The following is a 72,089-nucleotide window of genomic DNA, read 5'->3' on the forward strand; positions in this document are numbered from 1 at the left end:
GCGGCCAGGGTAGACGCAGCAGCTGTGTTTGTTGCCCATCCTCACACTGTCTACCTACTGCACCCTCCTACCTATAAATAGATATCAATAGTATTATATTGCAATAGCAATAACAACTACTGCTACTTTTAGCTATTACTACAGCTAAAGCTGGCAACAGCAAGTCTCATTTTATAACCTATCAGGGAGGCATGAGGCCAGGTTACTACAGGTTAGACCCTTTAAGAATGCAGTACCTGGTAGATGGCTAGCTCATGCCCCAACTGGCATCATACACGCATTACCCTTAACAACTCATATGAACACGGCAAGGTCATCACTGATATACGTTACCGGTAAGGTATTTTTAGCCAATGATGGTGATTTATTCCTAAACTAGTGTCACAGCTATTTTACTACGGTACTGCTAGGGAAAAACAAAAACAAAAAAAAACAAGTGCAGATTATAATTCCTTCTCAACAGTCAGGAGAGTTTAAAACTTACAGTGGTGAGCCAATTCATATTACTTTCTGTCTTCCTCCTGAAGCTGGCAACTTCTATGCTGGTGTTTTGTTCTGCTACTATAATTTTCATAATGCTGCTGCTAAGAAGAGATACACTGCCACCAGAAGCTTATACTGACTTTAACAACCAGGGAACAAAAGCAATATGGTACCATAACTGAAAGTGTTTATTGGTATATTATCCATTCCATTATGGTACTCACTGAACACTTCCAAATTCAAGATTTAAAATGAGTCAGAAAAAAGGGAGTCACTACAAACTCCTCTTGATCATAGGTACCCAGTACTTTGTCTGAAGTGCCTAATATGCACTCAGTGATCGATGCTGGATGGCAATTTAGCTTGAAATAAAAGTTGCAACAGACTTAAGAACAAACTGATACAGAGGGCTTCCTGTCACAAGAGGCAGTACCCATACAATCTCTCCTGATCTTATCAGACAATCTTGTACACATACAGGAAGACTGAAACCAGTTTCTCTTCCTTTATGTTAATGAGATTAGGTTAACATATGGAATTACTTATGCTCCTGACAGGATAATAAACTACTGGATGTTGGGAGGATAGATGAAACTCTAATACAGTACATAACAAGCTGGATATGGATGAATGGTGCTCATGAACTACAAATTGAACCAAAGAACAAAGGATAAATGGGATCAAACTTAACAATCCAAAAGTCTGAACACAAAATGACAAACAATTTACAGTACATACCATACTACAATAATTCACCCAACATATTCAGCGTCATGTATGAAAGAGCATATCACAGGAAAAAAAAGTTTCAAACCACACATTTTTTGTTGTCAGGGTTTCCTTATACAGTACACTCTCTTCCAACACACAATACACTAAATGCAGACCTACCTGGTATGTTATAGAGATCACAATGGCACAGCAGGTACAGGTACCTTGCATAAGTACTGCACAGAGGAGTCAATAAGTATGAGAAGAGAGGATTATCAGACAATCATCTGTGCAAGTCACCTCACCCCAACCTCCTTACTCCTTACTTCTCTCATGGGTGGGACAACTCTAGTACCTGTATTGTATTCCAGCTGATACCATGCAATTCTTTTCAAGTGAGGGTAGCCTAAGGGAGTCTGAGAAAGTTATTAGTGTCACCAATAACCCTCTCACTGTCAGAAGAAATTTATTCCATCTAACATCAGACATTTCCATTCTGCTGGATGCTTATACTGTCACCACTGGCCCTTTCATGGTCTGGACAACTTAAACTTTATGGCATATTCTAGCTAATGCCACATCACTTTGTAAAGCCTGCCCCTGGAGACTGAAAGTTTCAACACTTTCACAATTTACCCCTTGTGTACAGCATTATCCCTCCTCAAATACATTTTAACCCCATGGATTTTTTTATTTTATTTTATTTTTTCTCTCTTAATAAAGTTTGGAAGCCTTACTGATGCAGTCAGGTCTTTTTGTTTTAAAGCTGCTTTACTTCCCTCCCACCTTCAGTAACATACAGCTACTATACAGGGAAAGTATAATTATTTCTCCCTTCAGGTCTGGGTGGGAGTATGGAGGATGCTTTTTTATGTATGTAGCAAACAGAAGACTAGGGAGATTCTTCAGTTCCTGGTTGTCTTTTATTGCATCTGAGTTTGGTTAATCAACTAACCTATCCCAACAGCCTCATCTAACCTAACATAACACAACCAACCCAGTTTTACTGCAGATGCCATAATGGGTGGAGCTATGAGCTTGACAACCCTCCCCCCCACTCCTAATCACAAAGTACTAAAAAGTGCAATTACGACAGGCATGCATTGGTGAGAAATTGATTAAATTGCATAAACTACGGTACATGGTGAACATATGTCACCATAAGTTGGGTGTAATTCCAAAATACAGTACAGTACTGTAATACCCTAAAGGCTTTGTACTCCATCATACTTTTTTTTTTTTTTTTTTTAATTTTTAAACACCATGCTCCCTTCTTGCGATAAGGGCTAAGGTGTTGCCCCTGGGTAGAGGACTATGGTTTGGAGCATGTAGCATTTTATGACAGGATGCTCTTCCTGATGTCTACCAATTACCCTTGGGTGGCCTTGAACCTCTAACCCTTCAGTCAGAGCAGAGAGCTCTAACCCACTGAGCCACAGCTCACAGCTGCTACAATGAAAGGGGAAAAAAAAAAATGAAAAATGAAAAACACTGATACTCCTTTGGCTCTGGACACAATCCCCTGAACTTGATTCCATTAGACACTGATCTAATAAAAAGGCATAGGCTACCCACAATGCAACTAATGCCTTTTCATATAAAAATGGACAATTACTTATAGCAGGTTCATAAACCATTGTTTTGTGCACAAATGGGAATGTCTCTATTTTTTCAGCTTGAGTTGCCTCTCATCTCAGCTTTAACCTTTTAATTGATGGGTATTTTTTTTTTTTATTATTATTCTCAAATCAATAAATGGTGCCTTAAGATCAACATCCTCAGGGTGAAGTTGTAACAGAATATATTGTGCACTCATTTCATAAACCACTGCTTCTGTGTGCAAAGGGGATCTTAGTTATTTTATTAAGATGATATAATTCATTGTACACTAACTCCTTTAGCAAATTCTGTAAACAACTTTTGAATTATAGTTTAGTATATATTAGATACCTTTATTTTACCTTGGAGAGATACCCTGAAGTGGCTGGAGTTAAGTAAGATGAACCATGTTTCTTACAACACAAAATTAAGAATTTTATCACCACTTCCATGGTCATAACACTTAATCCATCTTTCCCATTTACTCTGGACAGGTGTTCTTGTCATTTCCAGCAGCAGAGCAGCAATTAGGAGCGAAGTGAAACTCGCTTACTTCACAGTGCCACAAAAAAATACCCATCAAAAACTCAGCGAGGGTCAGTGTCTTCCCTCCACATCAGCCCCACAAACACACTTCACAGCACAAATTTTGGCTGCCAGTTTTTTCGGTATGAGCCAGCCACAGCGCTGACCCACCTGGCAGTCCAGTACACATTAAATACTTCCTGTCTGTCACGTTGTCACACCAAAACAACATTTACTGGGCTTCTCAGACTCCTGACTGCAAGCTCACCCATGACACTTGTTGACAGGAAAAAATAGTCCTTTTTGCCCCTCCATTGCCGTCCTGTACACACTGAGGAAGGGAAAATACGTTGTCTTACCAGGTCAGGACATATTCACGCTTATGATGGCCAACTACAAGAGAAAATCAGTATTCAAAACAAGAGTTCAGTCCATCAGCCATGTTGGGGGGTTAATCTTGATCACTCGTCCGAATCGAATAACAAAGTATGGATAATATCGCTCTGAAAAGAACAATACCCTAGATGTTAATAAAAGTTCTATTATGGAATTTTCTTTATATTCCGAAACCAATAATAGTAGAAATGTCTCTCAAAAAGATTTGAAAATTAAGTAAAATGTATTCAAGTAAGCCAAAAAGTAGATCATTGAGACAGGTGGCTAAACGCAGGCAGGCCGGGATGTGATTGGCTGAGAATTGTTGTCATCCCAGCCTGGCCGCTCATTGGCTCCTGGAGAGATTTATGAAGAAGCAGCGTTCCTTAAAATGTTCCTTCCCCGGTTTTTCTCTAATTCTTAAGATATTCAGATGTAAAATTTTTATCTATTGCCTATTGGCAAACGTTGATTATGGGGTTGTAAAACAGTGTGTCCCGAAGCAAATTCAGTCTGGTACGGAGATACCAAGCACTTTTGTTATATATATATATATATATATATATATATATATATATATATATATATATATATATATATATATATATATATATGTTATTTCCTCTTCCCACAGTACTTGTTTTCACATTTCTACGAAGAGTTCATGAAAGTATTTGCTAAGGTTCAGTACGTCCTGCAATATTAACTTTTTCGTAGTTTCTTCATCCATCCATACATACATCTTCAACCAGCGCCTTGACCCAGTAGACTACAGGCGTCAGTGGTATTATGGATACTATTTAGCGGTTTCTTCTGTTGCAGGGTTTCATGGGCTTCTCACATCATGGGAAACTTAATTTGGTGCCAGACGCTGACTACGCAAAAGTGACAAGGGCCCGTATTGAAAAATGAACCAATAATGATAACAAACACTACCCTCTGGCAAGACATTGTGGCAACCTCAAGCTCAGCTGAACTTGAACTCGGCGGACTAATGGCTGAAGTTGCCCTTCGGCAGTCCGCCATCCTCCTTGCAGAGGATAGAGAAGGATCTAAGGAGCATACTCGGATACCAAACCTAGCTATGTTGGTACAACTACCACCACGGAAAGATGCCCGTAACCAGTACCGCCAGGGTTAATGAAAAGCTCATTAATTTTAGGGCCAAATAAACGACAAAACAGGGTGAAACTGAGAGTGAGCTCACAACAATATGTGAAGGATGAAGATAACATTTTCTCACTACTTTAAATGGTGTGTGTATGACATTTATCTACTGCTGAGCAGACTGAATTATACTATCCTGTCAGGTCTGGCAATTTTTTAAATGAATCTAGCAAAACTTAGGGATTGGCTGAGGTGGCAAAACTGACTGTCCGTCACCAGCTTTGCCAAGTGAGTGCGTTTCGCGCCAGATTGGAAGAATTTTGAAGACGATTTGTGCTTAAATTTGAACGTTGCGCGTTGCGCCTTTTGGGGCGAACGTGAAAATGTTTTGGGCTCGTATTGGACGATTTTGTGTTATGGATACGGTATTCATAAAAAAAATTAAAAGACATGGCGTATGGCAGGTATGTGGCTCAGAATTTCTTATCAAGCCTCTCCACCCATGCATCGTAAAGCCTCAGCTATGACCTTATTTGACCCCTAGTGTGTGTGTGTGTGTGTGTGTGTAGTAGGAGGAGGAGGAGGCGGGTGTGTGTGTGTGTGTGTGTAATTCACTGGGACGGTCAGGATCACTTGATGGTCGTGATGGTCGTGATCGTCAGCTTTTACCCTCCCGGAAGGGTGCTGAGAGCTCATATAGTCCGATCTAAGGGCAAGACTGTGACCTTCACACACACACACACACACACACGCACACACACACCCGTCCCCTTGCTCAAGGGGGACAGTAACCACCCACTTCGTCAGTGAAACTTTTCGCAACCTGAGCGAGGCGCGAACTACCGTCTACCAGATGGCAAGCGAGAACGCTACCACTGAGCCAGCGAGTGGTGTGGGTGTGAGTGCTGTAGTAGTAGTAGTAGTAGAAGGAGGAGGAGGAGGCGGGTCAAAAAGTCATACCAAGGAAGGGTGGGGTCAGTCAAGACTCAAGGCCACCGAATCAGGTGAGAGGGGGCCAGAGACAAGGCGGTGATGATCGCGTTTCAATGAAGGGTAGGGGATGAGAGGACGAGTGGAGACAGTGGTGAACTTTAATCTGGATGAGAGAGAGAGAGAGAGAGAGAGAGAGAGAGAGAGAGAGAGAGAGAGAGAGGAAGGGGAATCGGGTAGAGCACAGTGAGGTCGAGGAAGAGAACTCTGAGCTGTTAGTTAATATGGGATCAGGGTTGGTTTGGACAGGTGTGAGGGGCCTCAAAGAGATGGACTGGAGAAAGAAACACCGGTGTGCGACCTATATTGACGTTTTGCCTCATGGCTTCCTCAGAATACAATTGCTGAATATACGCCACACTTCCTGTATAGGCTATATAGCAGAACGCAGAAGGCAGAGGGGATGTGAGAGGAGGGGAGGTAGGCCTATAGGCTAAGGGTGGTTGGGGAGCAGGTAGGGTAAGGAGGGTGAGGTGTTTCTCTAATTTGTCAATGAATAGGATAGATGCTGGGGAGGTACAGGGTGGTCATTATGATCGTGTTACTGAATGTAGGCCTATTGCCCATCAGTGATGGACATTAATTAGCACTGCATTGGCAACCTAAATTTCTGGAATTCCCCAAGACTGTAGAATGGAAGGCTGTGTTGATTAAGGGTTCTGCACTCAGAAGTTCAAAGGCAGGTTTAAATCGCAATAATTAACAGTGTAAGAAAACTACAGTAAATCATTCTTGCACTGTGACAAGTGACGGTTTGGGCGCTTTTGGGGCGTTATTTCGGGAAGGATTGGGCGCAAACACTACCCGCTGCCTTGGCAACACTGTCTGTCAGACTGTCAGTAGTAGTAGTGTGGCGACAGGCGGGGTGGGTAGTGGCGCACGGCTTCTCTTCTTGCATTCGTCAAGTTTCCCCAATTATTACACTATGTGGCGCTCCAAGTGGCCGTCATGGGTTGTATAGAGAGCAAAAAAATAATAGAAAATGTATCCAGCAGTGACATTAAGACAGTGTGCCATATTGAGGATGTGTTTAGCGAGAAAGGGGGGGAGAAGGAGGTGAAATGTGAACTCAGACTCGATGACGCAACGAACCTGGCCGAAAAAATCAAATTAGACCGACAAATCAACAAGAATAACAAGTTTAAGACCAAGTACGACCCCAGGATTACGGCCAAATACGATGTGAAGGCGCTGATAGGCACGGGAACTTTTAGCAAGGTGGTTAGAGTGGAAAACAGGCAAACCAAGCAACCTTATGCTATTAAAATCATCGAGTCCAAGGAAGGTCGCGAGGCATTCGAAGCGGAACTTGCCATTTTGAGAAGAGTGAAGTGTCCGTTTATCGTTCAGTTAATCGAGGTGTTTGAGAGTGTGGACAAAATATACATGGTCATGGAACTAGCCACGGGAGGAGACCTGTTTGAAAAGATTCTGAGCCGCGGACCGTTTTCAGAAAAGGAGGCGGTGAAGGTGTTAAAAATGGTGCTGGAAGGAGTCAAGTACCTCCATAAACTGGGCATCACTCACAGGGACCTCAAGCCGGATAATTTGCTGTACTATCACCCTGGTACGGATTCCAGGCTCATGATCACGGATTTTGGTCTGGCTCATACTAGAACGTAAGTATGATAGAGTAAGGAATGGATGCATGAAGGTAGATGATGTGCGAATATGGGGGAAGAAATAATGAATAAAGAAATACAAAAAATCGCGAACTGAAGGAATAGGTTAGGTTGTTTTCCAGTCCCCGCGATGACGTGAAATCGAAAGACTAGTTCCTTCTGGGTTCAGTAAACAGAAGAAAAATTTTATAATAGGCAATGAAAAAATACAGTGTCCCCAACGCTGAAGATAAAAGTACAGTGTCCCCAACGCTGATTGGTTGTAATTGCATAATGATGTCACCACTCCCCAAGCAGTGACGGTGCAAGCTGAAAAGTGATGCCATTGCCCTTGGTGCATTAATGTGAACGTTACTTGTGGTATGGCAAAAAATACACATCTGGTCGCGTTTAAACATACACTTCGAAAATATTCTCATTATTCTATCTCCAGACATTAAAAAAAAAAAAAAGTTGCAAGTACCCTGTTTTTGGAATGTATTAGGTAATAGTAAAATAAGTGATGGTAGGGGAGACCAAAGGCACTAGAATTCGGGTGCGACTCCTTCAATGACAGGTAATCGAAGCGACTCATGAATTATATATGGTGCCACATTTTGTAAAGGATTTTTGTTTTCATATTTCGACTTCAACCCCCCCTCCCCCAAAAAAAAAGCCTATACATGAGAGGTATTGTTTTGTAAGTAGACGCGGCAGATAATTCGCAGTAGATAAATATCGTAGATCCAGTTTGTAAAGGGAGTTTGAAACGAGATTACACAGAGAATTTAAGTGCTGTAGGGTGGAAAACAAATGAAAAGTGCCCACCAGAAACTTAGTAGTCTATAATCTGAACTATGTGCTTGAAACAGAATAGTTTTTGATAAAGCAAGGGTGTGTAAAGGAGGAAGATGTATGAAGGAATGATGCTTAGATTGTCAGAAAGGTGTGGGATTTGGAAACTTGGCATAACCCCTTTCAGATTGGTTTATGACACTGATCATTATTTAGGGACCTCAGAGAACTCATGATATCCATAAGCTCGGTTATTGGAAGTATAGAGTAAGACACTTGCTTCCAATGCCTTAGACACCGGATATTAGGCTAACAGAATAGTCTGAGGGAAGGCACACATTCAGGATGGTCGCGCCTGACAGTGAGTAGGCTAAATAATAATGATGATGATAATAGTAATAATAATAATAATAATACCGGTAATAATAATAATAATAACAGCAACAGGTTGCTAGACCATTTTAAATAGTTTCGTACATCTTATTAACCAGACATACCGATCCGTGGTAGAAGTAATAAAGTTTCTTGTGGTAGCTAATTGGCCTATATCAGAGGAGCGAGGGCTTTGGCAGCGTGTAATCGGATGCCGTAGGTCAACCACCGTCCTTCATTCGGCATGCCCCAGTATTCTATGCCAAATTATGATCCTCTGTTAAAGAGAGAGAGAGAGAGAGAGAGAGAACTGTAAAGAAAATCGTCTGGTGAAAGCTGAGTGGGTTAAGAACAGTGAAAGGGTTATCCCCTTCACTTCATCCTTCTGTTTATTTACCAGCGAAATATAACGTATGAAATGTTTCCGACACTTACCACGTTGGTAATTGTGCATCGTCCTATTAGGGGTGAAGAGTAGCATAGTGATGAGCTCCCTGGAAATCAGGTGTGTGTGTGTGTGTGTGTGTGTGTGTGTGTGTTACTGGGCTTCAAGGATATAACTTAGGTAGTGTTCCGTCTAGTAAGTCAAAGGATAAGCCGAATTTACCCTGAACCTTGCATTTTCTTACTTGTCATAACACAGGGGCATTTAGCCTAAGAAAGGGATTTAGCCCGCTGTTCGCTTTGCACGTGTATTATTATCAGTAGGAGTAGTAGTAGCAGTACACCGAGATGATAATGGTGGTGGTGGTATGATAATGGTGGTGGTGGCGGTGGTGATTATCATTATGATTAGTATTCATTATCTGAAATATGACGGAGGTAAAGATCACACGTAGATTCAAGTAGCTACTGTGCACCATAGCGACACCAGGTAGCCTAAAAAGCAAGTTCTGTTTTTCCTTTCGGTTCTAGTGTTCGTAGTATCTACCGTAGTACATTGTTACATATTGGTCAAGTTTAAGTTCTAATCTGAAAGTGTAGTTGTTCACCGATTCATATATATACTTGTAGCTTTTGCTACATGTAGGCTATGTGATTTTATGTAGCTCAGGGGAGACTTTTTAAACTGGAGGAATTAGATAGCCTTCATTAACTCCCTCACAATTAGAAATAATTCCAAACTTTACTAAGATGATCTGGGGGTAGCTTGAGTAAAAGGGAAATAGGATTCCTTAGACTAAAGGGATTAGTAGTAGTAGTTGCATGCGAGAAACGACCCACATAATCCTCATACCTCCCTCTAATCCCCCTATCCCTCTCCCATCCCCCGTCCCTCTCCCGTCCCCCATCCCTCTCCCGTCCCCCATCCCTCTCCCGTCCCCCATCCCTCCATTCCTCTCCCATCCCCCATCCTCTCCCATTCCTCTCTCGGTACTGGGCTCCCAGAGGCCCTTAACTGAAACTTACCCTACTCCCTCCTAAGAAAAAGCTCGCGTTCCCGTACAGTCCCGGGATCAGAGTAGATTTGTTAATTTTCTTGGAACGTGCGTCCAAGATGGGTGCGTTTATATAGTTGTACGGTAGGCCTGTCTGCGCTACCTTTAACCCTACCTGTGTGGAGTAAGTAATAGATATTTTGTGTGTGTGGGGGGGGGAAGGGGATTGCTTTACTGGAGTGACCAGTCATATATCGGTAAGGCATCAATAAATAGGATGGAAGTAAAGGCCTCTGCACATCAACTCACTGACTCCCATCCGTCTCTCTCTCTCTCTCCTCGCCGCGTGGGAGAGATGCTTCAGTCTTCTCTGTCACAATGGACACCATTCTCTAGTAAACTATTTAGGATATCGGGAACGCAGTACTTATCATTCCACGTAGTCACCTATCTCTCTGTCAAGCCGTGTTGTTCGAAATGACCCATATATTTAGGCCTTCATGTAAACTACTTTGATTAGGCTCGCCACTCAGGTCGGAATTAGACGTATATGACCCAGACCGTCGGATCGTGTTGGTCAGAGTAAGAGAGAGAGACAGAGACAGAGACAGACAGACAGAGATTCTTCTTTCAGCGTTCCAGTGGCATTAGGCTACTTGCTTCGCTGACACTTTCATTATGTCTGGCTCGTACACAGTTAACTCTGAAGCATCTTTTCGTCTATCAGTCTTTTCCTTTGCCTTCAACCTCCAGTCTTTCTGACGTGGTGTGCCTAACATTTCGTAGTGAATGGATTCTTCGATATTTTTTCTTTCATGGAAGGGACAGTTTTCAGATTTCATTCTTTGCTTCCATTTTTCTGCATAAATAATAACCAACTTAAGGTATCGTCCTAGCTAGCTCTTTTCAGTGGATGTTTTATTTCGATTACCGGTGCATTGCTAAATCCCAGTTTACAGCGAATATTATCTTGCAGTTTATTTATGTACCGGTAGGCCTAATAATACGACCACTAACACCTACCGGTACCGGTACTAGAGAAAGGAAATAGCCGATGTGATGCAATGGTGGTGAGTGTAAATGCCATAGGAGGTGCACACTTAAGGACCATCAAACAAGGTCACAAGAGTAGTCCACTTGACGTTACTACCTTGATACTCCACTCACACTATCCACTTAAGTCGACTACCCTCAGTATGCCACTCTAGAGTTTAAGTCAGGATACATGGGAAAGATCCAACTCTTTCTCATTGCCGTATCACCCTAACCTTTAAATCAAGATGCAGAGGCATGATGCGGCATTTCTTTTTTTTGCCGTATCGTGACGTTGCCACATCTGTGTGAGAAGTTGGAGACAAACTTCGTATTGCTTCGTATAATAGCAGCGATATATATATACCGTACCGATACATTAGCCAGCCCTTAATGACTAAGCTGCTGGGTATGTAGAAGAATTTGTATATAGTGGTTGTAATGAATCTGAGGCTGCAGTCTCTCCCAAGCTGAATAAAATATTCAGAAGGCAGCAAGAATAAAATATAAAACACAATCGAACTGAAGAGATTAACACTTTCATTGATATGGATGCTGTATCCTCTCTCTCTCTCTCTCTCTCTTTGACATTACAAACCCCTCTCAGCTCTGTTGATGGCCAGGTGTACGGATTAGAGGATAAATATGACAACTAACTCTCCCCATCACGATATTGTTTCTCGTTCCTTTCCGTAGAATTGGCTTAGTAACCGTCATTCACTTTCTCATCTTTCATTTTCTCACCACGGAATTTTATCGCATTCAGTCTGGACTCACTGTTATCCCTTTCATCATAAAATTCCGTCTCATTTACCACCCTCAAATTATTTCTCTCTCATTTCTCCTTCACATAATTTTCTCATTTTCCCCATCATAATATTCTTTCAGTAACTCATTCACTTGCGCTACCACGGAATTTTATCGCATTCATTCACTGTCCTGAGTGCCACTTTCTTTTTAACCTAATTCAGTCTCATTTTTCCCTTCGAATTCTTCCTCTCACCCCTCACCTTCACAGAAATCTTTCTTTTTCCCAGCCATCGAACTCACCAATCAAGTTACTGTCCATCGCTAACTCACAACGGAATTTTATCCATGGCCTTATTATCTCTTCATTATGTACCCCAGTCGAATTATTTCAGTCATTTCTCCGTCACAGAATGTTCCCATTCTCCCCACAATCAGTCTCTGCCTCTCTTCATTATCTCGCCACAAAAAATTATCTCCATCACTTTCTGTCCTCACTATCACCTCCTTTGCTTGGTAACCTGGCATCCCGCGAAGCCTCTACTGATAACACATGTATAAGTTTTCTTCAAAGATTATCACCTTAGTGTCTTATCTGTTGACGAAGCAGGTGGCTAGTGAGTGATGTATGATAAACAGAAATCCAGCACGTGGTTTAAATGACTTCCACGGCGGAATTTGAACCACGGAGTAGGAGGCAAGCACGATGACAGCTAAGCCATCAGGATTCCAAACAATTTAGACGCTACTGGTGCTAAATTCTTCGTAACAAATAATAGTGTTGATACTGGAAGGGGGTCTTAATCCAGTCAGTATGAGAAGTCTTCCCTGAGAGAGAGAGAGAGAGAGAGAGAGAGAGAGAGAGAGAGAGAATGTACAGTAGGTAGCAAGCAAAGGAAGAAAAGGCTTAAAACTATATCAGGTAGCTACTTGATATGTCGATAAAATGTTCCACACAACTATACTTTTTACTCTAACTTGGCTCAGATTATCACCCTTTTGCAACGTATTTCACGTAGCCCAGTGGCAGGAAAATACAGTACGTCAGCTGTGCCACCTCTCCGTAACACTTCATCATTATCACCATCATAGGTTAATCCATTGTTACAACTCAGCATTCAGGATGGAGAGGTGACAGATTAGAGCAGGTTAGAGTCAAAAGGGTATATCAGGGACGTCTCCCGAGTTCAGAGGGTTAAATAAAATACCTGTAATTAATTTCCATGTACTGTACACTTTCGCAGGTCAGCCGACGATGTGTACATGAGCACCATCTGCGGAACACCGGAGTACATCGCGCCTGAGATGGTGGCTCGCCAACTGTACACAAACGCCGTGGACATCTGGGCGGTGGGCGTCATTACGTACATCTTGCTTAGGGGCGATTTTCCCTTCTTCGACGCGGACCGGATACGCCTCTACAAGAAAATACTCAAGGGGAAATATGCGCTTAGTGATGAGGTGAGATATTTTAAGTGTCATCATATTTTAGGTTACAGGAGGCGTTTAAGAATGCTACCCCAAATAATAATAATAATAATAATAATAATACGGTAATAATAATAATAGTAATAGTAGTAGTAGTAGTTGTAGTTGTAGTATAGCAATAATAAAAATACATCTTGAGGTGAAATGTGCATGAGTGAAGAGGTGAGATGTGCGTGTTTAGCATATTAGATTAGCATATGTACAGTATGTAGGGAATTGAGAATGCTGTAGTCCTTTCACCTTAATTTGGCTTAGGTTTTCGACCTCTTGCAGCATGTTTCACGAAGCTCAGTGGCAAAAGAAAATGCTAGAGGCGCTACATCCTTTCAAAACCACGTCTTCATAGCTAGCATCATATTTTAATTGGTTAGTGAGAGAGGGAGAGGTTTTTTTTATATATGTGAAGGCCAGTGCTAATCATTCAAAGGAATATTGTTTTTCCTCTTGTAATGTGTTATTACATTCTGTACTAACGATGATTTTTCCTTTTATCAGGTTTTTTCTTGATCTCTCGACCTTATCTCTCTCCATCCTTTGGTGAAAATTATATTACGGTGATGGTATTTTTGATGATGATGGTGGTGTTGCTGAAGATAGCGGGCTTGGTTATGATTATGATGGTGGTGATGGTGATGGTGGTGAATTGTGGTGGTGATAGTGGTAAATGTGGTGGTGGAGTTTTGTTTGCGTTGCTAAGCACACTACATGCCCCCACCACCACACCACTTCACGTCCCCACACATACCTAGCTGCTCCACACGTCCACACGCTCTCTCTCTCATATATATATATATGCAAACATACAAGCTTGTATGCAAACACATGCATATATATGCAAGCAGATGTGCACTTGCAAACGGTTACACATACAGTACACCTGCACGCAGGAAATGCGTCAGTTGCATACACATGCACATACATAGATACATACAGAGATCTACGCATACACAGAGTTCTGCAGACACATACCCATGCCCCATGATAACTAACCTCCTTAATACCAACTTCGGTCGATGCTCTGTGGTAAAAAATAAAAAATCAGCAAATGAATAAAAGATCGCCAGCCAGTACAAGCGTTTGAATGAGCTTTATATATTTACTTGACCTGTGAATCAGACAACTACACATAAACAAAAAAGGCAGATACTTAAGGAAAAAGGCTGACACTGGTTTTTGCATATTTAGAGTTGACTGACATTCGAGTATGGTGTGTGTGTGTGTGTGTGTGTGTGTGTGTGTATTCGCCCACCTATTTAGTTAAGTAATTTACTCCTAGTATGAATAACATTGCGACGAACACCAAAAAAAGACATCTGTTGTGTCCACTGTACTCTAACCTGACCTGAAGTTACCCTCTCTCACTCTTCATTATTGAGCTGCAAAAGAGATTAACGCTAATATGATGCTAGTCACAAAGAAGTAGGAAAAGATATAGAGCCATAGCATCGTATTATTCTGCTACTGGGCTACGTGAAATAAGCTACAAAAGGACGAAAATCTGGGTCAAGTTGCGGTGAAAAAACTGAAGTAGTTGGTATTCGTGTAGAAACTTATAACTGAGGGTCATGGAAGAATTTGAACTGCCCCCAGACTCACACAAGAGAGGGTGGAAGGTGTCACGGTGCGGGTGTACTGGAATAGGGTGGGGGAGAGGGTGAAAGTGGGTGAGGGTTGGGGGAGAGAGTGGGAGGTTGAAACAGAGGGTTGAGGATAGGGAGGGTGAAAAAGGGTGAGAGTGAGGGAGGGTGAAAAATTGAGGGTGAGGGAGAGTGGGGAGGGGTGGGAAGAGAGTGGGGCGGGTGAAAAAGTGAAGTGGGGGAAAGTGAGAAGGTTGAAACAAAGGGTTGAGGGTGGGGGAGAGGATGGGGAGACTTAAAAGAGTGAGGGTGAGGGAGAGGATGGGGAGATATAAAAGGGTGAGGGATTTGGAGATATAAAAAGGGGATGAGCGTGGGAGAGAGCTAAGATGACGGTGAGAAGGTTAAGGGGAGAGGAGGTGGGTGAGAAGTAAGGTGAGAAAGAGGGTGTGGAAACTGAGAGAGAGAGAGAGAGAGGGTGAGTAAGAGAGGAGACGTAATGGCCTGAACAAAGAACACCGCTTCCCTTGTATTGCACTTGGGTTGTGGTTAGATTGTGATGTGGTGGTGTGGTTGGGATTGTGGTGTGGTTGTCTCCGGTGGATGTAGTGTGGTTGGATGGTGATGTGGTGGTGTGTGGTGTGCTAGGATTATGATGTGGTAGTGTGGTAGAGTCACTGCTGGATGTGAGGTGTGGTAGGATTGTGATGTGGTGGTGTGGTTGGGTTGTGATGTGGTGTGTGGTGGGATTGTGATGTGGGAGTGTTGTAGAGTCAATGCTGGATGTGGAGGTGTGGTAGGATTGTGATGTGGTGGTGTGGTTGGGTTGTGATGTGGTGTTGTGGTGGGATTGGGGTGTGGTGATGTTTTAGGGTGCGACTGAGAAGCAAACAGTACTGTCACGTTCATTTTTTTTTTTTTAGGCCCATATTACTAGGGGTAGTGGTGGTGTGTGTGGTAGTGTGGTAATGTGGTGTTAAGTATGGTAGTGTGGTGTTATGTGTGGTGGTGTGATTGTAAGTTTGGTAGTGTGGTAATAAATGTGGTAGTGGTGAAATGTGGGGTAGAAAGTGTGGTAGTGGTGGTATGTGATGGTATGGTAGTATGTGTGGTGGTGTGATGGTGTGTGTGGTAGTGTGATGGTAAGTGTAGTAGTGTGGTGGTAGTATGTGTGGTTGTGTGGTAATGGTGGTAGTGTGTGTGGTTGTGTGGTAAATGTGGTAGTGGTGGTGGTCAAGAGGTACCATTGTTTCCATTCTTGAGGCACTTGTGATGGACGGTAGTGCCTGTGTCCGGTCTCTATCCCCCCTACCCTCACCCCCACACCCCCCTACCCTCCCCCCACATCCACCATCCTCCCCCCACACCCACTATCCTCCCCCCACATCCCCCTATCCACCCACTCTTCCATCCCTACTCATCCCCCTCATACCTCCTTCTATTTCATATCTCATACCCCTCATATCCCACTCATCCGCCACTCATCCCCCCTCATCCTCCACTCATCCCCCTTCTTACCTCACTCATACCTCCTCATACACCACTCATACTCTTCATACTCCCATATAGTTGTCATACTGTCAGAAAACTGTGTGTTTAATCTCTATCTATCAGTCCACCCCGATAGATATCTGTAGGCCTGTATGCTTATAAGTATCTGTATGTCATAATTCTCTCTCTCTCTCTCGCTCTCTCTCTCTCTTCCAGTTCCATTCACCCCTTCGCTACTATTGGGTCTGTCGTAAGGTAAATAAAAAATAACTGGTAAAAAAAAAATCATCGTACTGAAGGGGTTAATGATGGTTTGTGAATGTTGATGGATTGTCTTGTAAGTTAGGGAGTTGTGAGTATTAATTTATTTATGATCGAAGTATATTGGTTTTGTATCGCTGGTTGTGATTATTGTTGTTTATGTATCAGCAGATTAAGGTGGTGTGAAATTACTTAGAGAGAGAGAGAGAGAGAGAGAGAGAATATTACCTCCGCCAAAGAGGTTGTTTTACCCCGCATTGGTTTATTTATTTGTCTAACAGAATTACTCAAAAAGTTATGATCGGATTTTGATGAAATTTTGTGGAAGGGTGAGCCATAGGCCAAGGATTAAATGATTAAATTTTGGGCCGGATCTGGATCCGGATCCGGAGTATCCCACACAATATCTCCAAAAGTTGTTAGTAAATTTCAATGAAATTTTGTGGAAAGGTGGGCCATGGACCAAGAAAGAATTGATTAAATTTGGGGGCAGATTCAGATCCGGATCCTTTTTAATGGCAATGATATTGGCGGAAGTATGTGCCGTCTGGACGCCTTCTAGTTCTAAATACTTTTATTTCAAATGATGGTTCCTGAATTGATTAAAATATTTTGGAGGTGTGAAAACTAAATAGACATCATTACACTGACAGGGGTAAGTGGAATATACTGAGGTGATGTGGACGTGTGAAATGTGTAGAGGAGGAAACGTTATACAACAACTCAATGTGATTAGATGGGAAGCTGATAAGGGGATTTAATCAGGGTTCACTGACGTAGCGATTTATACGAAAAATAATATGTTAGAAAATTCAGTCATCGTTGATATGTACGGTATATGAATCATTTTTTAAAGATTTCTTCAAAGTTACTGGCCTAAAATTTATTTTAAAAAATATTTGTAGGCTACAGATATTCATTGCATTGCACATAAATTACAAATCTCATATACGAGTACTTATGTCCCATCGATTGGTCTAAAGCGCTGTGAAATATACAAGAGAGAGAGAGAGAGAGAATCGGAATTTCATGACATACGAAGCCAAGTACCTTCCCAATACCGTCTGAAGAAAATTTACAACTGGCGAAAGAAAATGAAAACCCCTTCTCTTCTAGTGTGTGTTTCAGATAATTCGATTTTTCCGCTATGTATTCGTTCAGCTTTTGGAAGACACTTGACTACGTAATATGTTGTGTAGGTGAGTCACTGATTGTATATTAATTTGTTTTGTATCGTATGTTGTACAGAATGAAAAATATAAACGAAATTATTAAATAGTGTACGTAACTTGCGCAATGTACTGTACTATAGACTTGGTGAAATTTTCGTTTTAGTCATGTATTGAGTTTTATTCATACCGGTATTCTCTCTCTCTCTCTCTCTCTCTCTCTCTCTCTCTCTCTCTCTCTCTCTCTCTTTCCTTCCATTTCTCCCATCTTACTCGTTCTCACCTATGCCTCCCTTTTTTTCATCAGTCTCCCCTCTTTTCCATTGCCATATTCACTTTTCCGTCTACCCTCGTCTACTCCTGTCCTCCTTTTACCCTCATCCTCTTCCCCTCCTCACTCTTTCCCCTCTTCCTTCCCCATTCCAGTTTCCTTTTCACCCCCTCCTCCTTCCTTCTCCCCCTTCTCTTTTCACCCCTCCCCCTCCCCTTCTCACCCCTCGTCTTTCCTCCCCTCCCCCTTCCCCCTTTCACCCCTCCCTTTTTCACCCCTCCTCTTTCATCCCCTCCTCACCCTCCCCTTTTCACCCCTCCCCCCTCCTTCTCCCCCTCCCCCTCCTTCTCCCCTCCCCTCTTTCACCCCTCCCCTCCCCTCTCCCCAGCACTTAGCTCCCCCTGAATGAACACAAGGGCCACTGTGAAACCCAACACCTTCGTCCACTTTTATTCAATTTACACTCGCTTTGTCCCGCATTGTGCAGAAAGGATCGCTCAGGGGAGAGAGAGAGAGAGAGAGAGAGAGACAGACAGACAGACAGACAGAGGGGATGGACGTTCTAAACCAGATTGTGATGGATTATGAGAAAGGAAGATTTAAAACCCCGAGAGAGAGAGAGAGAGAGAGAGAGAGAGAGAGAGAGAGAGAGAGAGAGAGAGAGGATGTTTTAAACCAGAGTGTGATGAAGTATGAGAAAGGAAGAGAGAGAGAGAGAGAGAGAGAGAGAGATCTTCTGTGGTGTATAAAATGGTTTGGCCTTGTCCAGAATGAGTACTAAACTGTGAAGATCCTAAAATCCAGAAGTAATAGATAATGAAACAGATAGATAGATAGACAGACAGATAGATAGATAGGCAGATGGATGGATGGATGGAAGCAGGAAGGGAGAGGTAATGATATAGTGAGAATAACACAAATGGATCTGAGAGAGAGAGAGAGAGAGAGAGAGAGAGAGAGAGAGCCAGCGCCACAACAGAGCCAACTTGTTCCCTTACTATCAAAGACGACCATTGTCCCTCTCTCACTCTCTCTCCCCCTCTCTCTCCCTCCCTCCCCACCACAGTATTGTTCCTCCATCCCTTTCGCTTCTCCACCATTGTCCCTCCCTCTCTCTCCCTCCATCTTCTTTCTTCCTCTTATCTCTCTCTTCCTCCGAGCGCTTCCAGTATTTTTAAAAGACTAATATTATCACGTTTGGAAAAAGTGTATCTACTGCTTACACACACACACACACACACACACACACACACACACACACACACACACACACACACACACACACACACACACACACACACACAACAATAACTCACCACAGTACTCCAGAATCAAATAATTTCATCTTCAGTCAGAGTATAAGCATGTGGAAGGCTGTGAAGTGTGGTAGATTGTGATCCGGTAGTGGCATTTAAGAATAGATGAAGTAAATAGTAGATAAAGTACTCATATATTACCCCCACAGCATCCGGATGGCACATTTCCTTTTATTTATTTTTTACTTTTTTCCATTAAGCATTGTTTGTTTTTTCTCATGGTGATCATTTCCTTTTTTTCCTTATTTTCTTAATCTAACCTAAACTAACAGATTAACCAAACAAACTAACCTGACCTGATACTAACAAAAACCTAACCTTAGACTAACAAAACAAACCTACCCTGATATCTTTCCTATAGCGGCCTTAAACATTATACACTGCATGGTGGTTCTTCTCACTTTTTCCTGCCTGCTTTGCTCTAGGGATTGGAGGCGGGGGGGTCTTCCTGCCTTGCTATCTTTATCCTGAAGCAGAACACCAAGGCATAGTTATGGTCTCTGTTACATGTGCCCTCGAGAACAATAGAACTCTTGATGTTAGCACTCCTTTGTATTCTCTCTCTCTCTCTCTCTCTCTCTCTCTCTCTCTCTCTCTCTCTCTCTCTCTCTCTCTCTCTCTCTCTCCATTCATCCCCAAGCATCTTTCCTCTTCCACATCTTTCACTCCACACCTAAATCATTCTTTCCACGTCATTCTCCACATTACTTTCTGCATCTTACCCTCCCACATCTTTCTATCTGTAAAGTTGATACGTGTGTACCTTTGTTTTTGTGGACGTGTTGGTGTGTGTGCGTGTGTGTGTGTATAAGGAGGTCGCGAGGAATGTGATTGTGAGAGAGAGAGAGAGAGAGAGAGAGAGAGAGAGATGGGGGGTGAGTGTGTACGTGTTAATCCGTGTTTGTTGACCCACAGCGATAAAGCGGGTGTGATAGATAGACAGAAGGGCAGATAGATGTCGCAGGGGTGGAGCCCTACAGATGGAAGGGCCTGATAACGTGTGTGTGTGTGTGTGTGTGTGTGTGTGTGTGTGTGTGTGTGTGTGTGTGTGTGTGTGTACTGCCTCAGATACATACATAGACCTACATGGTGTACATAAATACGTACACATTCACACAAATACCACAAAAATGGTTCAGTACGAGAATGAAACACGCATACATATACCGGTATACATACATACGGGCATAGTCATACATAGGCTGTATATATACATGCACATACATACACACATATATACATACATACAAACATACATACATACATACGTAAACACAAGTACACATACATACCCCCGAATACATGCTTATAAACACATGCTCATGTCTGCATATATAAGCCTACATAATTCATCTGAAAAGTACACAGTCTCTCTCTCTCTCTCTCTCTCTCTCTCTCTCTCTCTCTCTCTCTCTCTCTCTCTCTCTCTCTCGCAACCCGGATGCAACCTTCCACTTCGCTACCAGTAGTACTTTATGATCTACTGAGAGAGAGAGAGAGAGAGAGAGAGAGAGAGGGAATAAAAGCAAGTCAGAGGAGCAAAAAATAGTGTAAACAAGGAGAGAGGGACGGGAAAATAAAGGATAAAACAAGGGTTTCTATGAACGTGACCTGAGAGAAAGAGAGAGAGAGAGAGAGATTTTGTGAATGGAATGGAAAATTTAGGAATGTGTGTGTGTGTGTGTGTGTGTGTGAGAGAGAGAGAGAGAGAGAGAGAGAGAGAGAGAGAGAATGAGATTTTGTGAATGGAATGAGAAATTAAGGAATAAGAGAGAGAGAGAGAGAGAGAGAGAGAGAGAGAGAGAGAGAGAGATGAGATGAGATGAGAAGAGATTTTGTGAATGGAATGGAAAATTAAGGAATGAGAGAGAGAGAGAGAGAGAGAGAGAGAGAGATGAGATGAGAAGAGATTTTGTGAATGGAATGGGAAATTAAGGAATGAGAGAGAGAGAGAGAGTGACGTCAAAGGAGCGAGTGAGTGAGGGAGACAGTATTACAAAAGCCACACACAAAACGCAGCGTCCTTGCCCAGCGGTTCGGTCATAATTACAGGGAGAGTTACCCCTTAAATAATGGGGTAATTAGGCTGCCATCCCTCCACACCCACCCCAACTCCCGGAAAGGCTGGTCATATCCTTAAATAGTAGTAATAAAAATCTTAATTATTTCTCTCTCTCTCTCTCTCTCTCTCTCTCTCTCTCTCTCTCTCTCTCTCTCTCTCTCTCTCTCTCTCTCTCACCAAATTTTATTCGGCATTGGATAGACATTTTGAACTAAATTATATCCATATCAGTTTATCTATCTGCCTATTTCAGTTTGTCGCCCTATCTACCTGCCTGTGTATGTATCTGTGTCTGGGTGTCTACCTACCTAAATACCTACACACACACACACACACACACACACACACACACACACACACACACACAACCCCGTCACTGCTGTATGTCTGTCCAAAGTTAAATATAATTAACAAGAAGCAAGACCAAAATAAGCTAATTACGTCATCGAATTGAAGATATTAACCCCTTTAGCTCGAACACATTATTTTTTTTTATTATTTTATTGGGAGTGTGTCGTCGTGTCTCTGTTACCTCCCTTTTTTTGTGGGAAGCGGCCTGGGTATATAGATAGATAGATTATTTTTATTTTTTTATTTACCTTCTTACTTTACTTTTAGATGGAATCACAGAGAGCAAGAATAATTGATTAAATCCACTTGACTGGACATTTCTTGTGTGCTGCTCTCACTGTCACTCCCACGCCCACACCAGCACACTGAGCCATCCCTACATTATCTACGGTCAGCTGAATTTCCATTGCTCTATTTACGGACCCTCTTGTATATATCTGGGCTGAAGAGGTTGTCATGGAGCCGTGGGGGGGGGGGACAGACACAAGACAGACGCAGCAACAGAAGATAGTGGAAGTAGACAGCGGTATGTAAATGCTCCTCCCTTCCCTTACCCCCCTCCTATCCCTCCTCTACGTCCTCTGTAGGCGTGAAAAAGTACAAATGAATAAGCTTAGAACATTTTCGATCGCAGGTATGTGTTTTGTATTAAGGAGGTGCGTGGTAGTAGTAATATCCACGTATTCCCTGCGTTGGGTGAGAGAGATGACTATAAGCGCCAGGATTTTCGTAAAGAATAAAGTCATTAGGGGATAAGAGAAGGGTAGGATAGATACAGTACAAGGCACAGAGGGTGTGAGAGTAGATAGGGGTAGTAGATAAAGGTATGGTGTAGGAGGATAGATACATAGCACAGGTGGTAGAAGGATAGGATAGATAAAGTACAAGATACGGATAGTAAGATACGCCTCGTGGTAGTAGACTGATATGGTGCAGTATGGTGGTGGTAGACAGTGGTTAGGCGTAGTATGGTGGTAACAGTGATAGAGTGTGACAGTCAGTGGCGCTCGAACCCACTCCAGAACGATGCATGACCCCCGCCCACCGTCCCTGCCACCACTTGTCTTTATGTCAGCGTATGTGGTGTCTTAGTGTTTGTCGTGTGATTGACGTGCTGTGTGTTTTGTCATTACTACCGCCTGACGATTTTTATTCTGCCCAGGAGAGAGATTTCGAACAATGGGGTTTGGACTAAGGCAACAGGTGGTGGTGGTGATGGTGATGATGGTGATGATGTGACTGTGGTGGTGGTGCTGCTGTTGATAATGGTGGTAGTGATGAGATTTTGATAGTAGTGGTGGTGGTGGTGGTAATATGATGGTGGTGGTGGTGGTGGTGGTGGTGATAATGATGATATGTTGGTGGTGGTGGTGATGGTGGTGGTGATATGATGGTGGTGGTGGTAACGATATAAATGTGGTGGTGGTGATATGATAATGGTGATGGTGGTGGTAGTGATGATCGTGGTGGTAGTAGTGGTGATTTCCGAAATACTTTCCACAAAATTGCCACGTGTTTCCGCCTTTGCCTCATTGCACAGTTAATCCTTGGACTTAAACCCTTGAAGTCAGGGATTTATCTGTTTATACTTATTATTATCTTCCTGTTTTATTCCTGTTTAATTCCTGTTTTTTCTTCTTGTTTTATTCTTCCTGTTTTATTGTTCCAGTTTTATTCTTGCTGTTTTATTCTTCCAGCTTTTTCTTCCTGTTTTATTCTTGCTGTTTTATTCGTGTTATTTTATTCTTGCTGTCTTATTATTTTATTCGTGCTATCTGATTCTTGCTGTTTTATTCGTGGTATTTTATTCTTGCTGTTTTATTTGCGCTGTTTCATTCGTGCCATTTTGTTCTTGCTGTTTTATTCGTGGTATTTTATTCTTGCTGCTCTGACGATTTTATTCAGCTAAATAAAGTCGTTTGGAGTAAGAAAATATAATAATAAATAACGTCTTAATGATGGTGTTATATCCTGAAACTGTGAATGATGCATCTCCCTTTACGTCTGCAGTTTGGCGACCTATTTTCTTATTCCTGCGCCACCAGACGATTTTCTTAAGCTCAGGGGAGACTCACAGTGGCCTTCATTAACCCCTGCACTACTACACCTCCTTCACCTTAACTTGGCCCAGATTTTCGTCCTTTTGTAGCTAATGTCACGTAGCTGTGTTGTAGAATGACAATACTACGGCTTGACATTATAGCACTTCGTGACCAGCATCATATTCTACCATTAATCTTTTAGCACTTCTTCGTGACCAGCATCATATTCTACCATTAATCTTTTAGCACTTCTTCGTGACCAGCATCATATTCCAGTGTTAATCTTTTATAGCACTTCGTGACCAGCATCACGTTTTAGTGCTACCGGTAATCTGTTATAGCACTTCTTCGTGACCGTCATCAGATTCTAGTGTTAATCTACAATAGCACTTCTTCGTGACCAGCATCATGTTCTAGTGTTAATCTCGTTACATCTCTGTATTCAAAATAGAGAGATTGCAATTTAGGCCAAGTTAAAGTAAGTGGAGTATTGGGATCCCTCAGAAGTAGAGTAAAATCTCCTGAAAGTAAGGTGAAAAAAATACGTCACCGGTTTGAAAGGAAAAAGAAATGAATATCAGATGATTAGGTGCGAACTCCGAGGGTGACAGAGACAGACAGACAGGCAGGCGGGCAGGCAGGTAGGCAGACAAAGAAAGACACAGAGAGGCAGACAGATAGACAGAAAAAGAAAGGCAGGCCGAAAGGTAGACTGACTTACGGACAGCGAGACATACTTCTCTATAGTCGGATTATTTAATCCCTTTTTATTTACTATCATTCAACCTACCGCCACAGACAGACAGGCAGATAGACAGACAGACAAAGAAAGGCAGACAGAAAGATAGACGGACGGACGGAAAAAGACAGCCACACTTCTCTATAGTCGCATTATTTAATCTTTTTATTTACTATTATTCAACTTACCGCCAGAGACAGACAGGCGCTCACTCAATCACATTCTTTTGTCTCCATTATTTACTTTCTAACTAAAGGGTAGACAGACAGGCACATCCTAAATCACACTAATCTGCTGTTTTTTATTAACTTTATCTTTACCGCCACAGACAGACAGGCGCTCACTTCATCACATTCTTTATTCTGCTTTATTTTGTGTTCATATATTTTTTAAAGGAAGCAGTTTAAATTTTTTTTAAAGGAAGATGTTTACCCTGATGTAGTCCTTTATTTATTTTATTATTTTGACCAACGGGTGCAAACAAAAAAAATTTATTCACAGTCTTTAATCACCTTTATTTTTTGTACAGTATATATTATTTTAGAAGGAAGTTGTTTTACCTCAGTTTACTCTGTATCAAATGTGTTGGCGCTGTATGTATGTAATTTATTTCTAAAGTCATAGGAAGGCTTATGTATTGAGAGGGAGAGAGAGAGGGGGGGGGTGAGGGAGGTAATATCTGATAGTACCGTCTTCTTTATACCCCGTTAGCTATGGCTGAATGGAGAGAGAGAGAGAGAGAGAGACGAGAGGGAGGGAGGGGGGAAGGAAGAGGGAGAGAAGAAATAAATAAAGAAGAGGAAGAGGAGTGGAAGAAGGAAATGAAGAGATTGGACGGAAGGAAGGGATCGAGGAAGGAAGAGAATAAGAGAACAGGAAGACGTGAGGCGAGGAACTAGAGAGAGAGAGAGAGAGAGAGAGAGAGAATCGTGACGTGAGAGGAGGGGGAGGGGGAGGGAGGGAGGGAAGGGGGGGTAGCACATCAGGGCATAAGAATGGTGCCATTGTTAGGGAAGCCCCAAGGTTGGCGCCGTTCCCCCCCCCTCCCCCCTTATACCCTCTGTCCCTTACACCGCCTCATACCTCTGTCTGGCCCCTCATACCTTCCTCATTCTCTCCCTTATATTCTCTCTCTCTCTCTCTCTCTCTCTCTCTCTCTCTCTCTCTCTCTCTCTCTCTCTCATAGTATCTTCATTCTTCCCCCTACCTCTCTTTCCCCTTCCTCTTTCCTCCAATCTCCCCTGCCTCCCATTCCCTCATTACAGAGAGAGAGAGAGAGAGAGAGAGAGAGAGAGAGCATCAGCATCACACTACGGTACAAAGCTACATCTCTTCTCATCCCTTTGTCTGGAGAGAGAGAGAGAGAGAGAGAGAGTTAATGAGATCTATTTTCTATTTCCTGTGATTTCTCTCATCTGTAGGAAATTGTATGGTGTTCACTGGAATATAATACCCAACAACAGATGCAGCAAAAACCCCCTTCAGTTTGGTGATGTACTTTTTTGTGTTAATCTTTGCACACCAGATAATTTAATTCAGCCTGTGGATTTTTTTTTTCTTTTTTATTTGTTTTTGTTAATGAAAGTAATCTATGCACACCAGACGATTTTATTCAACCTGTGGATTTTTTCTTTTCCTTTTTTTTATTTGTTTTTGTTTATGAGAGCTTTACAGGTATCAAACTTATGGTGCAGGAGATAGGTGCCTTAATGTAATGGCACTGATATAACTGAGCTTCACTGCTGCCTGGGTGTACAAACATCCCTCATCTTCTTCCTTATTCCCCAGAAGGAGGATGGTGGACTGCAGGAATTGGGCATCCTCAGCCTGCAGTTCACTGGGTTGCAACTACTAGTGCTATATCTAACTCCTCTCATTTGAAAAGTGTCTCTCTAGATGAATTAATATGTCTAGAGGTAGCTGGAATATAACAGAAAATGTCATATGATTGAAATGGTGAAGTTGTGAAAGGGTTAATGAAGGCTATATCCAACATCTTTGACTCATGTCTCCCCTTTGCTGAATAAAATTTATAAATAAAGTAAAATAGAAAATGTCATGGATTTAAAAGGGTTAGTATGATGAATAGGGAAATAAATGGCAAAAGGCAAGGAGAAGGTTGAGGAGAAAGGGGTAAAGAGGGAGGGGTGGGGTCATAGACTTTTAACCTCTGACCTTTGACCAATCACCTTTAACTCGTCACTTAACTGACACTTATTTGTTATACTTTTAACATTTTTAAAATAATGTCCCTGAGTGTTTTGAAGAATGTGTGTGTGTGTGTGTGTGTGTGTGTGTGTGTGAGAGAGAGAGAGAGAGAGAGAATACCTGATAATTTAATAACTTTAAGGAAACCACCTAGTACAGTAATAAGATTCAGTGATGAAGTGAAATAACAGAACTGGCCACACTGAGGGCAGTTATTTTTCTTTATTCTTGCCACTAGTGAAATATTTTACTCAGCGTTAATGGAAACTACACATTGAAAGGATTATTTTGAGTTTGGAACCAGTCAAATTAATCCATTAATTTCATCTAGCATTGTGTATTTATCTTTATACTCATATTCATGCAACCTCCAGCTAATTTTACTTAGTTATAGAAAGACCTTCTTGTGAAAGCAGTTAAGGGGGAACCTGGTTATTTTCATGTATTTTTGCATTCTCCTGATGATTTAATACAGCTTAGAAGAGGCCCCTGCTAGTGAAGGAGGTTATTAGATGTTATATTTTAACCCCTCCAGCTCTGTGCCATTTCTCATAAGCAAAGTAAAACTGTCGAGAGAGAGCAAAAATAAAATAAAGATTGTCCCAGGACAGGTGGGGTTAAAATGGAAGAACGGAACTAGTCACATTTAATAGTTATTTATATCTTTCATTATGTATTTATCATCTTGTTATCAGTTCCTGGAGCTCCCTAATTGAGATAAGAGAGATAAAAAAAGGTAATGTACTTACTAGCTGATTAATACCTTAGCACATTCATAGTGTTTTTCATTTGTCATTGTATTTATCCCTGTATTTATATTTATATATATGTTAATGTATCTGATTTGTAATAGGCAGTACATATGTTTGGGTGGTTCTGCCTCTTAGGTGGACTTAGGATTCTGGGGGATTAGCACAGTGAATGTTGATTGTAGTGCCCTGATCACTTCCAGTGCATCATAGTGATCCTGTTGGCCACACACTGTACTTGGGGAGGCATTGTTATTGGTTTTGGCAAATGGCATTGCAGTGTGTGGAAGTAATTACCACCCTGGCTGGTATAAGAAACAGCTGAATACCCAGTCCACTAATACTATCTATCTATCTATCTATCTATAGCCCGACGCCCTAATCCTGCAAAGGGTGGCCGCAGATAAAACGCCTCCATGTCGCTCTGTCACCCACCATTTGACTGCCCTCCCCCCAACTCACTCCCCCCTCTCTCATATACCTCTCAACTCCATCCCTCCACTGTCATATGCTTTCTCCAAATCCCTGAGGGGCACATACAACCTCTTTCCCTTTTCTAGAAGCTTATCCACTAACCACCTTAGGATGAATATCTGACCTACACAACCTCTTCCCCTCCTGAGTCCTCCCTGTTCTTCTTCACCTAACTCCTCCATTATTTCCCTACCTCTGTCATAAACATTTTCTTTTAAACAAAGAAGACATGCCCCTATGTGCAATGTACGCTTCTTTTTTCCATTTTCCTTTGTACAAGGGAATAAATATATCAGACTTCCAATCATCCGGAACTCAACCATCCTCCCAGGCCAATGTGCACATCTTCCATATCAGTTCTACTACTATCTCTCCCCTGTGCTTCAGCATTTCACCATGCACTCCATCAACTGCTGGGACTTTCCCCATTTTGACTTGGTCGGTAAATATGAGCAGTAAAAATTTGATTCTTCAGATTCCCCATCCTGTCCTTGTCCAGCATTAATGTATTAAGGTCCCAAGGTAGTTTTGTTATTGCTGGTGCCATCCTTTGCAGCAGCAGGTGTGGTGTGCTGTGCCACAAAAAACAAGACAAAAATGCAGTAGTACATTTACAGTTAGACTTCAAGATCAGGCAGTATACAGTATTTAAATCCATAAACTTTGCCCGGTAATTTTGTAGCTGCTCGGACTCCATGCTGTCTCCTTTAAAGAGGTTCATCCAGTTAAATTTAATCAGACAGCTCTGTTACATTGCTCAGAACTTGAACCCTAACTTTAAACATGGAATTGTGGGGAGGAGGGACTGCTGTTAGCTTACCTGTGCTTTGGTGCCTCAAATGGTTTTGTTTGCATCATTTGTTTATGCTTCTGGTGCCACTGGTGTTGTGCTGTGCCAGGAAGATAGTAATGCCAGACACGTGCACCAGGACACACTGATTCTCACACCCACCAGTAACAGCACCAGCATGTTTAGTGTTGTTGTTGTGACCCCAGGCTAATCAGAATGTAAACCCATGGATGCAGATTGAAATTGCCTTTTCCTTTCTATACGCTGTTCTCCTTTTACATGATAGGGAGGGAGTTGAGGGATGTTTAAATAATCACCCAGTTATATTGGTATGACTGCATGAAGGCGTTCCTCTCCAGCACCAACACCAGCATAAAGGAGGGCTGTCAGTGGCTTGGTGGGTGTGGGGGCGGGTGATGTATTGCGTTGTCTTGTGTATCTTACTTCTGCCTTGGTCAGTAGTGCCACTAACTGGGATGCTTTCTACTTTTGAGCAAGTAACTTTGGGTGCAATAATTTCACCACTAGTTTATAAAATTACAGGTAACCCTTTACTGGTCAGGATAATGCTAATAATCTACTCCAGGTAATGCCAGACATGTGTATTCACCTGAGAACAAAGCATAAGAGCTTAAGAGAATTTTACTTTCACCATTGGGTCTCATAGTCAGGACAGCTCTAGTGTTCTGTTCCAGCTAATGCCAGATTATTTTATTTAGTTGAATTTGTCATTCAAACTTGAGAGTTAATATTGTATCCAACACTTGACATATGTTCCACAGCAAAATCACAGACATGCTTTATCTGCCTCTTCTTGGCTCCAAGACAACATGAATAACACCAAATGAAAATTATCTATCAACAGTGCAGTTCTCAAAATCCAAGTTTCAAACTTCCAAATGTACCAGTTCTCAAAATAGTTTACTTATTTATTTGTAAAGAATACTGTACTGTTTGCAATAAACATAATTAAAAAATATATATATATGGTTTAGTTTCCAGAGTTGCCACAATATTGACAAAGTGCTGCAGTAGTCTGCAGTCACCTAAATTAGCTCAAGCTGGATTCACATGAACCATGGGGCTGATTTCATAATTTTTTTGTTCCATGATGCTGACCCCATGGACCAAAAATTGTCATTGTTTATTGTTCAGTTTTCACACCTGCCCCATCAAAACCATGATTTTAAGATAAATTATAGCATTGATCCAGTGGTTACTGAAGGGAATGTCAAGCAGGTGTATGCCTGTACAAATAACTGATGATATTTATAGAGAAACCTAGTTTTCCAAAAAAAATCAAAATTCCAAAAGACTCTCAGTATCTACCATTTCAGATTTAGGGAACTGAACTGCACTGATTCTATCTATCTGTTGCCAGTTGCATAATTCCATAAAGGGTGGCCACAAACAAATTGCCTCCATGTTGTCCTGTCTGCCATTTAGCTGCACTCCCACCAACTCACCCCTTTCTCATATATCTCTACTCTCCATCCATCCATCCATCTCATCCTTGGTCTTCCCCTCCACCTCATTCCTATACACTCCTCTAGTCAGTTTCTCAATTTCCATCTTCTCCACGTGACCAAACCATCACAAGATATTACCCTGAACACTTTCAGTCACATTCACATCAACATCACACTGCTCATTTACATCCTCATTTGTCTTTCAATGAAACCCAGGGGCCATATTTTCATCAAATGAGGAGGCTTTTCAGCATCTTTCAATGATTTATACTTTATTGCCTGTTACATCTTCTTTTTTTTGCTTTGTGTCAGTTTTATTTGTTCAGTTGCCCAAATAACATCCCAGATACAGAAATAAATCATACCCTTTTCACCTTAATTTGCCCCAAGATTTTTGGCCTTCTGCAGCCTATTTCACATAGTTCAGTGGCTTTAAGACAATACTGTGGCACTACATTATTTCCATATACTATAACTTCTTCATGACCAGCATTTTCTTGTGTTAACCTAATGAAACAACTGAGTATTCAGGATGGAGAGATGGCAGTTTTAATACAAGTTAAAGTAAACCAGTTATAATAACTAAGAGGTGCAAGACAGCCTCTCTAGCTGAAGAAAATACTGGACCAAGTAACCTGCAATTTCAGATACCCTGCAGAGGTGACTTCTTTTTTTTTCTTCTAACCTGGCCTAATTATTCATCCTTTTGCTATTTATTTCACAGAGCCCAGTGGCACAAAAAGTCAATATAACATTATTACATCCTTTCCATAGCAATTTTTGACCATCATCTTATTCTAATGTTACTCGCTTCTTACAACTCTACAGTAAAGCTGGAGAGAGAATGGTAAGGCCAGGTTAAAGTAAAACAGGTATGATTTACTGTACACACATTCGGGCCACGGTTTTAATCAATAGTTTTTATACACCATCTCAAAACTGCAAAAACCTAAAGAGATATTTTTTAATTAATCAGCAGTATTCCAATGGGTTGCATTTTTTTTTCCACCTAGAAGTTTAAGGTCTTCAGTCCGAGGATGTATTTGTGATGTTTTTGCTATCTCCAGTGGATTTCAGTCACCTTAGAAGTTAGAAGAGACTTTTCAAGCTGAAGGGATTAGATATAACTTTCTTTAACTGCATCTCTACTAGGGTGCACTCCTAAACTGAGTAAAATGTCTTGCAGCAAGAAGAATATAGGAAGAGACATAACTGAACTGAAAGGGTTAAAGATATATCTGATCAGGGCTGTAGTGTGCATGATGATTTATGCTGACTTTCCTCACGAGTTCCATTACTTATGTTGGTGTTGTTCTTAGAACACAGTAGTGGCTTACACTGACATACACTGTCCTTGAGGCTACCATTACTGTTGCATTCTCATGTTGCTCAGTCTGTATGTTACCTGCTGTGATATGCATGTACTACAATTCTCACTGATCATTGGCAGTTGGGTGGCAAACTGTGGAGTGAGGAAAGGTTGGTTTTAAGTTTCACAGTCTGGCGGCCTTCATTATTTATACAGGTGGGGAGTGACTGCCTTGCGCTAACCCACTGACACCCGCCACTGTGGCAGTGGGGCCGAGTCGGTCCGGCTTCCGTGCCTGGCAGCCATTTAACACCAGGGTGCCAACTTCCCTCCAGTGCCCATGTGACCATTACAGACACTGTGGGATGCAAGTTATGATGAACATCAAGCATCCCTAGGCTGTAGTACTTTTTGTCTTGTGTTCATTCCTTTGTGTGCTATGTTTGTCTTGTGTTGTTTCCCATCTGTTCCCTTTTAATTTTTTAGGGTAGTTATTCTTTTCTTTTTTTTTTCTTTTTTTAATGGTAGTAGTTCACTGTCCTATAGTTTTTCCATGATATATTTCACTAACATCATGATCCCCCCATAAGGTATCCCACAGGTTGCTCTGTTCTGGTATGGCTCTCTTTTGGTCATATGTCTAAGATTCACCTTGCAAAGGGGATGGCGGGCCCCAAATTTCTTACTGGTATTGATGAAACATCCATCAGATGTGATTCCCAAATCTTGCATCCCACAACACAGAATGCAGTGAACAGTGATATACAGTGGCTAAACATGTTTGATCTTCCTCACATGCAGCAGTAATTAGCCTGTCAAAAACTGGGAGTTTTCCTTCCCTTAATGACTTAAGGTTTAAACATACAGCCCTTCCTCTCTGTCACTTACTGCCCATTATTTCATCTCCTCTCCTTCTCAGCTTTCTTCTTCTAGCTAATATTCCTAATGAGAGAAAGTTGGTATGTTTCTCTGCCGTTAGATAATTGTTTTTTGTAATTTGTTGTAAAGGAGAGTGACAGACATTCACAAACTTTGAAGTATATGTGGTGCACAAATAGGTGAACTTCCCTTTTGAAGTACTGCATAATACTGAAATAGCAACCTCAGTGTTATCTTCTGTCTTTTCCTCACAAGAAGTTTGCTGCCTGTCTTCAGTGAGATTCTCATGTAGGTTGAGACCTTGGCTAGAAAGCTGTCTCCGGCAGGATGGTGATAAATAGTGGCACTTTATTAAGGACACCAGGGTCCCTTATGAACCCCTCCCTCCCTTGCATGCTCTCCACTTGATAACTACTGGCCGTTTATTGAGCTCCGTCCCCTTCCTCCTCTCTTCCCTTCCTGCCTGAAAACACCTCTGTTCTGTGTTACTAGGCTAGGTGAAAACACTATCCTCCTTTTAATTTAATTTGGTCTGAAACTGCCATCTTTGCATCATGAATGTTGAGTTATAATGATAGATTAACACTAGATTATTATTGTATTAATGAAGAAATACTCTGGATAGGATGTAGAGCTGTAGCATTGTCTTTGTCAGATAATGAGTTATGTGAAATAAGCTGCAAAGGGACAAATATCTAGGCCAAGTTAAGATGAAAAGAGAGAATTACTACATCATACTTTTATCCTCAAATACCTAATATAATAGTTGGTCTCATTTCCCATTATATAAGATGCTTTCATGCAACATGTGAATATTGCATAATGATTTACTTTCCATGAAGCTTGATAAACTTTTCTTGATGTTATCTATAGTCTTGCTAACTTCAAAACTGACAGTTGACCAATTTTAATTCCCTGGAAAGTGCAGTAATAAATGCCTTTCGTAAGTCCATTGACCTTTGTTCTTATTCATTACTTTCAAACTCAAGCCACACCAAAGTTTTACACTCATTTGTTAACCTCATAAATCAGTTGACATCTTGCTTATTTCATTCTTCATCTTTTCTGTTCATTTTTTGTCTTTTTTGATTTATTATTTGGAGAAAGCTTATGACAGAATAGATAGGCAAGATATGTGGAAGGTATTAAGAATATATGGAGTGGAGGGGAAATTGTTGAGTGCTGTGAAGAGTATGTACGAGGGAGCTAGGGCTACGGTGCGAGTGGATGGTGAGCTGAGTGAGTTCTTTGATCTCAATGTGGGACTGAAACAGGGATGTGTAATGTCTCCATGGCTGTTTAATATATATATGGATGGGGTTGTAAAGGAGGTACAAGGTAGGGCAGTGGATGTGGGGGTGGCCCTAATGAATGAGGGTGAGATTTGGAAGCTTCCGGTGTTGCTGTTTGCTGATGATACAGTATTGTTGAGTGAAGATGAATGGGAGTTGCAAGGTTTGGTGAATGAATTTTGGACAGTGTGTAGGAGGAGGAAGCTGAAAGTTAATGTAAACAAAAGTAAAGTTATGGTGTTTGAGAGGAATGAAGTCACAGAATGTACAGTGAGGTTGGATGGTGAGGATATGGAGAATGTGAGTGCATTCAAGTACTTGGGTAGTGTGATGAGTAAGGATGGAACTTTGGGGGATGAAGTATGTGAAAGGGTACAGCAGGGAAGAAAGGTTGTTGGTACACTGAAAGCAGTGATGAGAAATAGGGAGGTGAGTATGGAAGTTAAGAAGTCACTGCATGATGGTATTATGATCCCTACCCTGACATAAGGAAGCGAGGCGTGGACATTGCAAGAGGGGAACAAGTCAAGAGTGAGAGCAGTGGAAATGAGTTACTTGAGAGGAGCATGTGGAGTGACGTGGAGGGACAGGTTGACGAATGAAGAAGTGAAGGAACGTTGTGGGGTAGACGTGGATGTGGTTGAAAAGATTAGGAGAAATACACTGAGGTGGTTTGGACATGTGGAGAGAATGGAGAATGAAAGACTGACTAAGAGGGTGTATGTAGGTGAGGTGGAGGGAGGGATAGGGAGGGGTAGACCGAGGATGAGGTGGAGGGATGGAGTTGAGAGGTATATGAGGGAGGGGGGGGTGAGTTGGGGGAGGGGAGTCAAATGGTGGGTGACAGAGTGACTTGGAGGCGTTTTGTCTGCGGCCACCCTTTGCGGGATTAGGGCATCGGGCTATAGATAGATAGATAGATTTCCCCCGTTTTTTTCAGTTCACGATATCACCAGACAGTTTTAGTCAACATAACAATTTTACCTAAAGTGTAATAAAAGTCATCTGGTGACAGTATGATTAAAATGAACACTACAAAATGAAAAATACTGATTAAGATAAAAAATGTATAACCACATTCAAGTGTTTAATAAAAGCACCAACACAGTTGCATAAAGTCATCTTGCAGACTCTGTAATGCAGTTGTCTGTATAATATCAAGAGCATCCTATTTTTGGATCCTACCCACTCCATTTATTTTTAGTGGGTAGCCTAATAGGGTGACAATGATGATGATGGTGATGATCAAGTAGTAAATGTTAGCAGTTGCATGTATGTGAATTTTGTATACCACATCAGTGGATCTCTGTAGTTACTGTTGCATTGTTGTTGTTCTTGTTACAGTATCTGTTTTGTGTGAACCCACTGAACCATAGGAATTAGTAGGATGTTGGGCATTCTTGTCTGTCATAACGAAGTCAGGCCCTGAGAGAGATGCCTTGGTGCCTAGGAACATTATGTGCCATGGACCCCCCCCCTTCCCTCTCACACATTCATGCACATACACACACATGCATGCTCTCTTCTGTGTTGTTAATTCAGATTTTTATACTGTATTTACTGTTCCTTATGTGTGAAAAGATGATCCGTGTTGATCTAAGTCAACTATTATTGAAGAATACAGGGTGGTCCATTAATAGCGCACCACTAGAAACTCATCTGCAGTATTCTTAGCACTGTGGGGATGGTTCAGTTTGCTGGTGTGGGTGTGACTGTGCCAGTGGCAGCAGGAAATGGATAAAAGAAACAGGATAGGCATTGATGGCAATGACTGAGCAATCCCCCACAAGACACAAGAACTTGCCCAGTGGAGTGGAGGAGGAGTGATATATGTGGGCCACCTTGTACTTATATATAAAGACTTATTACAGTACATTGGTAAGCTGTGGCTGGCTTCCCAGGCCCCCTTTGTGTCAGGACCCTGGAATATGGGTGCCATCAATACCCTCTACCTCGAGCCCTGCCTCCACCCCCTTTTTTTATGCCTTTTCTGGGCATAGCCATTTCCTGAGATGCAGCAGTCCAACATACCATATACCACATGTCACCACTTTGGCACTAACACCCACCATCCATATTGAATACATGCCAGAACTGTCTCATACAGGACTGTTGTATTGGTATTAGTGAGGTGGTTTTACAACATGTTGATGGGGCTCTGATGAATCATTACCAGTAAAGTCTAGTAGCAAATTTTGATCCTTTGAACTGTTCCCTGCCCCAGCTTGAATTCAAACCCACATCCATTGGAACAGCAGACCACCTCTCTTCTGACTTGGCCACCACCTCCCCCAAGTGATTGAGCTGGTATTGAAGGATTGTCTGTGTCACATGAAGTTAGATGCTTACTCTAAGTGGTGTATTAGTTTACTGCTTGAGGCCAGCGAGCTCTGAGTGAGAAGCCTTATTTTGGCAGTAACAAAGACCACAGGCTTCGCTTGAAAGATTCGAGTGACTGATAGCCCTTATGCCAACAGGCGTGGGCGAAGGTGAGTGAAAATGGGAAAGACTTTGTGAGGCGTCTCTTGGAGGTGGATCCCCAGTTGAGACTTTCTGCTGTGGAGGCTCTCAGACACCAGTGGATGCTTGCCACACATCACTCACCCAGGCATAAACAGGTATGGTAAAAAGGTGTTGTGTTTTAACACTACAGTTAGACCTTATTTAAACTTGCTTTTATTAAGTTAGTGATGAATTAACACCATTTGTTCACTTAGTGTTGCTTGTAATTCTTTGTGTGTGTGTGGCTTTACTCCCTAAATCATGAACCAGAAGCCTGTCTCACATAGAGTTGTTTAACTGTAAGTACAGCACCGTTATGCCTACAGAAATTGTAGACTTTAAGTGGGAACTGACTGTATCTATACCATATATGCCTGCACAGTACAGTATTCTAGAACACTTCCTGGCTTACAACAGGGACTGCCCTGTTGTACTACATTTTAATTGTTGCATTTTCCCCTCAGCCATCAGGAGGGGGAGAGTCCTGGAGTCGTCGATCCTCCTCCCACTCTTCCCATTCCCTCCCATCCTCTCACTCTTCCCGGTCGGCCCGTTCCCTGCGCACCCCTCGTGCCCGCATCCAGCCTCACCATCTTGAGGGACTCGGTGGGGTCCTACCTGGGACTGTAAGTGGGGGTATGACCTCCATGGCAGCCCCTCACCATCTTGCCTCCACTCGTCATCCTTCTCATCCGTCCTGGAATAGATAGAGGAAAGATGATAAGTAGGTACCCACCTAACTTACTGTCCACTCCTCCACTTGTCATCCCCCTCACCTCTCCTGCAGTAGATAGTGGGAAGGAAACTGATAGCCTCCATTCCCACCATCCTGCATCCACACCTCTCTCCTTACCCTTCCTTGAATAGATAGAGGGACGGAGATTGGTAGGTGCCTTCTTCCATTACTATGCTATATCAATACCATCTTGCCTGCTTATAATGGAATAGATGAAGGGAAGGAGATTGGTAGGTGCTCACCCTCCTCCCTCACTCGGTTGTGCCTTATCAAACCCCCTTACCCTGCCTGCAGTAGATAGCAGGAAGGAGATATGCAAATCCCCCCCTCCCCATCACTGTCTTGCACCAGTTGTTGAATCAGAAGAGGGGGCAGTGTGATAGGCAACCACCCCCTCTCACAAACCATAATAACAGTTTCTTACTTAATTGATAGTCACCCAAACATTGCTTGATGGTTTATGATGACAGTGTAGTCTATCACCATGAACTAATTTAAGTAGATAATATTAATTATTACTAAATTGAATTGCTGGTGATTTAGTGCAATTTTTTATTGAATGAACACTGTAATGTGTCTGCAATCCAGCAAGCTTTAAAAAATTTGTATGCATGTTTTTAAAATTTGCTTTTAAAAATCTTCAGAGATTTTAACTTGCTAGTAATCATGAAAATGAAATACTTTTCTTAAGGCATCCATATATTTGTGCTAGGTTTGGCAGTAAGCCTGCAAAACACTCCCAACATTTATTGAAAATTGAGATTTAAGAAATCAGGAACTCACATAACACTGTAGGACATGCATCTTGAATTTTGCAGAAGTATTTGAAAAAGAGTTAGGGCTGATTTTTTTTTTTTTTTTTTTTTCCCTGCCATTCAACTACTGGACATTAGCTACAAAAGGCTGAAAATCTCTGCCATGTTAAAGTGGATGAACTATACCAATGTCCAGATTATCAATCAGTGGTCCATCACAACTTATTTATTTTTGCAAGAGACAAAATGTGTGGAGTATCTCCCATGTCTCTTGTTATTCTTGGAAAAACCTCTGAGGTATGAGACAAAACTTATCCTTTTGCTTTTTGTTTTTTTTCCAGGAAGAACAAGGAAAGGAGAACATAGAATCTTCCCATACAGAAAGAGCCCTGCTTACAACTGGAAATGGTTCATAAGTTGTCAGTCCTTCGTAAACAGGTCCTGCTTATGATGTGAAATTGATTGCAAGTGTTTACTGTATTTTCCCCCTTTCATGAATTTCAGATAAGTTTGCATTTTGTGAAATAATTCTCATTCTGGAGATATATTGTATATGCCCATTTTAAGTTCAGAAATTATAAAATTACAGTATAGCAAAATCTGACTTTTTAAAATTTGTCATATAGATTTTACTTTTACATAGATATCTGCATAATATTGATCCAGATACTATTTTTACTCTGAGAAACTAACTTTGCTGTTGTTTTAAGATTAAAGGAATGTTCTGTCTATATCTATCTATCTATAGCCAGACATCATAATCCCATAAGGGGTGGCCATTTGACTTTGAGTTAAATGTTTTACAGGGAGGGGCACTAACCCTCCACCAACCCAGTTGTTGACACATAGGGAAAACGTATGAGTTGGTTGTATCATTACCACCCAGTGTTTTAAATGGTTTTCCAGGCATACAGGAAACCATTAGACTTGTCACTCAGTGTAAAGCTACCTGACAAGGAAAGAAGTGTAATAAAAGGTGACAGGAAAGATTGGAGAAATAGGAAGAGAGGAGGACAGACACAGAAAAATAATAACAAAGGTGAAAGAAGAAGTAGGTGGCGCTGCATCAGTTGAGTGGATGATGGACCTACCAATACTGTACCAGCAGTTCTATACATTATATATTGTCTAGTTTGTTTACTGTACCTAGCTACATTATGGTAGTGTGTAAGTTAAAAGCATTTGTGGACATATTAGATTACATGTATTTTTGCACATTACTGCATATTTGTTGACATTTATGAACTTCAGTTTCCAGTACATGCACATTTTGGTCATTTGAATGGTACATACAGTAGCATTCTTTACATATATAATGCAGTGTACAGTATGATAGAAGGCACAAATGCAAGTCCTGTGTGCTTGGCTGTAAAAGTAAGCTGTTCATGTTTTATGTTTAGAACGTACCGGTACCATCAGGTCACATGCAGTGTGTGATTCAAACATTTCCACTCAGTCCAGGGAACTACACGTGTGCTTCATTGAGGGAGATACTGATATGCCAGCTCATACTCTCCCTTTCCTCTCTCTACCTTCTCCCTCCATTTTCTTCCTTGCTCTTTTCTCTCTTTCTCTTTCCTTCCTTATTCATGTTCCTGCTCACTCTCCTTACCCACCTCCCTCTTTACCCCACTGCTTTCTTCGTCCCTTCCTTGCCTTCTCTTTTGCTCCTCCTCTCCCTCCACCCCAGGTAATATGAGAAGATGCATTGCTTCACATGAATTTTGTAGTTTCCACACATTGATTCAAGTGTATGAGCTTTACTTAATGGGGAGTTAAGATTTGGGCTTATTTTAGTTGGCTGTTTAAAAATACTTTTAGCTATTACGTATCACTTGGAGTTTATTGTTACTTTGAAATAGTATCTTTTTTTTTAATAAATGACCTCATTGTGTGTGAGCATTTATACAGTACAGTATTTGGTTGTCCATCATTTGTATCTGATGCCGGTAGTTATTTTAAGTAATGAATGACTTCTTAAGGAACTTCAGTAATCAGGTGTATATCTTCAAATTTTTGTTGGTGTGGTTGGAGGAAGTTGTTATGTATAACAGACATGATTAGATGTGACTGGGTTGTAACCATCCCAGTGAAACTTTCAGATCAGGTATGTGACAGTAGCTCAGTACTGTAACACTACTCATATTTTAGCTCAGTGAGGGTATTGTACAGTACTTATACAGATTTATTAGTTAACTGAAAGTTGCTTGGTGGTCAAATAGTCTGAGGCAGGAGTGGAGGTAAAGGTTTTGTCTGTTGTTTAGAATCCTGAAGAAGCAGCTGCAGATTTTTTCGTGCACTGCCACTCAGACCATGGGCTGGTCACTTACCATTAAATGTTCTTAACAGTTGCCTAATTTTAGATCGTACACTTACAAGAAGTAAAATGGGATTAGTTGCTGCTGTTGCCATGAGTAGTTTTGCTGTTGCCAGGATATTCACGCATCTGGTGTAATAACTGGCACTGGAATTTTAAACGGGTGTTCTGTAGGTGTGATGAGTGTTGAAACCTGTTTTGTAATAATACTGCATATTTCATTAGTGAAGAAAAGAGGTCCTGGTGTGTAACAAAACTACCAGTTCAGTATAAGCTGTAGAAGTTGTTGAGTGAAGATTAATGGGAGTTGCAAGGTTTGGTGAATGACTTTGGGACAGTGTGTAAGAAGAGGATTATGAAAGTTAATGTAAACAAGAATAAAGTTATGGTGTTTGAGAGGAATGAAGTCACAGAATGCACAGTGAGGTTGGATGGTGAGGCTGTGGAGAATGTGAGTGCATTCAAGTATTTGGGTAGTGTGATGAGTAGGGATGGAAGTTTGGGGGATGAAGTACCTGAAAGGGTACAGCAGGGAAGGAAGGTTGTTGGTTCACTGAAAGCGGAGATGAGAAATAGAGAGGTGAGGATGGAAGTTAAGAATTCACTGCATGATAATATTGTGATCCCTACCCTGACGTATGGAAACGAGGCGTGGACCTTGCAAGAGGGGAACAAGTCAAGAGTGAGAGCAGTGTAAATGAGTTACCTGAAAGGAACATGTGGAGTGACATGGAGGGAGAGGTTGATGAACGAAGGAGTGAAAGAACATTGTAGGGTGGATGTGGATGTGAATGAGAAAATTAGGAGAAATGCACTGAGGTGGTTTGAACATGTGGAGAGAATGGAGAATGAAAGACTGATTAAGAGGGTTTATGTAGGTGAAGTGGAGGGAGGGGGAGACCAAGGATGAGGTGGAGAGATGGAGTTAAGAGGTATATGAGGGAGGGGGGAGTGAGTTGGGGGAGGGCAGTCAAATGGTGGGTGACAGAGCAACTTGGAGGTGTTTTGTCTGTGGCCACCCTCTGTGGGATTAGGGTGTCGGGCTATAGATAGATAGATAGAAATTAATATTGGTGTGGGAATATGTGGATGACAGAGTTACCTGGAAGCCTTCTTGTTGCTGTTTCCGGTACTGTAATCTATTCGTAGATTACAGCATCAGACATTTGAGTAGCATTTGCTTCCTTATACCTTATTTTCAGAGGTTGTCTCGGATGACAGCAAATGTGATGGCAAACCTGGGTTCAGTAATAGTGGACTTATTTATTTATTTATTTATTTACTCTTTTTTTCTGAAGCAGATATCATTCTACTTTTTCACTGAACAGTTATTAATCTCTCACACAGTATTCCAACAAGATTGCTGGGTTCTGAATTTTTACCATAATGAAGTGAATCAATATGTCTGTCTGCAATTGTACTTAAAGAAGTAGTTAGGAATGGAACTAGAGCATGCTCTCAAACAAGAGGGTTACCCTTGAAGCATAATATTGTGATGAATTTAGTACAAATAAAGAAATCTATATATTCAATGTAGAATGTATAGTAGCCATGTTGTGTAGAGACTTTCCACAGAGTTTTTGTGGGGTTTCTCAGGGCTGTTTGTCATGAATTTTTGTATTGTCATATACTGAGCATTTATTACATAGATGATATATTGTAAATACAGGTAGTTAGCAGAATAATACAATGCATTTATTTGTTATGGAGGTCACTTAGTTAGAATGATTTTGTAGTGCCTGAATTTAAGTTAGATTTATATTTTACTCTGATAGTATTGTAGAAGTTTATTACATCACAAATGCCCTTATCCTGCCTGAATAGCATGTTGTACTCATTCTGCACAATTTGTAAATGTGTACAGTATGTGATTTACCCAATTGTTACTGTATTTATTTCTGTATGTGCCATTATTGTGTACTTTGATGAACTTAACCCCTTGAATCTGTCAGCATAATTTCTATTTTTTTGCTGCAGCCAGGGGATTTTATTAAACTTGGAAAATGCCTCTCTCTATTGAAGGGATTAAGGAAGGCTGTAGCAAGAGAACCCCTTCTGTTTGAAAAGTCTCTCCAAAGCTGAGTAAATTAATCTAGAGATATTGTAGTAAGAAAAAATAAAATAATGCATCATCAGATTGAAGGGATTAAGAAAAGGGCACAAAGATTGCTGGTTGAGAGTGTGGGTGCTTGTTATTTTGTGAGCAAGTCAAAGTTTTTCTTGTGTTAAAAGGAATATGGGTAGAGATTATTATTTCTTAGCCAGGTACCAGTAGGTTAATTTGAAAATGAAAGCTTTGTATGTACAGTCAGGGACATAGGTTCTAATATTCCTGTGTGCCTTCTTCACACTTATGGCGTGTGTGTCACTCATTGTCCTTGATGCTTCATAACAGAGAGTCATCTGTGGCCTGAGAAAGATATGAAGGCCATCATGGGTAAGGAAAATTAGCTAGCAGAGGGCAGTGAGAAGCACCAGTATAAGTGGTGGAATACTTGGCGAATTTCCCTAACCGTACAAGCCTCGTATTGTGATAAAGTGTTAGGATTTGTATAGTCATATATTTATATTTTCTTATATGTATAAGGATACAGTAGGTAACTTCTCAAAAGCTAGTATATTTATGTATAATACTGTACAGTATTATGTAAAGGTCAATCATTTTCTTGTCACTCAAGCAGTACTACAGTAAGACCTCACTATAACGGACTAATTGGAGCCCAAACCATTCCAAAAAATGCGAAATTCCGATAAAAGCGACATCTGGACTTCCTCCTGCTAATCCGGACTTTTTCCGATATATCAGACATTAGTCCGGATCACATGAACGGTTTTTAAACTGTTTTGATTACCATTGAGGTACTGTAATGTGTTGTAACTTCACTACATTAATCAAATGGTAAACAGTAATATATATATTAATACTGTACTGTACACTGATGAACATGTCTTTTATTTACCTTATTGTGGTGAACAGAGCTGAAGTGGTCATGCAGTCCGGACTGCTTCTGGCTTTATCAGACTTTTTCCGATATATAGGAATTTAGTCTACTAGCTCCTCGGGGAGTCCAATAAAAGCGAATTCCGGTCTATTGAAGTCCGTTATATCGAGGTTTTACTGTATTTTCATTCATCTTTCTTTTTTTGGAAATATTGGTGGTTGATACTTCATGTTGTAGCTCTTTTAGTGTGGTGATGTATTTTAAATTTCAGTTGGGAGCCTCCAGTTGATTCATTTCAGTTTAGGAAGGAGCATCAGTAATGAAGAGGTTAATGAAGGCTTTACCTAAGCTCTGCAGTTCAGAAGTTCTGTCTGGAGGTGAATAAAATTGTATGGAGGTAACAACAAGAGTATGATCAATATATCATCAGAGTGAATGGGTGAATGCCAACATTAAAGGTCTTTTTTTTTTTTCTGTTATCCCTAGTATTTGACAGATGATTGTCTAAGCCATTGAACTATGAAAAAACAACAGAAAACATGTCGTAACTATCATTGTACAGTACTTGCTGTAAATATGATTTCACTAGAGTTTTTTGTTCAGTAGCAGTAAATTACCATTGTATATTACAGTATAAGCCTAAAGGAAAGTTTGGATTCCTGTACTGTAAGTTTGTATGCACAATGTATGTGTGTGTGTGTGTGTGTGTGTGTGTGTGTGTGTGCGCGCGCGAGTGCATGCGTGCGTGTGTGAATTCTGTTTAATGAATATTATTACATTTTCTACAGTACAGTTCATTAGAACCAGTAATTGTGCACAGTAGAGTTTGATGTATCATCTATATCTTGCATGTTTTGTATATACCCATGTGATCAGTATATTTCTGATAAGGTTCTTAGATATTCATAGGGATTAGATTGTCTGCACCTCATTAACTGGGAGGTAAAATCACCATACTCAAAAGAAATATTGAGGGTTGCTTGGGGACATGTCCAGCCACTACCCTTTCTTGTCATCTGTCATGTATAATTACTTTCTGCAATACACATTGCTTAGGTGGATTGCTAATTGCTCAGAACTATCCCATCCCATCTTTAGAGGGTACTAAGGCTCAGGATGATGATGATGATGAACTGTAGAAAAGTCAAGGAGTTCAGGTATATGAAGCAATAGATAGATAGAGTGTTTGTCAATATTGATTATATCTTCCATAATAGTGTGGTATGTAAGTGTGATGGGGAAGCCTGTGCAAACATTACAGTCTGGATAGATACTTCGTATCTGGAATCATGTGAGGCCCCATAGTTCAACTAGCATACATGTGCACAGTGATAATAAGCAAGTGGTCTTGCTGTTGTGTGATACAGTTTAAGTGAAATGTAAGATTATATTACATTTCATCATTTTGACCTTTTTATGCCCACCAAAGGATAGGAAAAGGTATATAGATATTACATGGACAGTAATGCAAAGTTGCTTAGTCTTTCCTGGCATAGAATTGTGGAAAGTGTTACTGATGTTGAGGAAGTTATGTTGCAGTATTTTTCAAGCTGTATTCAGAATTTTTTGATGCTTGAATTACCAGTTTACAATAAATTTTATAATTTAAGAAGTCTCAAATACCACATAGCAGTAGTGTTAATACAGTGAAATGACTTTAATGTGATGATTTGTTGGCAAAAAATTCCACAGTGTATATCAACCTAGCCATTCTCCTCCAAAATTTCCCCGTTAAAAAATAGCCATAATGAAAATAAACCATCTTTTGGCTTTGATAATGCTGGATTGAATTTGCTGTTGAATGTCTGGAATACCTCATGACCTGGAAGTGTTTTGTCTCAGGTTTGCTGGACAGTAAGTATTTCACTATGTTTGGTGCACTTATGTTTTTTATTTTTGCTAATACTTTACCAGACAAATTTGTGCAACTGAGAGAAATCATACAGTCAAAGGAGCATGAGACCTTTTCGTTTAACCATTTCTCTGCTATCAGTACTTAAGAATTTTGTATGGGCTAACACTAGATATTTGTTTAATCAGTAGAAATCAGAGGATTTGAAGGGTTAAAGACATTTCACTGTAGTATGAATGTTATGAATACCACCTTATACATGATTGCTTGTTAGTTTGTGGTACAGTAGAATGAGTCCTTGTTTTAAGTCTCCCCTTTTGCTATATGTTTTTGCTTCTAAGTATGCAGGAAATTAAGATAAAATGCTTATTTAAAATATTAACTTCTACTTTCACCTAGTTTACTGTAACAGTTGTGTGGTCAAAGCTGATATTTTTCTCACATCCCTGACTTCTGACAAGGACTGCTCGTACTGTACTTTTTTTTTTCCCCAGATGAAATACTGTACTGTACATTATCAACAGAGGTGCGGGCAGCTCTGTTGAATTAATTACATATGCTGTAAAGTACTGATATATACAAATGTCTCAGCTCCCTCCATCCCTTGACAGGAGAATGGTGGATTGCAGAAGGGTAGCTTTGGCATGCAATCCACTAGGTTCACATTCAGATGAGAGTATTGGCCTGTATGTTAACATCTGTGGCCCATTGATGTACATTAATATTTACTGGTACTTTGTTCTTGCTAACAGTAGATGACTTTACTTGGCGTCATTAACCCTTTACTACCAGGGCATTCTTTGTAGCTGAATAAAATCATCTAGAGGTATCAGGAGTAAAATAAATATTGTAGTATATCATCAGACTGAAAAGGTTAACATGGCAGGTGTTTTCATGTTAGTCCATTTACCATGCTGTGCATCTTTTCTCAGATACTTTTAATATAGTTGTTGAATTTTCATAGTCAGATATGCTAAGTGTTCTGTGAATTGGTATCTGTTTTTTGTTAGTGTACAGAGGAAATTTTTAGTTTTCATGTTTTCAGTATAAGTGGGAAAGTGCAATATTATGTATATACAGTATGAATCATGTCAAAATAGAAATGGAGACCGAATATGAATTACATCTCTGAGCACAAAATTTTTATTATCAGATTAAAGTACAGTAGTTTGATTTGACAGCAAGACAGTATAAGAAATTTTGATGCTAACATAATGTTCTCTATGGTAGCGGGAAACTGCGATATTATGTACAGTATGAATCATGTTAAAATAGAATTGGAGACTGAATATGATTATATCTTTGAGTACAAAATTTTTATTATCAGATTAAAGTACGATAGTTTGATTTGACAGCGAGACAGTATAAGAAATTTTGATGCTAACATAATGTTCTGTATGGTACTTTAAAAGGATTTATATTTGGACCATGACAATAATTATGAAAGGCAGTATTTATATTCAAGTTACTTTGATGTTTGTTACTGGCATATCCTGCTTCTTGTTAATTATAGTATTTCTACACCCTAATTTTTGTTTCTGGAGTACATAGCTAGATTTCTGATCATGAATTATGGTTTCTGTATTATTCTTAACCCCCTCAGGCTGAAGTCATATTTGTTTTATTTTTGCTGCTACAAGACAATACTAAATGTGGAAGGAATATGTAGTTGTGGAGGAGCTAGTGACTGTATCTCCTCTGGTGCTAATAATATTCTCTAAGTTTGGTCAAGTCATCTGGACAACCTTACTTGATTTCCCTCCAAAGGTGAATACAGTAGAATTGTGTGATAGTAGCAAGAACAAAATAAAAAATACATCATTGGACTGAAGGGGTGAATGAGATACATTTAGCAGTGGTAATGGATATATGGCATAGTCAGAAAATGATGTAAATACCTTGGTTAGTTAAAAGTTAGCCAGTTGTGTTCTGCATTCTGAACTTTATTTCTCCTCTCTCTCTCTCTCTCTCTCTCTCTCTCTCTCTCTCAAATATATTAACCCCTTGAGTGTAGTGACATATTTCATATTTTGTTCTTGTTATTCCAAGACAGTGGCACAGACGAGGGAACCCTTTCTGTGGTGGCATTAAGATAGCTGGGTGGCTCCATTGCCTGGTCATACAAATGTCCCTCAGTTCCTTCCTTATCTTCTGAAAGGAGCGCAGGAATTGGCAGCTTCAGCTTACGTTTCCATGGATTTATGTTTCAGATGACCCTGGAGTCAGAATAACAACTCAAGATGAATTTATTTAACCTGGGAATGACCCCTTTTAATGAAGATGTTTACCTCTTCCATCCGGTGATGTAGTTATTAACTCTGTTCTTAATGCTACCAGATGATTTTCAAAGGACGTAAATTAGCGTGTCCAGTTTGAAAAGTCTGTCCTAAGGTGAATAAAATCAAGTGGTTGAAGCCGGTATAAAATGCAGAGTGAAGGGGTCTGCAATAGCAAACCCCACCAAAGACTCTGAAACTAAATTAAATCATCATGGAGAAAGCAAGAATAAAACAGTAATATGCCTGGCCTGAAGGGGTTAATATGTTGATTCTATAAATTATTATTATTATTATTTATATTATTATTATTAGTGTAGCATAGCATACCATGAGCAGTTATGGAATGTATTATAGTGAGATGTAAATCTATTTATTTTTTCAGTGAATGCAGTTGTGATGTGTGGCTTACTAAGTTATTAAGGAAGTATATTTAAGTATGTTTGTCAATGCAGAAAATTATGAATCAGAAGGATGATATTGTAATGAAGTGAAGAATAAAGTCATAGTCTTAACAGGATCTTTTTTCCCTGCATTTAAATGAAATTAAATCTTTTAATAGTGACATCTTTTTATGTTCTGTACCAAAAAAATTGTGTCTACTTAGGCCTGTGAGGTAGATTCAGGATTCCAGGGATTTGAATGGTGAGTGGTTGTTTCTTATGCTTGGCTGAGAAGACCTATTGGCTGCAGGTCAACTTCTTTGGGGTTGTCCTGTAGGTTCCTTACAGTGTTTATGTGTAATGAGTGACCCATTTCACTGGGCATGCTGTCGATAATTGCCAATCTATCCTAATTGCTTGTGGTTGAAAAAAGAGACCACGATGCTGCTGCTGCTGCTGATATTACCTTTCATTTTCTCTCTTTAGCAGAGGCCCCTAGTAGTGGGGGGCATGATGAAACCTTTATACCCTTTCTAGTTGAAAGTTTAATAGTAAGAAGTCTAACTGGCATGAAAATGCTGTACCAGTTAGATACTAGAGACCCAGCTAAAATCTAGAGAAATGAAGTACAGCACCTCTTAAGAAAAAAGTAACGAGCAGCTAGATGGACATGGACAGGAGTGCTCCAAGATTTGCTTCTGCATCTAATACTAGATTTCAGGGTTTAAATAGGCCACTAATTTTATAACATCTAATGTTGAACAGTAAAGGAAACAACCCAGGTAGCAGTGATCAGTGCTTGAATGAATAAAGAGAAATATAAGTAAATGCTGAATGACTCTTCCCACTCAGCTTACTGTTTGATGAGGGATGGGTCCTCTGTCCCTGTCCCTTGACTGTACTCATGGAAGTAGATAATTTCTCCCACTACCGGGGGGCATGGTAGCACAGTGGTAACACGCCGGACTCGTAATCGGGGTATTGCAAGTTCGAGCCTCGCCCGGGCTGCCGTGCAGGGAGTGGTAGCTCACTCCTGTAACCCTAGCGGGGCTATAGGCTATAGTCCAATACAAGGCTTAGCTCGGGGGAACTCCATTTCTCCCATTTTTTTTTCTCCCACTACCACTTCAAATTTAAATAGCCATTACTTCATAACCGTTTTGAATTCAACATAGGTTCATACAACATTTAGGACTTTGAATGACCTCAGAAATTACCTACGGAAGGTAGTACTATACTGTAGATAAATTTTTGGCACATATGCTTTCTCTCCCTTCTGAAGTTAGTATTGTACAAGTACATAAATTCCTGGGACACTGTACTATCTATCTATCTATCTATCTATATCTATATATCTCATCAGCGGTTTTGTGTCCACTGCAGGACCGGCCTATCCCAACCGAAGTGGGGACGATACAGCCAATGTATCTCTATCAAGTGGCTTAGGCTGTCTGGTGTATATATATATATATATATATATATATATATATATATATATATATATATATATATATATATATATATATATATATATTTATATACACACACACATATAGGGGTATTAACAAAAAAAAAAGAAGGGATCAGAAAATGCGTCAGAGGACAAAAAAGGACTGAGAGAGAGAGAGAGAGAGAGAGAGAAACAGGAACAGACGGAGGAAAATCAAAGAACAACGAAAGGGGATGAACGGAGTGAGCAATGGGAAAGAAGAAAAATAATGGAATAAGAAGGAGAAAAGAAAAGGAACAGCCGAAGGAAGATGAAAAGGCAACAACAAAAAGGGCATAGGATGAACGGAATGAGCAACAGAGAAGAAAAGATGGAACGAACGAGATTAAAGAGAAAGATAGAGAGAACGGTGGAGTCACTGGAGTTGTAGGCGAGGGAAGCGAGAGAAGAGAGTGAACTGAGGAACGACAAGAGGATGCATTCTTCCCCCTTGGCGTAGTCTCCCTCCCGAGTCCCGCCCCACACACATTCATTATAGTCACTCCAGTCCCTTCCTAGCAACGGTGTGGAGTAGACGCACTTGTTTTTAACTCTCCAGCAAGGTTGGTTGGTTACTCTGTGTATCGGTCAAACATAACATTAAAATTTATCTATCCCTTGAGTACATGCCAATAAAATCGCATCGATAATTGTGGTGATAATGTAGTATATATGATGAAGTTACATAACATTCGTATTGACAGATAGTTCAATCATTTGTTTTGAAAATACTCGCCCTAGCTCCTTGAAAATTGACAGATGTACTTACTAACTTGACAGAAGGATTGTATATATATATATATATATATATATATATATATATATATATATATATATATATATATATATAAATAGACGATAAAAGTCGGTCTGTTGTGTGAGGGACTCTTGAATTTTGGATGCATGAAATTCGGTGGGCCATGAGGTAGGAATGAGTCTCCTTATTGCAGATTTATCCTCCAGTCTGACAACATTTGCCCTTTAACTGATCTGATCAGGAGGTCGGAGATCTTTGTCAGGTGAAAACACACGGATTAGTGGCTTAACCCCTTGAAGTCGTTGACATTGTCGTAATTATTATTCTTGTTATTTCCAGACCATTAATTGCTGCTAGATTAATCGATTTGAAGGAGATATATGTAGCTTTCCTCAATCTCTTCATCACTAAAGGTCCTACTTTGAATAAAATCATCTGTAAATGGTAAGAAAACAAGTTAAAGTACGTTATCGAACCGGAGGAACAAAAACGTGTGTACGTATTTGGCAAGTCTTCCCACGGTACTCAGACGAGTAGTGACCCTGAAGCATCGTAGCTTAACTGGTCACATCCTTACAAAGAGTACAGTAGTCTGAAATGGACTAAAGTGGTCTTGTACCCCAGAAAATATACAAATGTGGAATCCATCCTGCCATCCATTCATCATCATCCATTCCTATGTTGCCCCAAAAGAAGCGTAGGAACACGGGACTAGGCAAGTTGGTCCTAACGTTTAAAATGAGAGTGACCAGCCTCGCTCATCCCCGAGCGGCATTACGCGAGCAATAAACTCCTACCTTCCCTTGGATATAAACCTACACAGGCTCAATCCGATTGGAGCACTTTAACCGATTGGTGCCCAGCCTCCAGTATAATGGACAGAACTGGGCATATTCAAAATTTAACGAAGAAGGGAACCCCGAGGTAGGGACCTATGAGCTTCGCGACTATGAGCCGATAGGCGGAGGGCGGTACGCTTAGCACCCGTCCAGCAAAATCCCTATCACAAGAACTCTGGCCACTAATGGGTTAAACACTGGCAACTCTATGAGCTTCTGGTGCCCAGCTTCCAGTATAATTGACAGAACTGGGCATTTTCAAAATTTAATGAAGAAGGGAACCCCAGGGTAGGGACCTATGAGCTTCGCGACTATGAGCCGGTAGGCGGAGGGCGGTACGCTTATTCCCTCTCACAGGAGCTCAGGTCACTAATGGGTTAATTACCCACTAAACCACCAGGCGCCATAATATGGTTATATGGTTGCCACCCTGCATAGTAAATGGTTTCCTGGTGAACAGGAAGCCATTTGGCAGGTCAGTCAGTGTCGAGTCAAGAAAGACAGAAAAGGAAGAACGAAAACGAAAGCAGCACTACATCGAATGAGTAGATGGTGAGCGCCCCCACCTACCACAGTCAAACGTGGAATCTACATCTGTTATTTCTGTTGTTTGTAAATTTGTTAAATATTTCTCTAGTAAAGTTTGGGCTTTGCCCACAAGCTATAATTATGTTCAAGGTTGTGCCACAGTTGCTATAGGAGGTTATGTCGTGTAGTTGTGTGCGTGTAATACCATACACTGTAAAACAGTAACAAATAGCAGGTGTAAAACAGCATATGAGAGAGAGAGAGAGAGAGAGAGAGAGAGAGAGAGAGAGAGAGAGAGAGAGACTTTAATCCGTTATCTGGCCGGTATCCTGTTAAATAAGCCTACTGGGAGGGGGGGGGGTATGTCAGTGTTCATGGTAAGTTCGTAAAATATATTTATATAATTTTGTACCGTACTTTATTTGGATACCGTATCCATAAAGCTTAACTATAAAACGGCAGATCTACAGCATTCCATGTATAATTTTCCCCAAAGTTACGTAACCTTTTGCTTAACCCAGCACGACGTGACTTTTTTATTATTTCTTACCACTTTCTTATGATTATATATACAGTTCTGGGGAGACGTATCGTATGGGGTAGTGAAGGCTACATTTCTAACCTCCAATCCGAAAATTCTCTTACGCTGAGTGAAATCGACTAGGAACAGCATTAAAAAAAAAAAAAAAAAAAAGTCGTCATAATCAAGAGGTTGAATCTTGCTGACAGAATCCACGTAGGCCTAATCTTGAGAGATGGACTGTCCTTCCCCCTCAGTTTAATGTACTTATCGTATTCCTGTTACTACCAGGCGACTTTATTCAACCCAAGACATACCATTAGTATTCAAAGGGTTAATGAAGGCTATATTTAACTACTCCCATTCGAAAAGTTCCTCCAAAATTAAATAAAATCTCGTCTCGACCATGCGAAGATTAGTGCTGACTACTGTACACTTCAGCTCCCATGAAAGTTAATTTTCATACCTATTACACCTTTATAATCCCTGTTATGGTATTGGTGCAGATTAGGTCGATATTGTGTTTGTTTATTTATCTATATTTATTTATTTATTTCATATAATTGACATATTAGGAAAATATGTCCCCGTCTTCAGGGCCTCCAATAAAAGAAGCGTGTTTAAAAGCCACCCACTCTCCCACCTTGGTAATGAATTTTTGTTTTATAAGGTTTTAACTGCTGTTGCTATTTGCTGAACACTCAAGCTCCTACGGCTCACTCTCAGCTGAATAAAATCATCTGGCGTTAGCTGGAGTAGAATACTAGATTTGTCCCGTCCATGTGAGGGTTAATGATTATAGTATTTACATCCAGGCTGCCATGACACGCTCAGCTGATGATAATTGATGTTCGCAGGAATGAAATACTAGGGTTGCAACTTGTTCTGGCCAGGAGAGGGTGAAGTCCAAAGTACTCGTATATCTACACATGTCAAGTGTTTGTTGTTTGTTTGTGTACTGTATTTACCGGCATATCCCTAACCAGCTCAGCCTGTGGATGTCTTTTATTTATTTTATTTTTGCTCCCTACACACTCTTTATTTCAGGCATCCCGAAATGAACGAATCATGATTTTGGCTCTTTTGATCCTCCTTCTGCGAAGAGCAACTTTTTAGAGGTTTCCTGTCCTTAGACCTTCCTTTTTAGCATTAAAAAAATATGATTTGGGGTTTTGCAACTGGAGGTTTGAATTGAAGCTGGGGGCACCGTCACAGCTGGTGTCTTGCATAAGCATGCCCGGCACTCCCACGCTCCCTTACCTGTTACATCATCATGAGAGCGAGGACGAGTGGAGAAACCTACACCATACCGCTGTCTACTTCAGTTGTCTCCTGTTTCACCATCTGTCTTGGGTCTGTGCTACCTTCCTTCTACCCTGCCCTGTGACTTTAGCATCGTGTAAATGTGTTCAACGATTCGATGGCTCTCTTGGTTTGGCAGTCATGTTGTAAGGACGCTCAAGGATGTGGATTCGTGCCCCGCTGACTGCCTTCGTGTTTACTGGGTGGACGCTAACAACATCACTACACCCAAATAAGCAAAGCAAGACTGTATGGCTGTCTTCTGAACCACCGCCTCTCCCTTGCATAATCTAAGTGGCTGGGGTGATTTCGTAACACATTCCCCTAAGCGATTTATTTTGTACTCAGCACCACAGTATATCCTCTTGTGCTTATGCAAACTCTGTCGATATTAAAGCCATATAGATAACATAAGAGAATATTAATCCGTATTATGGAAAATTAATGGCTGAAGAAAAGATACTGTCACTGTTTCCTACACACACACACACACACACACACACACACACACACACACACACACACACACACACACACACAGGTCTAGGTGGCAACTATAAGGGCCAGACTGATTCTTGAGCCGGTCAGACTAGAAGACTCAGTTGGTTTCCCTCTAGTCTCAGTTTACCCTGCATTATAATTGGAGATCTCGATGTAACAGGGACACGTATTCCCGTCAGTTAAAGTAGCTTCCCAACGCCTCTTTCTAAGCGATTTATTTTGCTTATCACACCTTGCTATCCTCTTCTGTGTTATTTAAATTATTCCAGTATCATCATTCACCTTAAAATAACGTACAAAATTATAATGACAGACCGTGACCAAAAATAAATCGCCAAGGAAGAGTTGCTAGGGAGTTTCATTAAACAACGAGAATACAGGTCATGGACTTTTGCGGTAACGATCGTGTTCTAGGGGAAAACTTGACTTAGCAAAAGTTTCCTTAAACCCACTCTTGGTCGGAACAACTCTAGCATTCTTCTCAGCTAGCACCACACGATTTATTTAGCTAAGAGTGAGTCCTAGGAGCTGAGAGTGAGTCCTAGGAGCTGAGAGTGTTTAGGATTCTTGTGTAATCGCTAAGTATTAATGTAAGCGTTCTTTTTCATCTTCGTCTTTCTCCTCCTCCTCTTCCTCCTCCTCCTCCTCCTCCTTTTTCTTCTTCCTAACCTGAATAAAAATGTCTGGAAGGGAAAAGAATAAATTTGAATATGACGTCATCGGTCTGAACTGGTTTATGGGAGTACACAGATGCCACATAGATTAAAGAGGTGTAGTGTTACCGTCTGTGTGTGTGTGTGTGTGTGTGTGTGTGTGTGTGTGTGTGTACAGCTGAGGAAGGAGGGGAAGAGGGATGATATATGGAGCTGAAAGAGAGAGAGAGAGAGAGAGAGAGAGAGAGAGAGAGAGAGAGAGGTAAAGTAAGGGGGAAATGCATCTAAAACTGTAGAGAAAGAGAGGGAAGGGAGAGAATAAAAGAGGAAGGAAAAGGGAAGGAAGAAAGAAAAGGGAGGGAAAAGGGAAGTAGCAGAATTTCGACCATGGTGTGTGTGTGTGTGTGTGTGTGTGTGTGTGTGTGTGTGTGTGTGTGTGTGTGTGTGTGTGTGTGTACCTAGCCTCCTACACTCCGTCACCCATATATGTCTTGTGCTTTGCTAGTTTCTTTTGTCGCTACCTACATACCTACCTACTAACCTTCCTATCTCCCTTCTTTACCTACCTACGTATATGTTATGCAGTGGAAGTAGGCTACATTCCGAGTCTGACTAACGAAGCACCCTACCTACTTACGGACCTACTTACAGATGAAGCAGTGGGGTGATCGCGAGTTCTGGGGTCTGGGCAGTGAGTTCGACCCTGACTTCCTACTTACGATGGAGCAGAAGCAACTGAGGGACAGACTGGTGGAAGTATGCCGCACCAAGATTCGACCCCAGGCGGTAAGTAGGTATGGTTAGTAGGTGTGTGGGTAGATAGTGCTAATCCAGGCGGTAAGTAGGCCAAAATACGACTTCAGGCAGTAAGTAGGTATGGTCAGTAGGTGTTGTGTGGGTAGACAGTACGATCCGAGGCAGTAAGTAGGCCAAGATACGACTCCGAGCGGTAAGTAGGACAAGATGCAGCCTTCCTTAACGTCTGTCTATCTATTTCCAGACGCCTTAATCCCGTAAGGGGTGGCCAGAAACAAATCGCCTCCATGTCTCCCTGTCCCCCACCATTTCATTGCCCTGCTCCCAGCTCACGCCCCCCTCTCTCATATACCTCTCCCTTCCATCTTTCCATCTCAGCCTTGGCCTCTCCCTCCCTCCCTCCCCCTTCCACCTCACTCACATACGCTCTCCTCGTCAGTCTCTCACTCTCCATCCTCTCCACATGGCCAAACTACCTCAGTGTGTTTCTCCTAACGCTTCCTATCACATCCACATCCACACCACAACGCTCCTTCACTTCCTCATTCATCAGTCTGTCTCTCCATGTGACTCGCTTGAATATTTTCCCTAATGTGAATAAAATCTTAGCTGCAAAAATAACAGAAATTACGTCCTAGGGCTGAAAGGTTTATTTATCCCTTTCTTCAGATCCAAAACGACCGCAGCTACCATTATCCGAGAGAAAGCGTGGATGCCCTGGCCGAACTAGGGTTACTGGGCCTCATCATCCCCAAGAAATATGGCGGGATGGGGCAAAACCACGTCTGCTGCGCCGCCATTGTGGAGACGCTGGCCCGCTACGGATGTCCTGCCACCGCCATGATATTTAGTCAGTTGAGCAGCATTGGGAATTGATTAAGTTGATTCTAGAGCTTTGGTACTTTGGGAATTAAAATCGATTGTCAGTTACATGAACAATATTGCTTGGGGAATGAATTAAATCGGTTGGCAATTAAGTATAGTTGATTTGTGCATTAATTGTGTTATTATTCTTATCGTCATTATTATTATTATTATTATTATTATTATTATTATTATTATTATATTACAGTACTGTTATCATTTTCAACATTATTATTATTGTTTTTATTCTTACTACTATACTACTACTCACTCACTACAATATATTAAAATACCCCATTTCTCTCTCTCTCTCTGTCTGTCTCTCTCTGTCTGTCTGTCTCTCTCTCTCTCTTTCTCTCTCTCTCTCTCCACAGCCATGCACACCACCGCAGTCTCCACCATGCTGTATCGCCATCACAACAACACCCACATCCAAACGCTACTAAGACGCATTGTGAGCGAGAAACTGTTGGGGGCTGTCTCTGCATCCGATCCCGCTACTGGTGAGAAAGAGAGAGAGAGAGAGAGAGAGAGAGAAATGATGGTAGTAGTGATGCTTTTGTCTGACTGTGTGTGTGTGTGTGTGTGTGTGTGTGATATCGGCTAAATGAAATCTTCAAATGACCTGGAAGTTCTACCTCTGGAATACATGGTGGAATTAGCATACTTTTTACACGCATAAGTAAATTGCAGAATGATAATGAAGTTTTACATAACTCAGACACTGAAGTTCAAGTATCATGAGCTCTGAGGCTCCTATAACTCACTCAGTTGAATAAAATCGTCTTGTGTTAGTTGACATAGCAGCTACAGTCCAGCCCGAGTTATTACGATTATGACAGTTAATAAAATGAGACCAAACTACTTATTCATACTGTGACGCATTTAGTTCTCTGATTTCATTTATTTATTTCATTTTCATTAACATTAAGCAACGTTGGGTCTGGTTAGTACTTGGATGGGTGACCGCCTGGGAGCACCAGATGCTGTTGGCATCCCTACGTCAAGTGGGGTTGGTGGAGGATTAGTGCCCCTCCCTGTAAAACAATTAACTCTTAAGCCCTTGGCCACCCTGTCTGGGATACATGGCGTCTGGCAATGAATGAATGAATGAAAAATTAACATTTTTCATTGCTATTCATATTTTATTTCATTCATCAGGCAGCCACGACTGGTTTCCGCTCTCGTCCAAAGTGCGGTACCTGGACGACAGTTCGGTGCGGCTGCTGAAGTTCGGCTCGTGGTGCACCAGCGCTGGGTATGCCGACTTTTACTCCATTATGACCGTTAGCCCGGAGTTTGAAGGACACTACTCCAAGCTTGCATTCTTCCTCGTCTATAAGGTGGGCAGGGAGTTAGCGCGAACTTGTAAACTGGATTAACCTAACCTAACCTGCCCAAATCTAACCCAACCTACGAACTTGTAAACTGAATTAAACTAACCTAACCTACCCAAATCTAACCCAACCTAATCTAATGTAACTGTACATTGTCTTTTTCTTTTCCAGGACGAGGTACGAGCTACAATGGACGAGTGGAGCGCCCTTGGGATGCATGCTAACCAGTCTGGCCCTATCTTGGTGGAGGGCGCCTTCACCACCGACCGTATGATTGGTGCACCCACGGACGGCAGGAAGGTGTGTGTGTGTGTGTGTGTGTGTGTGTGAGAGAGAGAGAGAGAGAGAGAGAGAGAGAGAGAGAGAGAGAGAGAGAACTATTGCTTCTGTGTGTGTGTGTGTGTGTGTGTGTGTGTGTGTGAGAGAGAGAGAGAGAGAACTATTGCTTCTGTGTGTGTGTGTGTGTGAGAGAGAGAGAGAGAGAGAGAGAGAGAGAGAGAGAGATTTATTGCTTCTGTGTGTGTGTGTGTGTGTGTGTGTGTGTGTGTGTGTTCATATCTTTCCTCTCCTTCAGTCCATCCCTTTCCTTGCGTCACAGATCATAGAGGACTCTTTTAATATCCTGCTTCTTTCTTTCATTCCATATGTCTCTCTCTCTCTCTCTCTCTCTCTCTCTCTCTCTCTCTCTCTCTCTCTATCTCAAGATAATGAAGGCTTGCTCGCTTTGATATGTTTTCTCTCCTTTGTTCCCTGCGAATCATTTTCTATTTTATTTATTTATATATTTTGCTTCTCAGATAATGGAGGAGTGTGTGGACGCCTACTTCCTGCTGCTGACGTCATGCTGCTGGTCTGGCATAGCTCTGGCCAGCATAGACTTAGCCCGTCGTCATGTCACCCGCGCTGCCCATGCTGACGTAGGCATGACCGTTGCTGACTACCCCGTTATACAGGTAGGTGGAGAGAAGAGGCTGGATGGAAGAGGTTGGCATTACGAAGAGAGTGGATGGAGGGATTGGCATAGCGAAGAGACTGAATGGAGGGGTTGGTACAGCAAAGAGACTGGATAGAAGAGGTTGTCATAACGAAGAGAGTGGATAGAGAGATTGGCATAACGAAGAGACTGGATAGAAGGGTTGGCATAACGAAGAGACTGAATAGAGGGGTTGGTATAGCAAAGAGACTGGATAGAGGGATTGGCATAACGAAGAGAGTGGATAGAGGGATTGGCATAACGAAGAGACTGGAGAGATGAGGATGGTATAGGGGAGAGATTGGACAGATGAGGATGGTGTAAGAAGGGCTCACTCATGCACCCTCCGCCTAATAAAAAGTTTAATAAAGTGACCAAACGTATAATTTCAGAAATACATAAGCAGTAATCGACCTGAACACACACACACACACACACACACACACACACACACACACACACACACACACACACACACACACACACAAAAGAATAAACTGAGAAACTGTACCGTTTCAGGACTACATAGGCGAATCCATTATCGATACGAACACTACGCGTTGTATGAATTTCCTTCTGGCTCAGACGCTTGATAGCACCACTGACAACAACAACTGGGACATCCACGCCGACACCTCGCTCACACCCAGGTACGGAGAGAGAGAGAGGTATGGGTACAAATAAGTGAATAAAAGACACCAGTATATCGCAATAATAGAGAAAAACAGGTGACTTACTCCCCTCTCCTTGTAATTCCCAGGACGCTGATTCTCCGGCTATTGCAACTGAAATGCTGATGCTAAGAACAAAAACATAATTTATTCCCCTTCTACTTTGATTCCCAGGACGCTGAACATCCACTGGCTATGGCAACTTAAATTCTCGGCAGCTAAGAATGTTGCATCAGTGACGGAGCGTATGTTGCGTGCTTGTGGGGGCGAGGGATACAAGGTGAGAGAAATTTTACGTTTAGAAACCTGTATTATGAACGTTGCTTGAAATTTAGGGCAAATCTTTTTATTTTTAACTACTGGACTTTACATTCAGTTAATATATCTTCCAACAGAATTTTTCGTAATGCTTCTGAGTATATATTTTGTATTTTTATTGGAAACTTTTTGTAATTTGTACCTTTGAGCTCTGTGTGTGTGTGTGTGTGTGTGTGTGCAGCTTGGAATACACTGAGCTTTATCCACACTAAATTATACTGGCGTCAGACTGATCTTGGGCTGGAGCGTCTGTATCGTGACGGGAAGGCGGGCTGGGTGATGGCGCCTTCCAACGAGATACTCCGGAACCTGGTGGGCATTGCGGCACTGACAGGCTTTACGTCCATCGATCTTTGGTGAATATTTTGAAGTTTACGTTTTAGCTGTGGAGAGGAAGGAGAGTGAGAGACTAACTAGGAGAGTGTATGTGAGTGAGGTGGAGGGGGAGGGGAGGGGGAGACCTAGGAGAAGATGGAGGGATGGAGCAGAGAGGTATATGAACGAGGGGGTTTGAGTTTGGGGGAGGTCAGTGAAATGGCAGGGGACAGGGCGACATGGAGGCGATTTGTTTGTGGCCGCCCCTAACGGGATTAAGGCGCCTTACGATAGATAGATAGCTGTAATATACCGGTGAATCAGACTTGTATAATTAGCTATTAGTCTTGAATAAAGCGAACATTATTGGACAGAAAACTACGTTGGGCATCTCGGCACTGTTAGGCTTTAAATCCGTCAATCTGGAAATTTATCTTGTCTGTCTGTTATCTCCGTCTGTCCATCTGTCTGTTTGTTTCTCGGTCAGTCACCATAAGCTATCTATTTTTCTGTCTATCTGTCTGTCACCTGGTCAGTCTGTCTACCTATATCAGTCAATCATTCTGTCCTTATCTATCTATCTACCTGCCAGGGAGGAGATGAGCAACGAACGTGTGGTGCAGCGAGAGGTGAAGAAGCTATCGGTGGAGCAGAAAGAAGCCCTGGGGAAGAGACTGCTGGAGGAGGCGCGGCAGGAGAAGGAGGGGAAGGCTCGGACTGGAGATAAGGGGGCCACCACCTACCAGGATACTGACTTCCTTAATCCGTTCAATACCGCGCCACCTGCTGCGCGCTCTCAGGTATTTCTCTCTCTCTCTCTCTCTCTCTCTCTCTCTCTCTCTCTCTCTCTCTCTCTCTCTCTCTCTCTCTCTCTCTCTCTCTCTCTCTCTCTCTCTCCATTTAGTGTTGGAGAGGGATGCCTTCACGCAGTGGCACTGATATAATGAGACGGCTCGGCTGCCCGGTTTCTGTCTGTCTATTTATGTCTGTCTATCTTTGCTATCTATGCATCCATCTATCTACCCATGTAACTATCTCCACAGGCCATAACAGAGAAGAATGGCTGTCAGACTATCTATTCACCCATCTATCTACCCATGTAACTATCTCCTCATGCCATAACAGACAAGAATAGCTCTCAGTCTATCTATTCATCCATCTATCTATCCATATATCTATCTCCACAGGCCATAACAGACAAGAATGGCTATCAGTCTATCTATTCATCCATCTATCTATCCATGTAACTATCTCCACAGGCCATAACAGAGAGGGACGGTACTGTTCACGAAGCAGCACTAAGACCTGAGCACTGGACGCCCCTCACCCTAGCCCACAGACAGGACCTGACTCACAACACCACCTCCTTTACCTTCACCCTACCCAGCCCCACCAACCACACTGGATGCTACCCTGGACAGTATGTGGCGGTGAGTTGTGTGGTGTTATTATTATTATTATTATTATTATTATTATTATTATTATTATTATTATAATCATCATTATTATTATTATTATTATTATTATTATTACATGGATGGGAAAAAGAGATATGATTTAGGACCCTGTGTCAAACTTCTGGGCGCTGTGCATTATTGTTGTTGATAACGACTAATGAAAATGATGGTGATAATACTGATGTTCACAGTGATAAGAGTAGTGATGATTGTGATGCTTACAGGTGCGCGTGAATATAGAGGGCAAGGAGCACATTCGGTACTTCTCCCCCGTGTCGCGGCCAGACGACTACGGGAGGCTGGAGGTAGTGCTACGCTATGAGACGCAGGGGCTTGTGTCCAACTACTTCAGGGCGCTGCAGAAAGGTAGGCACGATGCACAGATCAGAGGACGTTATTGTTGCTACTACTACTGCTACTACTACTACAACCACTGCTGCTACTGACATTATTATATTCATGTAGTCCGTCTCTCAGCAGGTGACCAAATGAATTAATAGGATCCATGTGGAGGTCTAGCGTACACTGGAGGAATTACATCTCAGGTGTTCCATAAGGAAAAAAAAAGTCAAAATTCAGGAGCGTGTCTACCCCTTAGCCTACTTAGGTTTCATAATCCGGACGTAATATTCTGTACAGGGGACTATGGGGAGGTGCAGGGCTCATGTCAACTGGAAAACACTCAAAGCAGCGTGGATGAGGCTATACTGCAGTGTCTTAAAACAGACTACACTTCACGCACTCGCATTTTTTTTTTTTTCGGACGCAATTTTTCCTGTAGGTGATCAGGTGGAGTTCCAGAGCCTGTTTGAATGTTTGGAATACACAAAAAGCAGTGTGGATGAGGTGACAGCGTTTTTTTTCTTTTTTATATAGTGTCTCCTCGTACTCAGTTTTAACGGGCGTAACTTTCCTTGTAGGCGACCAGGTGGAGTTCCAGGGCCCGTGTGGAGGACTGGAATACTCTGAAAGCAGCGTGGATGAGGTGACGGTGGTGGCTGGTGGAGGGGGCGTGACTCCAGGGGTGCAGTTCCTACGGTCCCTCACACACAGCCCCACAGACACCACCAAATTCACTCTCATTTACTACGCCAACACCCCGCAGGAGATACTCTATAAGGCAGAGCTGGATGGGTATGCTGGTGAGTGAGATTTTTTTTCATTTTTAATTCTATGTGGTTTTGGAGATTTCGTTACTCTTCCTTAGCGATTTATTCTCCGTCTTACACCAGAGAGAGAGAAAGAGAGAGGCTTGACTGTATCTCTTTCCTGCCGCAGCTAAGGACAGTCGCCTTCGCGTGGTGTACAGTGTGGGTGAGGGAGGTGAGGGGTGGCAGGGGGAGGAGGGATACATTGATACAAAACTCCTCAACAAGTACATCACCAAACCCAACGGAGCCAAACATAAGGTGGGTGGCAGAATGCAGAAGAGTAACTACACAGATAGACAGATGGATAGATAGATAGGTAGATAGACAGATATAGATAGATAGATACATACATAGTGATAGATGGATGGATGAATAGACAGATATAGATAGATACATCCATACGTATAGATGGATGTATGAGTATAGAGTACATAAATAGATAGATACAGATATATGGATGGATGGGTGGATAGATATAGACATAGCCAGGTAGACAGAGAGAGAGAGAGAGATAATCTGATCTAAACACTGACGCAGGTTGTAATCTGTGGGGGACCGACCATGTCCATCTCGACGCTCTTCTCCCTGCGTCAGTTGGGCTTCCCCCCGCAGGCCGTCTTCATCTACGGACAGTTCGGCGTGGAGCAAGTCAAGGCTGTGTATGGCAACCACTCTGCCCTCGCCTCCCATAGGTGCCACGAACTGCTCTAAATAAATAAATAAAATGATACAGACACTGAGAGGGGAGGATTATTATAAGGCTTTATTGATTTCGTTACACGTTTTCCATGGCGATTTTTTCTTTTCCTTACTTTTCGTTCCTTTTCTCGTCTGTTACACTTTTTTTTTATACATAATTATCTTGTACGTCTTGCCTCACACCGATGCCACTAACTGCTCTAAACATTACTCTTAAGAATGTGTTACAGGTGACGTAGGAGGAATCGTTATCGTAATATATTCTATTCTGTCAGTTACTTGTGCAGTAGCCTAGGTCTGGCCTCACACTACTACCACGAACCTGGGAGATGTAGCTCCTCTTCCTTAGCGATTTGTTTTCTTCTGTTCGGGAGACTCCCTAACATCTCTTCCTTACCGGTTTGTTTTTGCATATGGTGGGTCAGTATTACCTCGTATTCAGTTTATTCAGTCTGTCGCTGGTGATCTTTAAATACCACGGCTCTAGAAACTCACTTGCCTTAGTCTGCTGGTGTGGGCGTGGGATTAGGAAATGACACGCAGGGTCGTCATTGATAAAGCTGCATGATTCGGCCCTGCATCACACAAGTAGTTACAGACGGGGTAGACGAGGAGTGATTATGGACCACCCAGTATATGATTACAAGAGAACACTTAAACTTATTAGACATAAATAATCGCTATGGAAAACGTGTTGAGTCGACGAGACTATGGGTCCAAGGGAGTTTACGTTCACATCTTAGTGATTTATTCTTATTACGCATTAGTATCCCTTTGTATGTCATTGATAAAAACTTTGTCAGTATAAAAACGATATATATAACATGCGAGAGAATACTAAGGTTTTAACATGCAAAATATATCGCTAACAGGCGTAACTGAGAAGAGTGTTAAGGTGTAATAAGTAAAATCAATCGCTAAGGAAGAGGCGTTACGGAAAAGGAAATGCTAAGGTGTAATATGCAAAATTTTTAACTAACTGATATGACCTGACACTTTTCGTTAATCATATGATCCTGTATCGTAGTGTACTTTATCCATTACTTTTGAGCTTGGCTTCAGTTACATTTGTGTAAGTTAGTACTGTTATAAGTAATAATTTTTGAATTTCTTTTTACAAGTACCAGTATCATTTTTGTAAACTATTGCCATTGTACATTGTTATATTTTAAAAGTTAATTGGTCGGAGATGGACTTTGTCTTACACTTTTTACACTAACTTGGTCTAAACTTGCCATCTCTCCATCATGAAGGTTGAGATATAAGAATACATTAGCACTTGAATGAGATGCTTGTCATGAAAAGATGCTTTGGAAAGAATGTATGTCCAAAGTTTTTTTTTTTTTTTCCTGCCATTCATTTACGTGAAATAAACTGCAAACGGATGAAAATCTAAGCCAAGTTAGAATAAAAAGAGTATAGATGTATTTATAAAAGGTGGAGGCGCCCATCATTCACTCTTTTTGATGTAGTGCTACCTTGCTACCTTGTGGTAGGTGGGGGCGCTCACCATCCACTCATTCGATGTAGTGCTGCTCTTGGGTGTCTGCCCTTTCCTCTCCTCCCTCCATTCCTTCCTTTCTCTTCTGCTTTCTTTCCTTCATTCTTTCCACATCCTTCTGCCTACGGGTCACACCCCCTCTTTTGTCTTTCTGTCCTTCATTCTTTCCTCTTCCTTCTGCCTGTGGGTGATTCAACACTGAGTGACAAGCCGAATGGTTTCCTGTACACCAGAAAACCATTTACTACGCTGGGTGGTAACCATATAACCAAATTATGGCACCTGGTGGTTTAGTTGGTAATTAAGGCTCTCCAATCGGATTGAGCCGGTGAAGGTTTATATCCAAGGGGGGATTGAGGTTATTGCTCACGTAATGCCACTCAGGGATGAGTGAGGCTGGTCATTCATCTTAAATGTCAGGACCAACTTGCCTAGCCCCGGGCTCCTACGGTCCTCATGGGGCAACGTAGGACTGGATGATGGATGGATGGATGGCTACCTAACTGAGATGATTCTACAATGATTTACAAACCCAATGTTTTCTTGCAGCCCAAAAAACAGTTTAGGCTACTATTCGTACGGTGGGTGTTGACAATATAAGAACGCCTGGTGTTTTGATGGGTTAAGATGGCACAACTGGATGTGGCTCATAAGGGTTTATATAGGAATGGTTGAGCTTTGTTGTTCTTATAATACCATTGAGGGAAGAGCAGCTGGCTACATTCTTAAACGTCTAGAGTAAGTAGCTCAGTCACCGCCGTTATACTCCTATTGGGGTAATAAAGAAGTGGAATGTAGACAGATAGATAGATAGGTGTTATATGTTATTTGTTACCTCAGTTACATACTTTTGTTACCTTGTTACAGATATATTTGTCATGATATGTTTTTAATTTAAGCTGTCTGCACTAAACTGTCCTCAACCTCCTCAATACGACTACGTTTTATTCGTTTTGTACTTGCTTCCTTCAGACGGGTTCAGGAAAGGAATGCCTTCGTGTGGTGGCACTGATATAATCAGGTGACTCAACTGCCTGCATATACAATCGTCCTTCAGCTACTTCCCTATCCCCCCAAAAGGAGGATGGTGGATTGCAATAGAGGGGGACAACTTCAGCCTGCAGTTCATTGGGTTCACATTTCAGATGAACCTGTGGCTACAACACTGCTGCTGGTACTGCTGCTGCTACTGCTACTACTACTACTACTTCCTTCATACAATTTTATTCACTGCTATTACTACTATACTACTATTACTACTACTTCCTTCAGACGATTTTATTCGCTGCTACTGCTACTGCCCCCTTCAGACGATTTTATTCAGTTTTGGAAAGACATCTTGTACTGACGGGGATAATGAAGGCTAAGCTGAATAAAAAGTCTGAGAATAAAATGTGTAATACAATCATCGGAGTGAAGAGCTTAAATGAGTGGCTTGGGAGATTCGTGACATCTCTTATTCAGCTCCTTATTCTGTACCTTACACATCAATATCCTCATGTATGTTGATTCCTGTTGTCTCACAGTTCAAGGCTACATGATACAGATAATTCATTTTAACCTGGCCCAAATTTTCATTCTTTTGCAGTTTATTGCACGTAACTCGGTGATAGAAAAAGGCAATATATACTTAGCAGGGCCGGATTATTAGGTAAGCTTATAGGCAAAATGGGCAACTGCCTACCAGGCCACGGTCTGTCACAGGCAATTCACACTTCCAGAGAGGAATAAATATACGCTTTGAGCGTCCAAATATGGGCCATCACCCATCAGGTCATCAAAAAAGAACATTATAGGTCATGCCAAAGTTTCACTGGAAATAACGAAAGAAAAAAAGGAGTTCTGCATGTTGCAGGCTAACCGTCTGCTTTGCCTACCAGGCCACAGCAGGGTTAATCCGGCCCTGATACTGTGGCTCGACATTCATTATGTAGCACCTCCTTGTGATTAGTACAGTATCATTAGTCTGTTGTCGACTCCGCATTGAAGATAGGAGGGATGGCAATTTCGGCCCAAGTTAAAGTGGACAGAGTATAGGCTAATAGGTTACGTTTATATTTAAGTAGCCTTTGTTTATATTTAAGTGTGAAGACGAAGGGGAGCTGCAAGGCTTGGTGGATGAGTTTGGGAGAGTAAGAAACGGAATCTTAAAGTGAATGTAGAGAAGAGTAAAGTTATGGTCTTCGAGAGAAGTGAAGTCAGCGAATGTACAGTGAGGTTGGATGAGGAGGAAATGGAAAATGTGAGTACGTTTAAATACTTGGGTAGTGTGATGAGTAAGGATGGAAGTTTGGAGGGTGAAGTGCTTGAAAGTGTGCAACAAGGAAGAGAGGTTCCTGGTTCCTTGAAAGCAGTGATAAGAAACAGGGAAGTGAGCATGGAAGTGAAAAAGTTACAACATGACAGTATTGTGATATCGACTCTAACGTATGGAAGTGAAGCTTGGACCTTGCTGGAGGGACAAGTCAAGAGTCAGAACAGTGGAAATTAGTTATTTGAGAGGTGCATGTGGAGTCACATGGAGTGTTGTGGTGTGGATGTGGATGTGATACGAAGCGTTAGGAGAAACACAGAGGTGGTTTGGCCATGTGGAGAGGATGGAGAGTGAGAGACTGACTAGGAGATTGTATGTGAGTGAGGTGGAGAGGGAAAGAGGGAGGGGGAGGCCAAGGATGAGATGGAGGGATGGAGTGGAGAAGTATATGAGAGAGGGGTGTGTGAGCTGGGAGCAGGGCAGTGAAATCGCGGGGGACAGGGCAATGTGGAGGCGATTTGTTTGTGGCCACCCCGTATGGGATTAAGGCGTCTGGCAATAGACAGATAGTCATTGTTTTACCTGACAGAACGAGACTAACCCCAGAACCTGAGTATGTCGTGGTTACATAAAATCAGATTATTTAGATAGATAAATCCACATCCACGCCCAACCATCAACCGAGTCGAATGGGGGATGAGGATCTTTGTCGGGTTAGACCAGACCCACTATAGAAATAAATCCTATCAACAACGTATTGTGCTGTATTTGTTACCTGGCACCTGCTTGACTGGAATAAGATAAAATGTAACTATTCCCAATGTTTAATGGCTACTGTTGGCTTTTAACCGTACCACAGCCCTTTACCAGCGGGATACTTTTTTGTGACATGACATCCTCCGGCACTGTATTTAAGTAATTGGAACTATCAGAAAAATGATAGTGATAGTCTCATAACTAGAATCAGCAGTCCACTGGGTACGTATATACAAATTTCACTTGAGGATGAGGCAGCAACAACAACAACAACAACATGATTTGTTTACTAAAGACTGTTGTATTCGGATGAGGTTTCAGTTTTGGCTTCGACATATTTCACGAAAACATTTTCATTTATATTTAGATTTACAGCAGGTGATTTATTTCATAAACAGTGGAACCAAACATAATGGAGTAATCACAGAACCATACATTGGAAGCTTTTTTGATTTAAAAAAAATATAAATGAAAATGCCAGTTAGTTGCAAGAATGGACGAATTTTGACTGGAAGTGTGGTAGGCAATTTTTTGCATTAGCACTGCTTCTATGGACTAAATTAGGGTAGGGTGGGATTAGTTAGGTTTGATATTAACTAGTTTATTTAAAACTGAGCAGTGCGCAACCCAGCTCACCTTAAAATAACATAGTAACACCAATCTTCAGTCATCCTAACCTTACCAAATCTCATGAAGCCAAACACTTGATTTATAAGAACCAAGGTAAGGACATTTTGAACACTGAAGGAAATAATAACATGCAGAATGTTATTGCCTTGTTCCACCCTCCAGACCCATGTAATATGCCAACAAAGAAATTTACAAGATTCTGAGTTTTTACTCATTGTAATATTCAATAGTCCTCTTTTCAAGCAGAAAGTTTTAGCTTGATGTCCAGAACAACACTGCTTCTGTGAGTTAGGGTAGGTAAAGTTAGGATGGGTGGGGGTAGGTTAGGATACCAGTAAGTCAGGTAAAGATTGCCAGTATAATTTTAGTTGGGTTAGGTTTTGTGTTGCCTATAGAGAGAATGATTGGTACTTAACCTAACCCATCATAAACCTAACTTAAACTCAAGTGATAAGAGCAGTGTTTGTGATAATTATAAATATTGTGCAGTTTACCCTCATTTAATTAACCATATCCTGAACTACAACAGTTCGTAAGGGTTGTTTATTTCAGCAGGCAGGCAGACACGGCTGAAAGAGGACAAGTTGATTGAAACGAAAGAAGAGAAGCAAAGGAAGCTGTGTTGCATTTTCCAAAACGGGCTGTTGACGTAAATATCTGCTACTGCCACCTTCCAACATAACCAAGTAAGGCTAATTTAACTTGCTTCATGGCAGGTTGTCAAGTTGTGTTACAGTTGATTTCTTTTTTAAATTTTTGTTGACTAATTTAGAGCCTAATTCATTCCTTTAGACAGTATAAAGACCTGTAACAGATGGTATAGTGGTAAATTTTTACAAGTGGACAATTCACCCCCCAGGTAGTGCAATATATTTTTCTGGCAGTTTTTGACGCAATTCGAATGTTTCTGACCTTCATTTTTGTCGGAAATGCCCCTCACCGAACACAATAAAACTAACCAAACCAAACCCAACATACCTAACCTATCTTAGGGGAGTAATAATCAGTTTCCGAATGGGGTAATGGGGGTTATTTGTGATCCATAGGGACTATACAATACGATAATGGTGCTAAAATTCCAAAACTGCATATTGTCCCCTTGTAAAATAATACCGGTATAGCTTCCATTAACCCTTGTATTAAGAGATCAGGAGAGGTGGTGATTTAAGGGTTTAGAGCAAATGTATGAGAGGCTGCTGAGGGGGGGGGGGCTGACATCAAGGGGGGGGATTGAATCCTTTTAGTACTTGGGTTTTCATTTTATCTCTTCACTACAGTGACATGTTTGTGGTGCTGGAGACAGATGTCTTCATATGATGGTACTAGTATAATCAGGCAGAAGAGCTGCTGGCACCTCAAACATCGCCTTTGACAGGAAGGTGGTGGACTGGAGGTTAATTTTAGCCTGCAGTCCACCAGGTTCATTTTCAGATGATGGTTGAGACAGCATTAGCAACAGCACTAGGACAGGCCTTTCCTGCACTAACTTGGATAATATTTTCTGAAAGTAGCAAGAATAAACCAACAAAAAAGTGTCATTTGATTCAAGAGGCTGTTAACAGTATTGTGTTTTGATTTTAAGATGTCTGGTGATCAAATTGTATGATACACAATAAAATTGTTCTGTAGTAAGCTAAGTAATTTGATTGTACAGGAGAGGAGAAAAAAAAAAAAGACTTCAGTTTAAAATTACTCTACTGTACTAGTTTTCACTTTAATGTTTTAGTTCTGATACAACACCAGTAACTGAGGTGCAGTAATTCCATTGATTCTGCAGCTGAAGTTTAGCTCCTTGTATTCAGTTACTGTATATACATACATATATACTGTATATATATATATATATACAGTGGTAGGTGGGGGCACTCACCATCCTCTCACTCGTTGTAATGCTGTTCTCGGGTAACTGCCCTTTCCTCTCTTCCTTCCTTCTTTCCCTCCGTCCTTTTCTGTCTTTTTTTCCTTCATTCATTCCTCTTCCTTCTGTCTATTGATGACTCTACACTGAGTGACAAGTCAAATGGTTTCTTGTACACCAGGAAACCATTTACTATCCTGGGTGGTAACCATATAACCAAATTATGGTGCCTGGTGGTTTAGTGGGTAAGGTGCAGGTTTATATCTGAGGAGTGGTTGGGGTTTATTGTGCACATAATGCCACTTAGGGATGTGTGAGGCTGGTCACTCTCATCTTAAATTTCAGCACCATCTTGCCCAGCCTTGGGCTCCTATGCTTCTCATAGTGCAACACAGGATTAGGTGATGATGGTGATGACCAGGTATTCTTTATGTTCAACTGCTTTTACCTCAGCATATCGATCATTGCTTAAAGATGATGCTGAGGTAACTGGTAATGGAACTAAAGTATAGTTAAGATAATATAGTAAAATTCTTTTTTTTTAATGAAAATTTCTTCAGTAATGTACAATAATTTCCTTGACAGTGGAGCACTACACTAAGGGCAAGAACGTGGAGTTGGAAGTGAATGTCGAAGGCTGCCTGCCGGGCTGTGTGAAGGAGGTGGAGACACTCAATATCCTTCCTTCCACTAAGCTTAGAGATGTCATTGACTCTGCCCTTCAGATGTGAGTTGCTGTATGGAGAAAAAGTAAAGCACAGGTGTAAACTGAAATCCAGCAGTTCCCCACAGATTCTTGCATGCACCAGTTGGGTAATGTCTTCTGAATTTGGTGAAGTTGGTGGCAACTTTTTGGCATCTGTCTCTGTCAGGATTTAGATGATGTTCTTATTAACTCCTTGAATACAGGAGGTCTCTTTAGTTTATTCTTGCTGCTGTAACCAGAGAGTTTAATTGATTGAAGGAAGCATCCCTTGGATGGACGGGATTTATTTAGGCTGTATCTAACCCTTCCAGCTTGAAAAGTATATCATAAGCTGAAAAAGTCTGTCAAGAGATACAGTAGTAAGGATACAATGGGAAAGGTGCCTTGGGACTGAATGGTTTAAGGTGCTTTTGAATTTATTGGACTTACATCAAAATTCAGTTGCTTTTCAGAGTTATTATATAGCTGAAACTAAAATAGAAAATACCCACACACTCCTTCATTCCAAGAGGTATGTCCAAAGATGAATAAAAGCATCTAGCATTACACAAAATAAAATACCTATACATAATATATATATACATTCTTAAGCTGGGGGGTCGAGAGATTTCACTAGCATTAAGGAATGTGTTACAGCTGTCTCACCAGATACACTATTTCATTTTTAGAATATCAATTTCTCAAGCCAGTGGTATTGAAGGTTTGCTTGATGTTGCAATAACTGTGATGGCCATATCTCTGGGCCTGGTGTTTAATAGTTGTACTTTTGTGGTTTCTCCTTTCTTGTTTCTGGATCCAACTTCACCGTGTCTCAGTAAGTGTGTTTAGCTGTGTAGATTTTGAATGTATGACCAGCAGACTGAAGCAAGTGCACCAGATTACATAGTGATGTGTTTTGTTCAACAGTATGTTGAAATGTTTTTTTATTACCATACTATACTTGGAGCTCTCTCACATGACACCGGAAATGGACTCCCATGGGAGATGTATAACGATGATTTGGTGTTGATTGGAGAGAATGAAAGGGAGGCAGAGGAAGGATTTTGGAAGTGGAGAGATTATGTGAGACACAGGGGCTTGAGAGTAAATGCAGATAAAACAAAGGTGATGGTATCAAGGGCTGGTGGCACCACTCTCAAATAAGAGGGAGAGTGGCCATGTGCAATTTGCCACAAGGGCAATGCCATCTTGTGCAGTGTTATTGATAAGTGGCCGCACAAGAGATGTAGTGTTATTGGAGGTAGACTGCAAGGCAATGCTGATTTCATGTGTGCAGTGTGTCAGGGAGAGCATGTGGAGATTGTCGGGTGTGAAAAGATTGATCTTGCTGGTGAGTCTCGAATGTGTGGAAGAGTTTTATTATCTGGGAGATATGTTAAGTGCTGGAGGTGGGGCTGGATCTAGCTCTGTGGCTAGAGTGAGAAGTGGTTGGAAGAAGTTGAGAGAAGTGTTGCCTCTCTTGACATTGAGAGGGCTCTCCCCCAGTGCTACGGGGACTTTGTATGCAGCATGTGTTAGGAGTGTAATGCTGTATGGTAGTGAGACCTGGGCAGTAAAGGAAGAGGATATTCACAGACTCAAGCATACAGAAATGACAGAGATTAGATGGATATGCAGTGCATCCTTGAGTGTTAGGCCTGGGGGGACTAAGTTTATGATGGAAGAGTTAAGAGGTAGAATGGGGCTGGAGTGTATTGGTGTTGTGATGAGGAAGGGTAGATTGAGGTGGTTTGGCCATGTGGAGAGGATGGGGGATGACAGTTGGGTGAAGAAAGGGAGAAGTGTTAATGTTAGGGGTAGGGATGGGGTCATTGAGTGTGACCTTAGGAATAAGAGAC

At 41.4% G+C, this 72,089-nt stretch overlaps 4 protein-coding genes across 6 annotated transcripts in view; 3 read left to right on the forward strand and 1 right to left on the reverse strand.

Moving 5' to 3' along the window:
• Nucleotides 1–3,746, reverse strand: part of CycY (cyclin Y) — an 11,711-nt gene extending 7,965 nt beyond the window's left edge. The window contains exons 1-2 of the mRNA XM_080280487.1: nucleotides 3,678–3,746; nucleotides 1–71 (exon numbers count right to left, since the gene is read on the reverse strand). The exon at nucleotides 1–71 is cut by the window's left edge and continues 27 nt beyond it. Coding sequence (XP_080136613.1) covers nucleotides 1–39 — 39 coding nt within the window. The 5' untranslated portion in view covers nucleotides 40–71; nucleotides 3,678–3,746. The remainder of the gene's footprint in view (nucleotides 72–3,677) is intronic.
• A 2,992-nt stretch (nucleotides 3,747–6,738) lies between these two features.
• LOC145410392 (serine/threonine-protein kinase H1 homolog) lies at nucleotides 6,739–38,062 on the forward strand. Its single transcript, XM_080280544.1, has 5 exons — nucleotides 6,739–7,409; nucleotides 12,961–13,177; nucleotides 36,131–36,271; nucleotides 36,620–36,781; nucleotides 37,988–38,062. The coding sequence occupies exons 1-5, from the start codon at nucleotides 6,739–6,741 to the stop codon at nucleotides 38,060–38,062; spliced, it is 1,266 nt and encodes a 421-aa protein (XP_080136670.1).
• Nucleotides 38,063–49,430: 11,368 nt separating this feature from the next.
• On the forward strand, nucleotides 49,431–62,558 carry LOC145410372 (uncharacterized). The gene is made up of 16 exons (XM_080280524.1): nucleotides 49,431–49,468; nucleotides 54,657–54,791; nucleotides 55,431–55,611; nucleotides 56,000–56,128; nucleotides 56,787–56,968; nucleotides 57,134–57,262; nucleotides 57,760–57,915; nucleotides 58,455–58,585; nucleotides 58,781–58,886; nucleotides 59,153–59,280; nucleotides 59,832–60,039; nucleotides 60,499–60,669; nucleotides 60,921–61,062; nucleotides 61,617–61,838; nucleotides 61,975–62,105; nucleotides 62,385–62,558. Exons 2-16 carry the CDS (start codon nucleotides 54,657–54,659, stop codon nucleotides 62,556–62,558), a joined length of 2,325 nt encoding a protein of 774 aa, XP_080136650.1. The 5' UTR covers nucleotides 49,431–49,468.
• Nucleotides 62,559–67,555: 4,997 nt separating this feature from the next.
• Rpp25 (ribonuclease P protein subunit Rpp25) overlaps nucleotides 67,556–72,089 on the forward strand; it is an 8,937-nt gene continuing 4,403 nt past the window's right edge. For 2 of the 3 annotated variants that reach the window (XM_080280507.1, XM_080280509.1), the window contains exons 1-3: nucleotides 67,556–67,576; nucleotides 68,240–68,373; nucleotides 70,131–70,272. In XM_080280507.1, the coding sequence (XP_080136633.1) occupies nucleotide 68,373; nucleotides 70,131–70,272 (143 nt within the window). In that variant the 5' untranslated portion in view covers nucleotides 67,556–67,576; nucleotides 68,240–68,372. The remainder of the gene's footprint in view (nucleotides 67,577–68,239; nucleotides 68,374–70,130; nucleotides 70,273–72,089) is intronic. The other variant, XM_080280508.1, reaches the window with a different exon arrangement.

The sequence above is a fragment of the Coenobita brevimanus genome, chromosome 85, assembly GCF_032717465.1.
Source record: "Coenobita brevimanus isolate Jiangsu-jjx chromosome 85, ASM3271746v2, whole genome shotgun sequence".
Classification (NCBI taxonomy): domain Eukaryota; kingdom Metazoa; phylum Arthropoda; class Malacostraca; order Decapoda; family Coenobitidae; genus Coenobita; species Coenobita brevimanus.

Bases quoted from the DNA above. Each gene is read 5' to 3' on its own strand.
- LOC145410372 (XM_080280524.1), top strand. From the start codon at position 54,657: ATGAAGCAGTGGGGTGATCGCGAGTTCTGGGGTCTGGGCAGTGAGTTC. The intron at 61,063-61,616 runs GTAGGCACGATG...CTTTCCTTGTAG, and splicing joins CTTCAGGGCGCTGCAGAAAG to GCGACCAGGTGGAGTTCCAG. The intron at 62,106-62,384 runs GTGGGTGGCAGA...ACACTGACGCAG, and splicing joins CCAACGGAGCCAAACATAAG to GTTGTAATCTGTGGGGGACC.
- LOC145410392 (XM_080280544.1), top strand. From the start codon at position 6,739: ATGGGTTGTATAGAGAGCAAAAAAATAATAGAAAATGTATCCAGCAGT. The intron at 36,272-36,619 runs GTATGGTAAAAA...TTTTCCCCTCAG, and splicing joins ACTCACCCAGGCATAAACAG to CCATCAGGAGGGGGAGAGTC. The intron at 36,782-37,987 runs GTAAGTGGGGGT...TTTTTTTTCCAG, and splicing joins GTGGGGTCCTACCTGGGACT to GAAGAACAAGGAAAGGAGAA.